Source organism: Scyliorhinus canicula, chromosome 13 (assembly GCF_902713615.1).
Source record: "Scyliorhinus canicula chromosome 13, sScyCan1.1, whole genome shotgun sequence".
Classification (NCBI taxonomy): Eukaryota; Metazoa; Chordata; class Chondrichthyes; order Carcharhiniformes; family Scyliorhinidae; genus Scyliorhinus; species Scyliorhinus canicula.
This window is the reverse complement of record NC_052158.1, coordinates 161,553,517-161,615,008: the sequence shown is the minus strand read 5'-3', so window position 1 is coordinate 161,615,008 and position 61,492 is coordinate 161,553,517. Positions and strand designations below refer to the sequence as shown.

Genomic DNA, 61,492 nt, shown 5'->3' with positions numbered 1-61,492 from the left:
GGATGAGTGTGTGTGGGGAGTGTAATGTGTTTGTGCGGCTGGGATGAGTGTGTGTGGGGGGGAGTGTAATGTGTGTGTGCGGCTGGGATGAGAGTGTGTGGGGAGTGTAATGTGTGTGTGTGGCTGGGATGAGTGTGTGTGGGGAGTGTAATGTCTGTGTGCGGCTGGGATGGGTGTGTGTGGGGAGTGTAATGTGTGTGTGTGGGGAGTGTAATGTGTGTGTGCGGCTGGGATGAGTGTGTGTGGGGACTGTGATGTGTGTGTGCAGCTGGGGTGAGTGTGTGTGGGGAGTGTAATGTGTGTGTGCGGCTGGGATGAGTGTGTGTGGGGAGTGTGATGTGTGTGTGCGGCTGGGATGAGTGTGTGTGGGGAGTGAAATGTTTGTGTGTGGCTGGGATGAGTGTGTGTGGGGAGTGTAATGTGTGTGTGCGGCTGGGATGAGTGTGTGTGGGGAGTGAAATGTTTGTGTGTGGCTGGGATGAGTGTGTGTGGGGAGTGTAATGTGTGTGGCTGGGATGAGTGTGTGTGGGGAGTGTAATGTGTGTGTGCGGCGAGTGTAATGAGTGTGTGCGGCTGGGATGAGTGTGTGCGGCTGGGATGAGTGTGCGTACGGCTGGGATGAGTGTGTGTGGAGAGTGTAATGTGTGTGTGCGGCTGGCATGAGTGTGTGTGGGGAGTGTAATGTGTGTGTGCGGCTGGGATGAGTGTGCGTTGGGAGTGTAATGTGTGTGTGCGGCTGGGATGAGGGTGTGTGGAGAGTGTAATGTGTGTGTGCGGCTGGCATGAGTGTGTGTGGGGAGTGTAATGTGTGTGTGCGGCTGGGATGAGTGTGCGTTGGGAGTGTAATGTGTGTGTGCGGCTGGGATGAGGGTGTGTGGGGAGTGTAATGTGAGTGTGCGGCTGGGATGAGTGTGTGTGGGGAGTGTAATGTGTGTGTGCGGCTGGGATGAGTGTGTGTGGGGAGTGTAATGTGTGTGTGGGGCTGGGCTGAGTGTGTGTGGGGAGTGTAATGTGTGTGTGAGGCTGGGATGAGTGTGTGTGGGGAGTGTAATGTGTGTGTGCGGCTGGGATGAGTGTGTGTGGGAAGCGTAATGTGTGTGTGTGGCTGGGATGAGTGTGTGTGGGGAGTGTAATGTGTGTGTGCGGCTGGGATGAGTGTGTTTGGGGTGTGTAATGTGTGTGTGTGGGGAGTGTAATGTGTGTGCGCGGGGAGTGTAATGTGTGTGTGCGGCTGGGATGAGTGTGTGTGGGGAGTGTAATGTGTGTGTGCGGCTGGGATGAGTGTGTGTGGGGAGTGTAATGTGTATGTGCGGATGGGATGAGTGTGTGTGGGGAGTGTAATGTGTGTGTGCGGGGAGTGTAATGTGTGTGTGCGGCTGGGATGAGTGTGTGCGGCTGGGATGAGTGTGCGTACGGCTGGGATGAGTGTGTGTGGGGAGTGTAATGTGTGTGTGCGGCTGGGATGAGTGTGTGTGGGGAGTGTAATGTGTGTGTGAGGCTGGGATGAGTGTGTGTGGGGAGTGTAATGTGTGTGTGCGGCTGGGATGAGTGTGTGTGGGGAGTGTAATGTGTGTGTGCGGCTGGGATTAGTGAGTGTGGGGAGTGTAATGTGTGTGTGCGGCTGGGATGAGTGTGTGTGGGGAGTGTAATGTGTGTGTGCGGCTGGGATGAGTGTGTGTGGGGAGTGTAATGTGTGTGTGCGACTGGGATGAGTGTGTGTGGGGAGTGTAATGTGTGTGTGCGGCTGGCATGAGTGTGTGGGGACTGTGATGTGTGTGTGCAGCTGGGAAGAGTGTGTGTGGGGAGTGTAATGTGTGTGTGCGGCTGGGATGAGTGTGTGTGTGGAGTGTAATGTGTGTGCGCGGCTGGGATGAGTGTGTGTGGGGAGTGAAATGTTTGTGTGTGGCTGGGATGAGTGTGTGTGGGGAGTGTAATGTGTGTGTGCGGCTGGGATGAGTGTGTGTGGGGAGTGAAATGTTTGTGTGTGGCTGGGATGAGTGTGTGTGGGGAGTGTAATGTGTGTGGCTGGGATGAGTGTGTGTGGGGAGTGTAATGTGTGTGTGCGGCGAGTGTAATGTGTTTGTGCGACTGGGATGAGTGTGTGTGGGGAGTGTAATGTGTGTGTGCGGCGAGTGTAATGTGTGTGTGCGGCTGGGATGAGTGTGTGTGGGGAGTGTAATGTGTGTGTGCGGGGAGTGTAATGTGTGTGTGGCTGGGATGAGTGTGCGTACGGCTGGGATGAGTGTGTGGGGGAGTGTAATGTGTGTGTGCGGCTGGGATGAGTGTGTGTGGGGAGTGTAATGTGTGTGTGCGGCTGGGATGAGTGTGTGTGGGGAGTGTAATGTGTGTGTGCGGCTGGGATGAGTGTGCGTTGGGAGTGTAATGTGTGTGTGCGGCTGGGATGAGGGTGTGTGGGGAGTGTAATGTGAGTGTGCGGCTGGGATGAGTGTGTGTGGGGAGTGTAATGTGTGTGTGCGGCTGGGATGAGTGTGCGTTGGGAGTGTAATGTGTGTGTGCGGCTGGGATGAGGGTGTGTGGGGAGTGTAATGTGAGTGTGCGGCTGGGATGAGTGTGTGTGGGGAGTGTAATGTGTGTGTGAGGCTGGGATGAGTGTGTGTGGGGAGTGTAATGTGCGTGTGCGGCTGGGATGAGTGAGTGTGGGGAGTGTAATGTGTGTGTGCGGCTGGGATGAGTGTGTGTGGGGAGTGTAATGTGTGTGTGTGGCTGGGATGAGTGTGTGTGGGGAGTGTAATGTGTATGTGCGGCTGGGATGAGTGTGTGTGGGGAGTGTAATGTGCGTGTGCGGCTGGGATGAGTGTGTGTGGGGAGTGTAATGTGTATGTGCGGCTGGGATGTGTGTGTGTGGGGAGTGTAGTGTGTGTGTGGGGAGTGTAATGTGTGTGTGCGGCTGGGATGAGTGTGTGTGGAGACTGTAATGTGTGTGTGTGGCTGGGATGAGTGTGTGTGGGGAGTATAATGTGTGTGCGGCTGGGATGAGTTTGTGCGGGGAGTGTAATGTGTGTGTGTGGCTGGGATGAGTGTGTGTGGGGAGTGTAATGTGTGTGTGCGGCTGGGATGAGTGTGTGTGGGGAGTGTAATGTGTGTGTGTGGGGACTGCAATGTGTGTGTGCGGCTGGGATGAGTGCGTACGGCTGGGATGAGTGTGTGTGGGGAGTGTAATGTGTGTGTGCGGGGAGTGTAATGTGTGTGTGGCTGGGATGTGTGTGTGCGGCGAGTGTAATGTGTGTGTGCGGCTGGGATGAGTGTGTGTGGGGAGTGTAATGTGTGTGTGGGGCTGGGATGAGTGTGTGTGGAGACTGTAATGTGTGTGTGTGGCTGGAATGAGTGTGTGTGGGGAGTGTAATGTGTGTGTGTGGCTGGGATGAGTGTGTGTGGGGAGTGTAATGTGTGTGTGCGGCTGGGATGAGTGTGTGTGGGGTGTGTAATGTGTGTGTGCGGCTGGGATGAGTGTGTGTGGGGAGTGTAACGTGTGTGTGCGGGGAGTGTAATGTGTATGTGCGGCTGAGATGAGTGTGTGTGGGGAGTGTAATGTGTGTGTGCGGCTGGGATGAGTGTGTGTGGGGAGTGTAATGTGTGTTTGTGGCTGGGATGAGTGTGTGTGGGGAGTGTAATGTGTGTGTGCGGGGAGTGTAATGTGTGTGGCTGGGATGAGTGTGTGCGGCTGGGATGAGTGTGCGTACGGCTGGGATGAGTGTGTGTGGGGAGTGTAATGTTGTGTGCGGCTGGGATGAGTGTGTGTGGGGAGTGTAATGTGTGTGTGCGGCTGGGATGAGTGTGTGTGGGGAGTGTAATGTGTGTGTGCGGCTGGGATGAGTGTGCGTTGGGAGTGTAATGTGTGTGTGCGCTGGGATGAGGGTGTGTGGGAGTGTAATGTGAGTGTGCGGCTGGGATGAGTGTGTGTGGGGAGTGTAATGTGTGTGTGAGGCTGGGATGAGTGTGTGTGGGGAGTGAAATGTTTGTGTGTGGCTGGGATGAGTGTGTGTGGGGAGTGTAATGTGTGTGTGCGGCTGGGATGAGTGTGTGTGTGGAGTGAAATGTTTGTGTGTGGCTGGGATGAGTGTGTGTGGGGAGTGTAATGTGTGTGTGCGGCGAGTGTAATGTGTTTGTGCGGCTGGGATGAGTGTGTGTGGGGAGTGTAATGTGTGTGTGCGGCGAGTGTAATGTGTGTGTGCGGCTGGGATGAGTGTGTGTGGGGAGTGTAATGTGTGTGTGGGGCTGGGATGAGTGTGTGTGGGGAGTGTAATGTGTGTGTGCGCCTGGGATGTGTGTGTGTGGGGAGTGTAATGTGTGTGCGGCTGGGATGAGTGTGTGTGGGGTGTGTAATGTGTGTGTGCGGCTGGGATGAGTGTGTGTGGGGAGTGTAATGTGTGTGTGCGGGGAGTGTAATGTGTGTGTGGCTGGGATGAGTGTGTGCGGCTGGCATGAGTGTGCGTACGGCTGGGATGAGTGTGTGTGTGGGGAGTGTATGGTGTGTGCGGCTGGGATGAGTGTGTGTGGGGAGTGTAATGTGTGTGGGGCTGGGATGAGTGTGCGTTGGGAGTGTAATGTGTGTGTGCGGCTGAGATGAGGGGTGTGGGGGAGTGTAATGTGTGTGAGGCTGGGATGATGTGTGTGTGGGGAGTGTGTGTAATGTGTGTGCGGCTGGATGAGTGAGTGTGGGGAGTGTAATGTGTGTGTGGGCTGGGATGAGTGTGTGTGGGGAGTGTAGTGAGTGTGTGAGGCTCGGATGAGTGTGTGTGGGGAGTGTAATGTGTGTGGGGGGAGGGTTCTGTGTGTGTGTGGCTGGGATGAGTGTGTGTGGGGAGTGTAATGTGTGTGTGCAGCTGGGATGAGTGTGTGTGGGGAGTGTAATGAGTGTGTGAGGCTGGGATGAGTGTGTGTGGGGAGTGTAATGTGTGTGTGAGGCTGGGATGAGAGTGTGTGTGGGGAGGGTTGTGGTGTGTGTGGCTGGGATGAGTGTGTGTGGGGAGTGTAATGTGTGTGTGTGGCTGGGATGAGTGTGTGTGGGGAGTGTAATGAGTGTGTGAGGCTGGGATGAGTGTGTGTGGGGAGTGTAATGTGTGTGTGGGGAGGGTTCTGTGTGTGTGTGGCTGGGATGAGTGTGTGGGGACGTGTAATGTGTGTGTGTGGCTGGGATGAGTATGTGTGGGGAGTGTAATGTGTGTGTGCGGCTGGGATGAGTGTGTGTGGGGAGTGTAATGTGTGTGTGCGGCTGGGATGAGTGTGTGTGGGGAGTGTAATGTGTGTGTGCGGCTGGGATGAGTGTGTGTGGGGAGTGTAATGAGTGTGTGTGGCTGGGATGAGTGTGTGTGGGGAGTGTAACGTGTGTGCGGCTGGGATGAGTGTGTGTGGGGAGTGTAATGTGTGTGGGGCTGGGATGAGTGTGTGTGGGGAGTGTAATGTGTGTGTGGGGCTGGGATGAGTGTGTGTGGGGAGTGTAATGTGTGTGTGTGGCTGGGATGAGTGTGTGTGGGGAGTGTAATGTGTGTGTGGGGCTGGGATGAGTGTGTGTGGGGAGTGTAATGTGTGTGTGCGGCTGGGATGAGTGTGTGTGGGGAGTGTAATGTGTGTGTGTGGCTGGGATGAGTGTGTGTGGGGAGTGTAATGTGTGTGTGCGGCTGGGATGAGTGAGTGTGGGGAGTGTAATGTGTGTGTGCGGCTGGGATGAGTGTGTGTGGGGAGTGTAATGTGTGTGTGCGGCTGGGATGAGTGTGTGTGGGGAGTGTAATGTGTGTGTGCGGCTGGGATGAGTGTGTGTGGGGAGTGTAATGTGTGTGTGGGGAGTGTAATGTGTGTGTGCGGCTGGGATGAGTGTGTGTGGGGACTGTGATGTGTGTGTGCAGCTGGGATGAGTGTGTGTGTGGGGAGTGTAATGTGTGTGTGCGGCTGGGATGAGTGTGTGTGGGGAGTGTAATGTGTGTGTGCGGCTGGGATGAGTGTGTGTGGGGAGTGAAATGTTTGTGTGCGGCTGGGATGAGTGTGTGTGGGGAGTGTAATGTGTGTGTGTGGCTGGATGAGTGTGTGTGGATGGATAGTGGTGTGGGGAGTGTAATGAGTGTGTGTGGCTGGGATGAGTGTGTGCGGGGAGGGTAATGTGTGTGTGCGGCTGGGATGACTGTGTGTGGGGAGTGTAATGTGTGTGCGGCTGGGATGAGTGTGTGTGAGGAATGTAATGAGTGTGTGTGGCTGGAATGAGTGTGTGTGGGGAGGGTAATGTGTGTGTGCGGCTGGGATGAGTGTGTGTAGGGAGTGTAATGAGTGTGTGTGGCTGGGATGAGTGTGTGTGGGGAGTGTAATGAAGGTGTGTGGCTGGGATGAGTGTGTGTGGGGAGTGGGTATATGTGTGTGGGGAGTGTTCTGTGTGTGTGAGGCTGGGATGAGTGTGTGTGGGGAGTGTAATGTGTGTGTGTGGCTGGGATGAGTGTGTGTGGGGAGTGTAATGAGTGTGTGAGGCTGGGATGAGTGTGTGTGGGGAGTGTAATGTGTGTGTGCGGCTGGGATGAGTGTGTGTGGGGAGTGTAATGTGAGTGTGCGGCTGGGATGAGTATGTGTGGGGAGTGTAATGTGTGTGTGCGGCTGGGATGAGTGTGCGTTGGGAGTGTAATGTGTGTGTGCGGCTGGGATGAGGGTGTGTGGGGAGTGTAATGTGTGTGTGCGGCTGGGATGAGTGAGTGTGGGGAGTGTAATGTGTGTGTGCGGCTGGGATGAGTGTGTGTGGGGAGTGTAATGTGTATGTGCGGTTGGGATGAGTGTGTGTGGGGAGTGTAATGTTGTGTGCGGCTGGGATGAGTGTGTGTGGGGAGTGTAATGTGTGTGTGTGGCTGGGATGAGTGTGTGTGGGGAGTGTAATGTGTGTGCGGCTGGGATGAGTGTGTGTGGGGAGTGTAATGTGTGTGTGCGGGGAGTGTAATGTGTGTGTGCGGCTGGGATGAGTGTGTGCGGCTGGGATGAGTGTGCGTACGGCTGGGATGAGTGTGTGTGGGGAGTGTAATGTGTGTGTGCGGCTGGGATGAATGTGTGTGGGGAGTGTAATGTGTGTGTGAGGCTGGGATGAGTGTGTGTGGGGAGTGTAATGTGTGTGTGCGGCTGGGATGAGTGTGTGTGGGGAGTGTAATGTGTGTGTGCGGCGGGTGTAATGTGTGTGTGCGGCTGGGATGAGTGTGTGTGGGGAGTGTAATGTGTGTGTGCGGCTGGGATGTGTGTGTGTGGGGAGTGTAATGTGTGTGCGGCTGGGATGAGTGTGTGTGGGGTGTGTAATGTGTGTGTGCGGCTGGGATGAGTGTGTGTGGGGAGTGTAATGTGTGTGTGCGGGGAGTGTAATGTGTGTGTGGCTGGGATGAGTGTGTGCGGCTGGGATGAGTGTGCGTACGGCTGGGATGAGTGTGTGTGGGGAGTGTAATGTGTGTGTGCGGCTGGGATGAGTGTGTGTGGGGAGTGTAATGTGTGTGTGCGGCTGGGATGAGTGTGTGTGGGGTGTGTAATGTGTGTGTGCGGCTGGGATGAGTGTGCGTTGGGAGTGTAATGTGTGTGTGCGGCTGGGATGAGTGTGTGTGGGGAGTGTAATGTGTGTGTGCGGCAGGGATGAGTGTGTGTGGGGAGTGTAATGTGAGTGTGCGGCTGGGATGAGTGTGTGTGGGGAGTGTAATGTGTGTGTGTGGCTGGGATGAGTGTGCGTTGGGAGTGTAATGTGTGTGTGCGGCTGGGATGAGGGTGTGTGGGGAGTGTAATCTGAGTGTGCGGCTGGGATGAGTGTGTGTGGGGAGTGTAATGTGTGTGTGAGGCTGGGATGAGTGTGTGTGGGGAGTGTAATGTGTGTGTGCGGCTGGGATGAGTGAGTGTGGGGAGTGTAATGTGTGTGTGTGGCTGGGATGAGTGTGTGTTGGGAGTGTAATGTGTGTGTGCGGCTGGGATGAGTGTGTGTGGGGAGTGTAATGAGTGTGTGAGGCTGGGATGAGTGTGTGTGGGGAGGGTTCTGTGTGTGTGTGGCTGGGATGAGTGTGTGTGGGGAGTGTAATGTGTGTGTGTGGCTGGGATGAGTGTGTGTGGGGAGTGTAATGAGTGTGTGAGGCTGGGATGAGTGTGTGTGGGGAGTGTAATGTGTGTGGGGGAGGGTTCTGTGTGTGTGTGGCTGGGATGAATGTGTGGGGACGTGTAATGTGTGTGTGTGGCTGGGATGAGTGTGTGTGGGGAGTGTAATGTGTGTGTGCGGCTGGGATGAGTGTGCTGTGGGGAGTGTAATGTGTGTGTGCGGCTGGGAGAGTTTGTGTGGGGAGTGTAATGTGTGTGTGCGGCTGGGATGAGTGTGTGTGGGGAGTGTAATGAGTGTGTGTGGCTGGGATGAGTGTGTGTGGGGAGTGTAACGTGTGTGCGGCTGGGATGAGGTGTGTGTGGGGGAGTGTAATGTGTGTGGGGCTGGGAGAGTGTGTGTGGGGAGTGTACTGTGTGTGTTGGGCTGGGATGAGTGTGTGTGGGGAGTGTAAGTGTGTGTGTGGCTGGGATGAGTGTGTGTGGGGAGTGTAATGAGTGTGTGAGGCTGGGATGAGTGTGTGGTGGGGAGTGTAATGAGTGTGTGAGGCTGGATGAGTGTGTGTGGGGAGTGTAATGTGTGTGTGGGGCTGGGATGAGTGGTGTGGGGAGTGTAAATGTGTGTGTGGGGCTGGAGGGAGTGGTGTGTGTGGGAGTGTAATGAGTGTGTGAGGCTTGGGAGAGTGTGTGTGGGGAGGGTTCTGTGTGTGGGCGGCTGGGTATGAGTGTGGTGTGGGGGTGTAATGTGTGTGTGGCTGGCTGGGATGAGTGTGTGTTGGTGAGTGTAATGATGAGTGTTGAGGCTGGGTATGAGTGTGTGTGGGGGAGGGTTCTGTGTGTGGGCGGCGGGGTGAGTGTGGGTGGGTAGTGTATGATGGGTTGTGTGGGCTGGGATGAGTGTGGGTAGGGTCGTGTAATGTGTGTGTCGTGGCTGGGATGAGTGTGTGTGGGGAGTGTAATGTGTGTGTGGGGAGGGTTCTGTGTGTGTGTGGCTGGGATGAGTGTGTGTGGGGAGTGTAATGTGTGTGTGCGGCTGGGATGAGTGTGTGTGGGGAGTGTAATGTGTGTGTGTGCGGCTGGGATGAGTGTGTGTGGGGAGTGTAATGTGTGTGTGCGGCTGGGATGAGTGTGTGTGGGGAGTGTAATGTGTGTGTGTGGCTGGGATGAGTGTGTGTGGGGAGTGTAATGTGTGTGTGTGGCTGGGATGAGTGTGTGTGGGGAGTGTAATGAGTGTGAGCACCTGAAGCTTGTCAGCCTCCCGAGTGTGGATCACGGACTGACCGAATCCCGCACCGTTTCTCACTGGAATCGATTGGGTTCCATGTGGAGCCGGTGCTGGTCCCTCCACAGTTGAATCGCTCCAGGTTTGGCGACAGTTTTTCCAGATTTCTGCGCCGGCATCAATTAGTGTCTGAAACAGAGAATTCCGCATGAGTTCTGTGGGCCAGGAATTGGCTGAAATGAAGTGGCTGCGAGGACAATCCTGTTGGTGGATTTTGGGCAGGAGGTGGAAGAGGCTGTTCAGGGTTGGGGGACTATGAAGTTGGAAGTTGTGGGGGTAACAGCTCCAGAGGTGATGAAGTCAGTGACAGACATGGACACAGGGTTCTGGATTCTCTGTTATACCCAACGCCGGCATCAAAACGGTGAAGTTTTACTCTTGAAAATCCTGGATCAAAGGGACACTCATTCTCAGCCCTAGCAAGGACCCGGAGCGAATCTCCCAGCTTTTGCTGCAGATACACTTCTGGGTCAGAGGTCGCACATGGCCACACCGTGCTTCATGGCGGAGTCAAACCGAAGAAAGATACCCCCTTGATCGGCCGTGTTCCCGACTCTCAAACCCCGCAGGAACATTCCCCCGCCATCTGTAAGGCCCCCCACCCCCCCGGCCTCTGATCTGCCTGCCCCGATTCGGGCGTCCGCACACTGAGTCCGTGGCCGCCACGCGTGTGTCCCGACCGGCAATACCAGATTCACGCCGTCGGGAACTCGGCAGATGTGGGGCTGAGAATGCCGGAGCGGCCTCTGGCAATGGACCCCGGCAGCGCGGAGTACTCCCCGGTGACGCTGATTTCCGGTGCCCAGAGAATTGATGAACCAGCGCCGGGCCCGATCTCGGAGTCAAACTGGATTCACCGCCCCGGCACCAGCCACGATTTTGGCGTCGAGCTGCGGAGAATCCAGACCAATGGCTTGATTTGAAATAACATCCTAGTTTCCAAACACTAATCAGGCTGAAAGATTTGAAACCCATTTATAGAATTAATTGATACATTTTTCTCCACCAGATTATCTGTGGCCAGGAACAACATCTCTGGCATTGGATTGATGGCCCTTGCAAATGCCTTGAAATCCAACAGAACTTTAACCAATGTGTACATCTGGGGAAATAACTTTGATGAATCATCTTGCTCAGTAAGCGAAAACATATCCTTTCCTTTTGAATTTAATGTCTGAGCTTCAATACGACTAATATAAGTGAGGCAGGAGGTGATGTCACTGGATTTCTAATCCACAGAACAAGGATTGGAATCTGACCGGGACAGGTGATGAAATTTCAATTCAATAACCCACCTTATTCCTCGCAAGCTCACCCACCTTATTCCGGATGCTCCTGGCATTGAAGTAGACACACTTTAAACCACCTTCCTTCCTGCCGGTACACTCCTGCAACCTTGAAACCTTACTCATGACCTCACTACTCTCAGCTTCTTGTGTACTGGAGCAACAATTCAGGTTCCCAATCCCCTGCTGAATTAGTTTAAACCCTCCCGAAGAGCATTAGCAAATTCCCCCCCCCCAGGATATTGGTACCCCTCTGGTTCAGGTGAAGACCATCCCGTTTGTAGAGGTCCCACCTACTGAAGAATGAGCCCCAATTATCCAGGAATCTGAAACCCTCCCTCCTGCATCATCCCTGCAGCCATGTGTTCCACTGCTCTCTCTCCCTATTCCTCGACTCGCTAGCACGTGGCACAGGCAACAACCCAGAGATAATAACTCTGTTTGTTCTAGATCTAAGTTTCCACCCTAGCTCCCTGAATTCCTGCCTTACATCCCTATCCCTTTTCTTACCTATGTTGTTGGTACCTATGTGGACAACGTCTTGAGGCTGCTCCCCCTCCCCCTTAAGGATCCCGAAAACACGATTCGTGACATCACGGACCCTGGCACCTGGGAGGCAACACACCAACCGCGTGTCTCTCTCATTCCCACAGAATCTCCTATCTATCCCCCTAACTATGGAGTCTCCAATGACTAATGTTCTTCTCCTCTCCCCCCTTCCCTTCTGAGCAACAGGGACAGACTCTGTGCCAGAGACCTGTACCCCATGGCTTACCCCTGGTAAGTACCCCCTCCCCTCCCCCCATCAGTATCCAAAGCGGTATACTTGTTACTAAGTGGAACAACCACAGGGGATCCCTGTACTGACTGCTTCCCACAGCCCCTCTCACCATCACCCATCTATCTTCATTCTTCGGAGTAACTACATCCCTGAAGCTTCTGTCTATGACCACCTCTGCCTCCCGAATGATCCGAAGTTCATCCAGCTCCAGCTCCAGTTCCCTAAGACGGTGTCTGAGGAGCTGGAGACGGGTGCATTTCCCACAGGTGAAATCAGCAGGGACATTGACGGCGTCCCTCACCTCAAACATTCTGCAGGAGGAGCATTGCACTGCCTTCCCTGCCATCCCCTCTGGATAAAACAAGAAAAAGAAAGGAAGAGCTTACCTGATATTCACTCAACCCCTTAGGTTAGAGGAGGTGGAAGGTGGGAGGTCACTACAAGTGTAGTGTCTCGGGTTTAGCAACCGCCCAACTTATATACAGGTACTCACCTTCCCAGAAATATACAGGTACTCACCTTGCCAGAAATCCTCACGGCCGACTTCCGGTTTCCTGCTGCTCTGAAACAAAAAAAAGCACTGAAAAAAAAGTTAGTTAAAAAATAAAGGCCGCTTCTCCTGTAAGGTAAGTTTTTAAAGCAGGAAACTTACCTCCCTGACAAACCCCTGGTTACTGCTCTCGCTGCTACCGCTGCTCTCGCTGCTACCGCTGAACAACTGAAGGAAAAACTGAAAAACATGTGCCTCGGTGGGCATTACGTCCTCAGCTCTGATTGCACAGATAGATGTAAAGGAATATGATATAGTTGGGATAACGGAGACACAGCCCCAAGGTGACCAAGGATGGGAACTAAACATTGAGGCTATTCCGTTTTTAAGGAAGGACAGACAGAAAGGAAAAGCTGGTGGAGTTGCGTTGTTGATTAAAGAGGATATTGATACAATATTGAGGAAAGATATCAGTACAGACGATATGGAATCTGTCTGGGTCTAAGTTAAGAAATATCAAGGGGCAAAAAACATTTGTAGGGGCGGTATACAGACTCCCAAACTGCAGTGGCAATGTTGGGAATAGCATTTGGCAGGAAATCAGAGATGTGTGTGATAAAGGAACATCTGTGATTATGGGTGACTTTAATCTACATATAGATTGGGTGCTCAAATTAGTCACAGTACAATAGAGGAATTTCTGGAGTGTATACGGGATGGTTTTCTGGACCAGTGTGTTGAGGAACCAACGAGGGAACAGGCCGTCTTGGACTGGGTGTTGTGCAATGAGAAAGGATTAGTTGGTAATCTGGTTGAGAGAACCCTTGGGGATGAGTGACCATAATATGGTAGAATTCTTTATCAAGGTGGATAGTGAGGTAGCTGATCCTGAGACCAGAGTCCTGAATCACAATAAAGGTAACTATGATGGTGTGAGGTATGAACTGGCAATGACGGTCTGGGAAACATTACTGAAAGGAAGGACAGCGGACAGGTAATAGCAGCATTCAGGGAACGAATAGGTGAACTCCAAAAGCTGTTAATTCCTATCTGGCACAAGAATAGAAAGGGAACTGTGGCCAAACCATGGCTTACAGGGGAAATTAGAGATAGTATTAGATTCAAAGAAGAGGCTTACAAATTAGCAAGAAAAAGCTATAGACCTGAGGATTGGGAACAGTTTAAAATTCAGCAAAGGTGGTCCAAGGGATCGATTAAGAAGGGAAAATACAATAAGAAAGTCAACTAGTGGGGAGCATAAAAATTGACTGAAAAAGTTTATATAGGTTTGTGAAGAGAAAGAGATTGATTAAAAAAACTACTGTAGGCCCTATACAGTCAAAAACGGGGGAATTCATAACAGGGAACAAAGAAATAGCTGAAGAACTAAATTAGTACTTTGCTTCTGTCTTCATAAAGGAAGACATGAATAATGTACCGGAAGTTTTGAGAAGCACAAGTTTTTGTGGTGAGCTGAAGGAAATACGCATGAATAAACAAATGGTTTTGGGAAAATTAATGTGCTTGAAGGCGGACAAATCTCCAGGGCCGGACAATCTTCATCCCAGAGTACTGAAGGAAGTGGTCAGAGAAATAGTAGATCCATTTGGTGGCCGTTTCCAAAATTCTTTGGACTCTGGAATGGTTCCTACAGATTGGAGGGTAGCGAATGTAACCCCGCTATTCAAAAAGGGAGGCAGAGAGATAACAGGGAACTATAGACCAGTGAGCTTAATGTCGGTAATAGGGAATTTGCTGGAATCCATTATCAAGGATTTCACAGCACAGCATTTGGAAAGCTGTGGTGTAATCAGACAAAGTCAGCGTGGATTTACAAAAGGAAAATCATGCTTGACAAATCTACCAGGGAGTATAATGATATGCAGTAACAGTGTATATAACAGGTATATGGCCTCCGACCACTAGGTGTCATGCAAGAGGATCAGGACACTGGAACCGGGCAAAACCAGATCAAAGTTACAGGAGCTGTTAGTAGCATTGGTTAGCAGCTCCACAGTTTGGTTAGCAGCTTAGTCTACCCACAGTTTATTCAACATTAAATAACTAGTCTTGAACTAGATGTTTTGTTGCACACTTATTCATTTATTATCATAGTACACAAAGATAACATGGTACCAGGAGTGATTTTGAACAACACAGTCATCAAACAAAGAAGAGACAGTCTACAAGAAAAAAGTGGTTCTTCAAATGGAAAGTCTGAAAACTCCGGAACAACTTCAACTTATTGATAATGTGGATGGAAATTGGCACGTGTTTCAGCTGCACTTCATGCTGTCTGGCTCGGCTACCGGCTTGCAGGCACAGCCGGATAGAGAAAAATGGTGTCATTGTTCACGGTAGCAAACCCGCATACGATTGAAATATAAAATACATTCATGTATGAGCAAGAGGAAGTCAGTAAGAAATTTGATGCTGTGATCAAAAATTTGATGAGCATTCTACACCTAAGAAAAATGAAGCACTTGAAAGGTTCATTTTTCGAATGTGCGTACAGAAGACTGGCCAATCATTCAATAGTTTTCTTACTGATCTTAAGCTGAAAGCACAGACACGCAACTTCACTGATGACACGAAGGTTTGCCAATGACACGAAGGTTGGGGGAGTTGTAGATAGTGTTGAGGGTTGTTGCAGGTTACAGCAGGACATTGACAGGATGCAGAGCTGGGCTGAGAAATGGCAGATGGAGTTCAATGTGAAGTGATTCATTTTGGAAGGTTGAATTTGAATGTTGAATACAGGGTTAAAGGCAAGATTCTTGAAAGTGTGGAGGAACAGTGGGATCTTGGGGTCCACGTACATAGATCCCTCAAAGTTGCCACCCAGGTTGATAGGGTTGTTAAGAAGGTGTACGGTGTGTTGGCTTTCATTAACAGGGGGATTGAGTTTAAGAGCCGCGAGGTTTTGCTGCAGCTTTATAAAACCCGAGTTAGCCCACACTTGGAATATTGTGTCCAGTTCTGGTCGCCTCATTATAGGAAGGATGTGGATGCTTTGGAGAGGGTACAGAGGAGATTTGCCAGGATGCTGCCTGGGCTGGAGGGCATATCTTATGAAGAAAGGTTGAGGAAGCGAGGGCTTTTCTCACTGGGGCGAAGAAGGCAGAGAGGTGACTTGGTCGAGGTGTACAAGGTGATGAGAGGCATGGATAGAGTGGATAGCCAGAGACTTTTCCCCAGGGCGGAAATGGCTGTCACGAGGGGAAATAATTTTAAGATTATTGGAGGAAGGTATAGGGGAGATGTCAGAGGTAGTTTCTTTACACAGAGAGTGGTGGGTGTGTGGAATGCACTGCCAGCAGAGGTGGTGGAGTCAGAGTCATTAGGGACATTTAAGTGACTCTTAGACGGACACATGGACAGCAGTAAATTGAAGGGCTGCAGGTTAGATTGATCTTAGATTAGAATAAATGGTTGGCACAACACTGTGGGCTGAAGGGCCTTTACTGTGCTGTACTGTTCTATACTGTTCTATGTTCTAATCCACCTAACCTGCACGTCTTTTGGACTGTGGGAGGAAACCGGAGCACCTGGAGGAAACCCACACAGACACGGGGAGAACGTACAGATTCTGCACAGACAGTGACCCAGCGGGGAATCGAACCTGAGACCCTGGCGCTGTGAAGCCACAGTGCTATCCACTTGTGCTACTGTGCTGCCCAGTGCCATATTGCAGCAGTAACATGGGACAAATGGACTGTACCTGTAATCATCAATCGTTCGCTAATTTCTGTTAAATTAGATACTGGTGCGAAGGCAAACCTGATCAGTATAAGTGATATTAAGACCATGCAGCTAAAGTTGAGAATTCAAAATAAGCCGGTCTTACTTAAACAATGGTAAGAAGATTGACACTTTGGTATGTGCGAATTAGACATGCAAGTAAAAATCAATGTGCCCAAGCTGAAGTTCTGAATTGTTGCTGAAGGTCATGAATCATTATGGGTGTTGTAGCTTGTGAGGCTCATGAATTGGTGTGAATAGTCTATAGCATTGACTGTGCTGTGCACTGAGTACACAGAGAGGATGCTCAACCAGTGATACACTCTCCTCGAAAAGTTCCAGCACCATTGCGTGACCGTCTCAAGGCAGAGTTAGACAGGATGACACAACTTGAACTCATAAGGAAAATAGAAAAGCCTGAAGATTGGATAAAATGAATAGTCTGTGTGAAGAAGGAGAATAATCACCTCAGGTTCTGTATGGATCCCAAGGATTTGAACACAAACATCAAAAGGGAGCATTATCAAATTCCAAAGAGGGAAGAGATCACTAGCGAGATGTCTGGTGTGAAATATTTACCAAACTCGATACAGCGCAGGGATTCTGGCAGTTCGAGTTTGATGAAGAAAGTACCAAGTTCTGCGCATTCAATACGCCTTTTGGCAGATATTGCTTCACAAGCCCTTTGGCATCATATCTACATCCGAGTTATTCCATAGAGTTATGGAACATATCATTGAGAGCTTTGAGGGGGTTCAGGTCCATGTGGATGACATAATTGTATGGGGTTCCACCTCAGAGGAACACAATGACAGACTGATAAAGGTATTACAAAGCATCAGGTGGAATGGGCTGAGGCTCAAGAAGGCCAAATGCCAGTTTGGAATATCGGAGATTACATTCCTGGGCGACAAGCTTTCTGTTCACGGAATACAGCCAGATGAAATGAAGTTTAATGACATATTAAACATGACCTGACCGATGGATAAAAACAGATTGGGCATGATCAACCTCATGGGGAAGTTCATTCCCAATCTCTCAGCCAAAACAGCTCAAAGACATCCTACGGAAAGTGAATGATTTGACTTGGGCAGAGCAACATGAGCAGGAGGGGCTCCAGTTAAAAGAACGATCTTACACCCACGCCCCTGCTGACTTTTTTTCATCCAACAAGGAACACAAAATATCTATTGAGTCATCAAAAGATGGTATAGGTACGGTATTGATGCAACAGGGGCTGGTTTAGCACACTGGGCTAAATCACTGGCTTTTAAAACAGACCAAAGCAGGCCAGCAGCACGGTTCAATTCCTGTAGCAGCCTCCCCGAACAGGTGCCGGAATGTGGCGACTAGGGGCTTTTCACAGTAACTTCATTGAAGCCTACTCGTGACAATAAGCCATTTTCATTTTCATTTCATTTTCAACAGGAAGATGGAAACAACTGGAAACATCTGCCATAGGGCTTCTCGGTCAATGACGGGATCTCAGTGCAGATATGCACAGGTTGAAAAAGTTGTCTTGGAAAAATTCTATCTGGCCTACCCACATTTACCATTGAGACGGATCATCGACAGTGGTGCGATCATTAAAAATAATCTCAACGTAATGTCTCCACGAATAAGCCTCATGATAAAGCTTCAAAGATACGGCTTTGAGTTGTTATACATGCCTGTCAAACATATAGTGGTTATCCAGAGGTCCAACTGTACACGATGTCTGCTATACTGGGGAAGATGTATAGGCTCACATAGACACCATCACTGATGCACTGCCAGTAACAAACACAAAGTTGAAACAAATTATCAAAGAGACAGAAAAAGATGAGGAGCTGTTTCCATTTCTGAGACTAAGTGCTGACGCCAGCGTGGGAACCGTGCTGTTCTACGGCACCAAAAATGGAGCAACAGCTGCAGCGATTCAGCAACTCTGAATGGGTTCACACCATCGCCACGAGGAACGCAATAGGTTCCAAGCAAAACGGCGCCGGATTTGCCGGGTCCGTGATTGCCGCACATGAGGTTCACACACCGCAGCCGCACTTAAACGGCCCATCCCCCCCACACACACGGTCCCAGCCAACACGATGGCTGGAAGGAGAGCAGATCCACGGTTCAGGGAGGTGGAGCTGGACACCCTCCTGGATTCAATGGAGGAGAGGCAGATGATCCTGTATCCCAGCCCAGGAGGACGCTGTCATGCCGGCTGTTTGTCGTGCCTGGGCGCAGGTCAGTGCCGTGGGCAACCTCACCCGGACTGGCCAGCAGTGCAGGAAGGAACAATCTCCTCAGGGTGGCCAGGGTGAGTTGGCAGCGCTTGCTTCTGGCATGAACTCCGCCCCCACATGCCCGCATACCCAGCCCCTCTCCCCTGAGGACCACTGACCCCCACCCTGCTCACATGCCAGCCGCCATGGCCAGGTACCCTGGCCACTGATGTCAGCATCTACCCAACCCCTGGGCTGCATGCGTCCATCTAACACAGTCATTGTGTTTGCCCCCGCCCTGCCTCCCATCCATTGACACCATCTACACCTCCCGCTGCCGGGGGAAAGCGGGCAGCATAATCAAGGATCCCTCCCACCCGGCTTACTCACTTTTCCAACTTCTTCCATCAGGCAGGAGATACAGACGTTTGAGAACACGCACGAACAGACTCAAAAACAGCTTCTTGCCCACTGTCACCAGACTCCTAAATGACCCTCATGGCCTGACCTCATTAACACTACACCCTGTATGCTTCATCCGATGCCGGTGTTATTTTTTTTTAGAGAAATACAGCACAGAACAGGCCCTTCGGCCCACGATGTTGCGCCGAACTTTTGTCCTATGTTAATCATAGAATTGTGGACAATTTTTCATGGCCAATCCACCCAACCTGCACATCTTTGGACTGTGGGAGGAAACCGGAGTACCCAGAGGAAACCCACGCAGTCACGGGGAGGATGTGCAGACTCCACACAGACAGTGACCCAAGTCGAAATCGAACTTGGGACCCTGGAGCTGTGAAGCAATTGTGCTATCCACAATGCTACCGTGCTGCCCTTAAGAAGTTAACCTACACTCCATTATTCTACCCTAATCCAAGTACCTATCCAATAGCCGCTTGAAGGTCCCTAACTTTTCCGACTCAACTACTACCACAGGCAGTGCATTCCATGCCCCCACTACTCTCTGGGTAAAGAACCTACCTCTGACATCCCCTCTATATCTTCCACCATTTATCTTAAATTTATGTCCCCTTGTAATGGTGTGTTCCACCCGGGGAAAAAGTCTCTGACTGTCTACTCTATCTATTCCCCTGATCATCTTATAAACCTCTATAAAGTCGCCCCTCATCCTTCTCCGTTCTAATGAGAAAAGGCCTAGCACCCTCAACCTTTCCTCGTATGACCTACTCTCCATTCCAGGCAACATCCTGGTAAATCTCCTTTGCACCTTTTCCAAAGCTTCCACATCCTTCCTAAAATGAGGTGACCAGAACTGCACACAGTACTCCAAATGTGGCCTGACCAAGGTTTTATACAGCTGCATCATCACCTCACGGCTCTTAAATTCAATCCCTCTGCTAATGAACACTAGCACACCATAGGCCTTCTTCACAGCTCTATCCACTTGAGTGGCAACTTTCAAAGAACTATGAACATAGACCCCAAGATCTCTCTGCTCCTCCACATTGCCAAGAACCCTACCATTAACCCTGTATTCCGCATTCAGATTTGTCCTTCCAAAATGGACAACCTCACACTTGTCAGGGTTAAACTCCATCTGCCACTTCTCAGCCCAGCTCTGCATTCTATCTATGTCTCTTTGAAGCCGACAACAGCCCTCCTCACTATCCACAACTCCACCAATCTTCGTATCATCTGCAAATTTACTGACCCACCCTTCAACTCCCTCATCCAAGTCGTTAATGAAAATCACAAACAGCAGAGGACCCAGAACTGATCCCTGCGGTACGCCACTGATAACTGGGCTCCAGGCTGAATATTTGCCATCCACCACCACTCTCTGTCTTCTATCGGTTAGCCAGTTTGTTATCCAACTGGCCAAATTTCCCACTATCCCATGCCTCCTTACTTTCTGCATAAGCCTACCATGGGGAACCTTATCAAATGCCTTACTAAAATCCATGTACACTACATCCACTGCTTTCCCTTCATCCACATGCTTGGTCACCTCCTCAAAGAATTCAATAAGACTTGTAAGGCAAGACCTACCCCTCACAAATCCGTGCTGACTATCCCTAATCAAGCAATGCCTTTCCAGATGCTCAGAAATCCTATCCCTCAGTACCCTTTCCATTACTTTGCCTACCACCGAAGTAAGACTAACTGGCCTGTAATTCCCAGGGTTATCCCTATTCCCTTTTTTGAACAGGGGCACGACATTCGCCACTCTCCAATCCTCTGGTACCACCCCTGTTGACAGCGAGGACGAAAAGATCATTGCCAACGGCTCTGCAATTTCATTTCTTGCTTCCCATAGAATCCTTGGATATATCCCGTCAGGCCCGGGGGACTTGTCTATCCTCAAGTTTTTCAAAACGTGCAACACATCTTCCTTCCTGACAAGTATCTCCTCAAGCTTATCAGTCTGCTTCACGCTGTCCTCTCCAACAATATGGCCCCTCTCGTTTGTAAATACTGAAGAAAAATACTTGTTCAAGACCTCTCCTATCTCTTCAGACTCAATACACAATCTCCCGCTACTGTCCTTAATCGGACCTACCCTCGCTCTAGTCATTCTCATATTTCTCACATATGTGTAAAAGGCCTTGGGGTTTTCCTTGATCCTACCCGCCAAAGATTTTTCATGCCCTCTCTTAGCTCTCCTAATCTCTTTGTTCAGTTCCCTCCTGGCTATCTTGTATCCCTCCAGCGCCCTGTCTGAACCTTGTTTCTTCAGCCTTACATAAGTCTCCTTCTTCCTCTTAACAAGACATTCAACCTCTCTTGTCAACCATGGTTCCCTCACTCGACCATCTTTCCCTGCCTGACAGGGACATACATATCAAAGACACGCAGTACCTGTTCCTTGAACAAGTTCCACATTTCACTTGTGTCCTTCCCTGATAGCCTATGTTCCCAACTTCTGCACTTCAATTCTTGTCTGACAGCATTGTATTTACCCTTCCCCCAATTGTAAATCTTGCCCTGTTGCACGCACCTATCCCTCTCCATAACTAAAGTGAAAGTCACAGAATTGTGGTCACTACCTCCAAAATGCTCCCCCACTAACAAATCTATCACCTGCCCTGGTTCATTACCAAGTACTAAATCCAATATGGCCTCCCCTCTGGTCGGACAATCTACATACTGTGTTAGAAAAAAGCTTCCTGGACACACTGCACAAACACTACCCCATCCAAACTATTTGATCTAAAGCGTTTCCACTCAATGTTTGGGAAGTTGAAGTCGCCCATGACTACTACCCTGTGACTTCTGCACCTTTCCAAAATCTGTTTCCCAATCTGTTCCTCCACATCTCTGCTGCTATTGCTGTTATGTAGTTACATTGTGTACCTTGTGTTGCCCTATTATGTATTTTCTTTTATTTCCTTTTCTTTCCATGTACTTAATGATCTGTTGAGTTGCTCGCAGAAAAATAGTTTTCACTGTACCTCTGTACACGTGACAATAAACAAATCCAATCCCCCCCCCCAACCCACCCCACGCCACCCCTATGCCTCCATTCTGCTGTCTAATCAATCATCTCTTACAGGACCTGCCGGAGATGGGACCGGTCCATCCAGGGGCCCCCGCCCCCAGCCAGTGCCAGAACCGGTGCCCCTCAGACAGCCGAGCACTGACAGGGGAGAACACCCCCCGGCCCGGGACTCAGGACACCCCGGAGCTCGGGGTGGAGGAGGACATGGACTTTCCGTCTCTGCGTCTCCGACACCATCGACCATCTCAGAGATTATCACCTCGGTTGGACACATTGGTGAAGAGGCTCCTGGGACACTATCTGCCGCACATCACAGTCGGTCCGGTACAGCAGGTGGAGGTCGGAGCAGCCGAGGGGCCGGACGGTCAGAGGGCAGCCCGGCCCCAGGAACCAGCTGCTGCCCAGACTGGTCCCGGGCTCCTGGAACATCCAGTCCCACCCACAGTGCCAGTGCAGTCAGAGAGTCAGGGACTACGGGAGGGGATGGCCGGCTCCCAGCACCTGCAGGCACAGCTGGAGGAGTCCATCCGTGTGCAGAGGCAGGGGGTGGTACCGGCCATGCCTGCCACCCAGGTCGACACCGCACAGTCAGCGTCCACGGTGGAGGCAATGGGGGTGATGGTGTCGGATATGGGTCAGTATGTGTAGACCTAGGGCATTCTGTACAGGTGGGGGCCGAGGCCCAGGACAGGGCTGCCCTCTCACAGATGGGGCCCATGCCAGTGATCCCCCAAGTAGAGGTGCCAAAGCTGCACAGCACCTCGGTCTGCTGCCCTCCTGTCCCTGCCGCATCTGGTGAGCAGCTGGCAGAACAGGGCGGCACCACGCCAGCTGGGATGCCGAGCAGCGGCCAAGCCCATCCAGGCTGGGCCGCCCCAGGAGATGTGCGCCAACAGGGTCCCTTGTCACAGGGCAGGAGTCACAGCAGGCCACCTGCTATACCGTCTGGGGAACCACCTAGATGTAGTGTTCGAGCCAGCAAGGCCAGAAAGGTAGACACCAGTTAGGTTGGAACGGGTGAAGGGCACAGTTTAGTTACAGAGGCTAGGGGCAGACTGTATCTACCTCTTCACATTAAACACCTGTTCACACCCTTCAAACCTGCCTCTGTGCTCTGTCTGATGGGCATAGGGGTGGGTGGTCAGTACTGGCCAGAGGGGGTGGGAGTGGGGGACAGGTGCAGGCCCTGTAGGTGGACCGTGCTCGCCCCCCCCCCCCCCGTCCCCCATCCCTGATCCCCTACCCCGACCGTCCCCAGCACCCCTACCCAAGCGGCTCAACGGGACTGTGTGATGGACTCGCCAGCATGGACTCGCCAGCATGGACTCGCCAGCATGGACTGGCCAGCATGGACTGGCCAGCATGGACTCGCCAGCACGGACTCGCCAGCATGGACTCGCCAGCATGGACTGGCCAGCATGGACTCGCCAGCATGGACTCGCCAGCATGGACTGGCCAGCATGGACCTGCCAGCATGGACTGGCCAGCATGGACTGGCCAGCATGGACTGGCCAGCACGGACTGGCCAGCATGGACTGGCCAGCATGGACTGGCCAGCATGGACTGGCCAGCATGGACTGGCCAGCATGGACTCGCCAGCATGGACTGGCCAGCATGGACTGGCCAGCATGGACTGGCCAGCATGGACTGGCCAGCATGGACTGGCCAGCATGGACTCGCCAGCATGGACTCGCCAGCATGGACTCGCCAGCATGGACTGGCCAGCATGGACTGGCCAGCATGGACTCGCCAGCATAGACTCGCCAGCATGGACTGGCCAGCATGGACTGGCCAGCATGGACTCGCCAGCATAGACTCGCCAGCATGGACTCGCCAGCATGGACTCGCCAGCATGGACTGGCCAGCATGGACTCGCCAGCATAGACTCGCCAGCATAGACTCGCCAGCATGGACTGGCCAGCATGGACTGGCCAGCATGGACTCGCCAGCATAGACTCGCCAGCATGGACTCGCCAGCATGGACTCGCCAGCATGGACTGGCCAGCATGGACTGGCCAGCATGGACTGGCCAGCATGGACTGGCCAGCATGGACTCGCCAGCATGGACTGGCCAGCATGGACTCGCCAGCATGGACTGGCCAGCATGGACTCGCCAGCATGGACTGGCCAGCATGGACTGGCCAGCATGGACTCGCCAGCATGGACTCGCCAGCATGGACTGGCCAGCATGGACTGGCCAGCATGGACTGGCCAGCATGGACTCGCCAGCATGGACTGGCCAGCATGGACTCGCCAGCATGGACTGGCCAGCATGGACTGGCCAGCATGGACTGGCCAGCATGGACTGGCCAGCATGGACTGGCCAGCATGGACTCGCCAGCATGGACTGGCCAGCATGGACTCGCCAGCATGGACTGGCCAGCATGGACTGGCCAGCATGGACTCGCCAGCATGGACTGGCCAGCATGGACTCGCCAGCATGGACTGGCCAGCATGGACTCGCCAGCATGGACTGGCCAGCATAGACTCGCCAGCATGGACTGGCCAGCATGGACTCGCCAGCATGGACTGGCCAGCATGGACTCGCCAGCATGGACTCGCCAGCATGGACTCGCCAGCATGGACTGGCCAGCATGGACTGGCCAGCATGGACCTGCCAGCATGGACTGGCCAGCATGGACTCGCCAGCATGGACTGGCCAGCATGGACTCGCCAGCACGGACTGGCCAGCATGGACTCGCCAGCATGGACTGGCCAGCATGGACTCGCCAGCATGGACTGGCCAGCATGGACTGGCCAGCATGGACTCCCCAGCATGGACTGGCCAGCATGGACTGGCCAGCATGGACTGGCCAGCATGGACTGGCCAGCATGGACTGGCCAGCATGGACTGGCCAGCATGGACTCGCCAGCATGGACTCGCCAGCATGGACTCGCCAGCATGGACTGGCCAGCATAGACTCGCCAGCATGGACTGGCCAGCATGGACTGGCCAGCATGGACTCGCCAGCATGGACTGGCCAGCATGGACTGGCCAGCATGGACTGGCCAGCATAGACTCGCCAGCATGGACTGGCCAGCATGGACTGGCCAGCATGGACTGGCCAGCATGGACTGGCCAGCATGGACTGGCCAGCATGGACTCGCCAGCATGGACTCGCCAGCATGGACTGGCCAGCATGGACTCGCCAGCATGGACTGGCCAGCATGGACTGGCCAGCATGGACTGGCCAGCATAGACTCGCCAGCATGGACTGGCCAGCATGGACTGGCCAGCATGGACTGGCCAGCATGGACTGGCCAGCATGGACTGGCCAGCATGGACTGGCCAGCATGGACTGGCCAGCATGGACTGGCCAGCATGGACTCGCCAGCATGCAGGGATGGAAGCTGCTACTGTGGGCATGAGCCAGACATTGTCTAACGATGTGGAGCATGGAGCTTATCGCAGAGTGAGTTGGCATCATCCTCCATCCCATGGACCTGTACACATTGGCCTTGGCGCACACGTTAGGGAGCCTCCAATGCCTGGCCAGGCCCCATGTCCGGCCCACCCTCCCCCTCCCCCACAGTGAGGTATTGTCCCTGGACTGGTAATGTCAGTTTCAGGACATGCAGCACACAGTCACCCTCTGGGCCCAACCTCCTCACCCTCTGGGCCCAACCTCCTCACCCTCTGGGCCCAACCTCCTCACTCTCTGTGTCCGACCTCCTCACTCTCTGTGTCCGACCTCCTCACCCTCTGTGTCCGACCTCCTCACCCTCTGTCCGACCTCCTCACTCTCTGTCCGACCTCCTCACCCTCTGTGTCCGACCTCCTCACTCTCTGTGTCCGACCTCCTCACCCTCTGTCCGACCTCCTCACTCTCTGTCCGACCTCCTCACCCTCTGGGCCCGACCTCCTCACTCTCTGGGCCCAACCTCCTCACTCTCTGTCCGACCTCCTCACTCTCTGTGTCCGACCTCCTCACTCTCTCTGTCCGACCTCCTCACTCTCTGTGTCCGACCTCCTCATCCTCTGTGTCCGACCTCCTCACCCTCTGTGTCCGACCTCCTCACTCTCTGTGTCCGACCTCCTCACCCTCTGTGTCCGACCTCCTCACCCTCTGGGTCCGACCTCCTCACTCTCTGTGTCCGACCTCCTCACCCTCTGGGTCCGACCTCCTCACTCTCTGGGTCCGACCTCCTCACTCTCTGTCCGACCTCCTCACTCTCTCTGTCCGACCTCCTCACTCTCTCTGTCCGACCTCCTCACTCTCTGTCCGACCTCCTCACTCTCTCTGTCCGACCTCCTCACTCTCTGTCCGACCTCCTCACTCTCTCTGTCCGACCTCCTCACTCTCTCTGTCCGACCTCCTCACTCTCTCTGTCCGACCTCCTCACTCTCTCTGTCCGACCTCCTCACTCTCTGGGCCCGACCTCCTCACTCTCTCTGTCCGACCTCCTCACTCTCTCTGTCCGACCTCCTCACTCTCTGGGCCCGACCTCCTCACTCTCTCTGTCCGACCTCCTCACTCTCTCTGTCCGACCTCCTCACTCTCTCTGTCCGACCTCCTCACTCTCTGTCCGACCTCCTCACTCTCTGGGCCCGACCTCCTCACTCTCTCTGTCCGACCTCCTCACTCTCTCTGTCCGACCTCCTCACCCTCCCTCACAATTCTCCAGCCCAGCACCTGTTTCTCTATTTTTAAAAGCACAAGGGAACCTTGCCATCGGGAATTGCCGCCATGGAGGTGGAGAATTGCGGAGGATCCGGTGAATACCGTCTGAGGCCTCCTGTTCAGATGCGAACGGTGTTTACTGTATGTGTGGAGTGGAACACATTGGCAGCGCTGTCAAGGAACCGGAGAATTGCCATTTGGAGTCAAATCAGCGCCATGGTTTTGGCGACAAAACCGATTCTCTGTCCGATCGCGCTTCCCGATTCCGGCGTTAGCCGATGGAGAATCCCGATCCCGGCGTTAGCCGATGGAGAATCCCGATTCCGGCGTTAGCCGATGGAGAATCCCGATCCCGGCGTTAGCCGATGGAGAATCCCGATTCCGGCGTTAGCCGATGGAGAATCCCGATCCCGGCGTTAGCCGATGGAGAATCCCGATTCCGGCGTTAGCCGATGGAGAATCCCGATCCTGGCGTTAGCCGATGGAGAATCCCGATCCCGGCGTTAGCCGATGGAGAATCCCGATTCCGGCGTTAGCCGATGGAGAATCCCGATTCCGGCATTAGCCGATGGAGAATCCCGATCCCGGCGTTAGCCGATGGAGAATCCCGATCCCGGCGTTAGCCGATGGAGAATCCCGATTCCGGCGTTAGCCGATGGAGTATCCCGATCCCGGCGTTAGCCGATGGAGAATCCCGATTCCGGCGTTAGCCGATGGAGAATCCCGATTCCGGCGTTAGCCGATGGAGAATCCCGATCCAGGCGTTAGCCGATGGAGAATCCCGATCCCGGCGTTAGCCGATGGAGAATCCCGATTCCGGCGTTAGCCGATGGAGAATCCCGATTCCGGCGTTAGCCGATGGAGAATCCCGATTCCGGCGTTAGCCGATGGAGAATCCCGATTCCGGCGTTAGCTGATGGAGAATCCCGATCCCGGCGTTAGCCGATGGAGAATCCCGATTCCGGCGTTAGCCGATGGAGAATCCCGATCCTGGCGTTAGCCGATGGAGAATCCCGATCCCGGCGTTAGCCGATGGAGAATCCCGATTCCGGCGTTAGCCGATGGAGAATCCCGATCCCGGCATTAGCCGATGGAGAATCCCGATCCCGGCGTTAGCCGATGGAGAATCCCGATCCCGGCGTTAGCCGATGGAGAATCCCGATTCCGGCGTTAGCCGATGGAGAATCCCGATTCCGGCGTTAGCCGATGGAGAATCCCGATCCCGGCGTTAGCCGATGGAGAATCTGGTGGATTGTGCAATGGCAGCAGATGATTTAAAACTACCCGCCTGGAACGTGCGGGGAATTCATCATCCTGTCAAAAGCAACAGGAACCTGTCCTTAAAACGGAGAAAGTAGACACAGCCTTGTTACAAGACCTTCATTTGAATGACGAGGAGCATTTAAAGTTAAAGCGCGAGTGAGTGGGGCAGGTTTCCGTCACCTCGCTCTCGACCAGTGGATGGATAAGGGGGTAGCTAATTATGTTTTGGGCAGAAACTTTCATTTCCATTAAAGGCAGTTGAGTTCATAGAATCATAGAATCCCTACAGTGCAGAAGGAGGCCATTCGGCCGGCCAAGTCTACACCAACCTTTCAAATGTCCACCCTTGCCCACTCCCCTTACCCCCATAACCCCATAACCTAACCTGCACCTCCCTAAGATTCGATTTACCGTGGCCAACCCCCCTAACACGCACATCTTTGAACTGGTGCCAGTAGCTTACGGGCATTGTGGTTATTCCCAGGATTCTTAAAGCTTCCCAGAATACCTGACCATCCTGCTTTTAACCTCAGGAGCTGGACCCCACCTTGCAAATAATGATAGCGACAACTGTAGTGGAGGCCCCCGTGTCCACCTCCATTCTCAGTGGCTGACCATTACCATCAGTACAACAATCATTGGGGGGTGTCTTTCACACTTTTATGTTGTTTAAACTGTAAACTTCAGATGGGCTTCCAGAATAATTCTCAATGCTGTGTGCTGGAGTCCGAATTTTCTTTTTATCGGCCCCCTGTGGCTCTGCCAGTCGTGTATTTTCTCCTAATGTGCCGCCTTCTATTGCAGGCACAACATGTTGCTTCCCTGAATTTACATCTTTCCTGGGGATGGTCACCCCTGCGCCAGTAATGGCAAGACTGGCAGAGGCTTCCCGCCAAACCGGGTGGACCTTGCCTGCTTGCAAGTTGTGTAAATCCATTCTCCCGCCAACCCCCCCCCCCCCTCCCCCCCCCCCCTCCACCCCACCCCCAACCACAGCACTATCTAAAGCCTGGGGGACCTCTAATGCCTTCTTTAAGGTAATCTCTGCCTCTGCTAACAATTCTTTGTATGGCCATGTCGTTCACACCACAGACCAACCTGTCCCTCAACATGGCATTGAGCGCATTGTTCAGTCATTTGTTTCCGGCATGCCACGAACACCACAATCATCTCCCTCTGTCCCTTGTTGTTGAACTGAACTTGTATTGTTGCATTATTATTGAAGGCTTTTGGTGATTACTCCCTTGACTAATCCCACAAGCCCCTCGAAGGTTTTTGAGTCGGGAGCTTCTGGAGAAGTCAGACTCCTGATCAGATTATATGGAGTTGCCCCGGAGGCGGCCAATAGGATTATCCGCTGCTTCTCTTCCCCACAATTTTGTTGGCCTTAAATAAAAACAGAGACATTTGACATCTAGCGCCCATTTCTCTGTATTGGGGTCAACTGGTTTTCGTTTGTCAAAAAGAGGCATTTTGTCACTGATAGATTGCTGAATCAGTTAATTCCGTAGGAAGGCCCAACTGTCACACCCTGACAATCGGGTGACAACCAAGTTGATTAACGAATAACAACTTATTAAAGTAATAACTATATACAAAGTGTGAGATTAAAAAAGCTACCCTTGATCCAAGAGTCCAAATTCCTGACCAACTGGGAAAACCGTACTCCGCCCCAGGGTTCATGCGCCCCTGCCCATTGGCCGATTGGGTCACATGACAATCTGGGAACCCACCCCCTTAAAGGGGCATGCTACCAACCTGAGACAATGTCAAAGACCATAAACAATTCAATTCTGGATTTGGTGGCAAAATGAATTGACATTGTAGCAAATGTTTTTGTCCATGGCACAGAATTGGCCTGGAAAGCAGTCCAGGGGTAATCTGCCAGGCTGGTCATGCCATAGAGTTTATTGGATCCTGATGTTCAAGCTAATCATTCATGATTAAAGGCAGAGAAAGAGCAGGAAGGCAGTGCTGGTGTCCCCTGCGGTCATCTCCCTCCAAAACAGGTATACCGTTTTGGATACTGTTGGGGGAGATGACTCACCAGGGGAAGGCAGTAGTAGCCAGGCTCATGGCACCGTGGCTGGCTCTGCTGCACAGAAGGGCGGGAAAAAGACTGGCAGGACTATAGTCATAGGGGATTTAATCGTGAGGGGAGTAGACAGGCGTTTCTGTCTCCCGTATGTTGCCTCCCGGGTGCACGGGTCAGGGATGTCTCCGATTGGCTGCAGGACATACTAAAGCAGGAGGGTGAACAGCCAGTTGTCGTGGTGCATATAGACACCAACGATATCGGTAAAAAACGGGATGAGGTCCTACAATCTGAATTTAGGGAGTTAGGAGATAAGTTAAAAAGTAGGACCTCAAAGGTAGTAATCTCGGGATTGCTACCAGTGCCACGGGACAGTCAGAGTAGAAATTTAAGAATAGTCAGAATGAATACGTGGCTTGAGAGATGGTGCAGGAGGGAGGGGTTCAGATTTTTGGGACATTGGAACCGGTTATGGGGGCGGTTGGACCATTACAAACCGGATGGTCTACACCTGGGCAGGACTGGAACCAATGTCTAGGGGGTGCTTTTGCTAACACTGTTAGGGAGGTTTTAAACTAATGTGGCAGGGGAATGGGAACCAGATTAGGAAGTTAGAGGTCAGTAAAGAAGCAGCAAATAAAGCCAGTAAAGTACTGGATAATAAACTCAATGTGACTAAGGGGAAGAGTAGACAGGGATGAGATGATGATCGCAAAGGGACAGGTGGTCTGAGGTGCATTTGTTTTAATGCGAGAAGTGTAGCAGGTAAGGCAGATGAACGTAGGGCTTGGATCAGTACCTGGGAATATGATGTTATTGGTATTACTGAGACTTGGTTGAGGGATGGGCAAGACTGGCAACTAAATATCCCAGGGTATAGATGCTTCAGGAGGAATAGAGAGGGAGGTAAAAGGGGTGGAGGAGTTGCATTACTAGTCAGAGATGATATCACAGCTGTGATTAAGGAGGGCACGATGGAGGATTCGAGCACTGAGGCAATATGGGTGGAGCTAAGAAATAGGAAGGGTGCAGTAACATTGTTGGGACTTTACTATAGGCCTCCCAAAAGTGAGCATGAAGTAGAGGTACAAATATGTAGACAGATTATAGAACAATGTAGGAGCAACAGGGTGGTTGTGATGGGAGATTTTAACTTCCCCAACATTGAATGGGACTCATGTAGTGTTGGAGGCGTAGATGGAGCAGAGTTTGTAAGGAGCATCCAGGGGAATTTTTTAGAGCAGTATGTCAATAGTCAAACTCGGGAAGGGGCCATACTGGACCTGGTATTGGGGAATGATCCCGGCCAGGTGGTTGACGTTTCAGTCGGCGATTACTTTGGGAATAGCGATCACAATTCCATAAGTTTTAGAATACTCATGGACAAAGGCGAGAGTGGTCCTAAAGGAAGAGTGCTAAATTGGGGATAGGCCAAGTATATCAAAATTCGGCAGGAGCTAGGGAATGTAGATTGGGAGCAGCTGTTTAAGGGTAAATCCACATTTGAAATGTGGGAGTCTTTTAAGGAAAGGTTGATTAGAGTGCAGGACAGACATGTCCCTGTGAAAATGAGAGAGAGAAATGGCAAGATTAGGGAACCAGGGATGACGGGTGGAATTGTGAGACTAGCTAAGATGAAAAAGGAAGCATACATAGGATCGAGGCAACTCAAAACTGATGAAGCTTTGGAGGAATATCGGGAAAGTAGGACGAATCTCAAACGTGCAATAAAGAGGGCTAAAAGGGGTCACAAAATATCTTTGGCTAACAGGGTTAAGGAAAATCCCAAAGCCTTTTATTTGTATATAAGGAGCAAGAGGGTAACTAGAGAAAGGATTGGCCCACTCAAAGACAAAAGAGGGAATTTATGCGTGGAGTCAGAGGAAATGAGTGAGATTCTTAATGAGTACTTAGCATCGGTATTCACCATGGAGAGGGACATGATGGATGTTGAGGCGAGGGATGGATGTTTAAATACTCCAGGTCATGTTGGCATAACGAAGGGGGAGGTTTTGGGTATTCTAAAAGTCATTAAGGTGGACAAGTCCCCAGGACCGAATGGGATCTGTCCCAGGTTACTGAGGGAAGCGAGGGACGAAATAGCTGGGGCCTTAACAGATATCTTTGCAGCATCCTTGAGCACGGGTGAGGTCCCGGAGGACTGGAGAATTGCTAATGTCGTCCCTTTGTTTAAGAAGGGAAGCAGGGATAATCCAGGGATTTATAGACCTGTGAGCTTGACGTCAGTGGTAGGCAAACTGTTGGAGAAGATACTGAGGGATAGGATCTATTCACATTTGGAAGAAAACAGACTTATCAGTGATAGGCAGCATGGTTTTGTGCAGGGAAGGTCATGTCTTACAAACCTAATAGAATTCTTTGATGATGTGACAAAGTTAATTGATGAGGGAAGAGCTGTAGATGTCATATACATGGACTTCAGTAAAGCATTTGATAAAGTTTCCTATGGCAGGTTGATGGAAAAAGTGAAGTCGTATGGGGTTCAGGGTGTACTAGCTAGATGGATAAAGAACTGGCTGGGCAACAGGAGACAGAGAGTAGTGGTGGAAGGGAGTGTCTCAAAATGGAGAAAGGTGACTAGTGGTGTTCCACAGGGATCCGTGCTCGGACCACTGTTGTTTGTGATATACATAAATGACCTGGAGGAAGGTATAGGTGGTCTGATTAGCAAGTTTGCAGATGATACTAAGATTGGTGGAGTTGCAGATAGCGAGGCGGACTGTCAGAGAATACAGCAAAATATAGATAGATTGGAGAGTTGGGCAGAGAAATGGCAGATGGAGTTCAATCCAGGCAAATGCGAGGTGATGCATTTTGTAAAATCTAACTCAAGAGCGGACAATATGGTCAATGGAAGAGTCCTGGGGAAAATTGATGTACAGAGAGATCTGGGAGTTCAGGTCCATTGTACCCTGAAGGTGGCAACGCAGGTCAATAGAGTGGTCAAAAAGGCATACAGCATGCTTGCCTTCATCGGACGGGGTATTGAGTACAAGAGTCGGCAGGTCATGTTACAGTTGTATCGGACTTTGGTTAGGCCACATTTGGAATACTGCGTGCAGTTCTGGTCGCCACATTACCAGAAGGATGTGGATGCTTTAGAGAGGGTGCAGAGGAGATTCACCAGGATGTTGCCTGGTATGGAGGGTGCTAGCTATGAGGAAAGGTTGAGTATATTAGGATTATTTTCATTGGAAAGACGGAGGTTGAGGGGGGACCTGATTGAGGTCTACAAAATTATGAGAGGTATGGACAGGGTGGATAGCAACAAGCTTTTTCCAAGAGTGGGGGGTGTCAGTTACAAGGGGTCACGATTTCAAAGTGAGAGGGGGAAAGTTTAAGGGAGATGTGCGTGGAAAGTTTTTTACGCAGAGGGTGGTGGGTGCCTGGAACGCTTTGCCAGCGGAGGTGGTAGAGGCAGGCACGATAGCATCATTTAAGATGCATCTGGACAGGTATATGAATGGGTGGGGAACAGAGAGAAGTAGACCTTGGAAAATAGGCGACAGGTTTAGATAAAGGATCTGGATCGGCACTGGCTGGGAGGGCCGAAGGGCCTGTTCCTGTGCTGTAATTTTATTTGTTTGTTATCTTTGTTCTTTGTATGATTTCCTCCAGCCCAGAACCCAGCTACCTCCCAAACCACCCACCCCGAACCCACACTGCACATGCTGCAGTTAATTTAGCAGGGATCTTAGTGTCTCAAAATGCTCAGTGCTTCTGGATTGGATTTGTTTATTGTCACGTGTACTGAGGTACAGTGAAAAGTATTTTTTTGCAAGCAGCATTTTTTTGCATTCAGTACATGGGAAGAAAAGGGAATTAAACAAAATTCAAGAAAATACATAATAGGGCAACACAAGATATAAAATGTTACTACATAAGCATTAGCATCGGATGAAGCATCCAGGGTGTACTGTTAATGAGGTCAGATTTTCCAGCATGTATTTTGAATTGGGTAAAGTATGAGGGCCAGATAATTGGCTAATTACATTGAAATTCCAAGATGAAGAGAGTGATTATCTTGTGCCAGAGTTTGGGCAGGAACCAGAATTTCATCTTCTTTAATGAGTATTAATTAAACTCGAAAGGAGCAAGGGAAGTTAAAATATGTCATTTGGGACAGCAGCTTAGTGCCATTTAACTTTCTCATTTAACATTTCAGGATTTTGCAAATCTATTAAAATCTGGGCGGCTGAAACCGAAGCGAACGGACATCAGCCCATACTGGATTGATGGGCGGGTCTACCTGGCTGAACTTGCTCATGGGCTGCAGATGAATTATTACTGGTCTCCCGCACACGGTGAGAAGGATGATGCAGCTTTGAATGCCAGCACATACCTGCTGAAAGATGTACATAGTTCGATAAGCCAGATCGATATAGAAGAATCAACAGATGCTTCCAGTTCAGAAGGGGTACTTTACTTCTCGACTAGCTCGTACTAACAGTTTTCCAATGAATCTCATTCTCTTGCTTTTCCCCCCATAGTTCTGTAGACGTTTCCTTTTGAAGTAAACAATCTAATTACCTTCAAAATTGACCATTGAATCTTTCAGACAACACATCCCAAATCACAATATCTCCAAAAACATATTCTCATCTCCCATGATTCTTTTGATAATTACCTTAAACTTATGTCCTTTAATTATTGATTCCTTAGCCAGTTGTCTCCTTATTTACTCCATCAAAACCCCTCAAAATTTTTACCACCTCATAATCTTCTTTGTTTGAAGATTACAATTTGAAAAGTCCAGCGTCTCCTGTCCCTCCAAATAGCAGAATTGCTACATCCTGAAAACATTCTCCTTCCCAAAGTCTCTGCTGCTCTGAGTCGCTGCTCTGAGTTAAACACAATACTGCAGCAATGTTTGACTCTGTTTTATGAAAGGTTTACGATAATGTCTCTGGTTTTGTACTTTTGTACTTCAATTCATTCAGCCAAAAATTCCAGAGATCTTTTTAACAGCTTTAACTTGGCAACTTGAACGATTGGTGCTTGTGAACGCCACATTGTTGTTCACATACACACGTTTAAATTATACCATTTAAACATATGTAACGTCAGATTATTGAAGCAAATAGTTGTTCAAATAAATATTTAACCTAATGATCAATCGTATCAATGTGGATTTTATGTTACTGTTAATTGTCATGTTTAGTCTTTGCTCTAATTCTCACTCTAGGTGTCAAACCGGAGATGAGCCATCCACAGGATTCACTGCAGGAACTCAACAGTTCAATAGCACCTTCCAAACCCACAATCTCTACAGTCTGAAAGGCCAAAAGCAGCAGATGTACGGGAACCCCCCCCCCCCCCCCCCCCCCCCCCCCACACCTGCAGGTTTCCCTCCAAGACACCATTCTGACTTCACAGAATCACTAATCTTTACAGTGGAGGAGGAAGCCATTTGGCCATCGAGTCTGCACTGGTCCTCTAAAAGGGCAATCTGTCTAGTCCCACTGCCCTCCCTCGTCACCATAACCTTGCACATGTTTCAGCTAACAATCCAATTCCCTTTTGAATACCTGAATTGAAACTGGATCCACCACTCTCTCAGAAAGTTTGTTCCAGATTCCAAATACCTCTTGGGTGAAAAATATTGTCACATCACTTCTCATTTTGCCCATTATTTTGAATCTGTGTCGTCTCGTTCTTGATGCTCTCCTTGAGAGGGAAGGTTCTCTCCATTTACCCTGTCCATACCTCTCAGTATCTTGAATAATAGGGGCTGGTTTAGCACAGGGCTAAATCACTGGCTTTGAAGGCAGGCCAGCAGCACGGTTCAATTCCCATACCAGCCTCCCCGAACAGTTGCCGGAATGTGGCGACTACGGGCTTTTCACAGTAACTTCATTTGGAGCCTACTTGTAATAATAAGCGATTTTCATTCAAGTCTGCTCTTAGCCACCTTTTCCCCATGATGTGGAGATGCCGGCGTTGGACTGGGGTGAGCACAGTAAGAAGTCTTACAACACCAGGTTAAAGTCCAACATGTTTGTTTCAAACACGAGCTTTCGGAGCGCAGCTCCTTCCTCAGGTGAATGGAGAAGTACCTCTTCATTCACCTGAGGAAGGAGCAGTGCTCCGAAAGTTTGTGTTTGAAACAAACCTGTTGGACTTTAACCTGGTGTTGTAAGACTTCTTACCTTTTCCCCAAGGATCGCAGTTCAAACCTCTCCCTGGAATCATTCTTGTTAAACTGCTCTGTACTCTCTCCAACGCCATCACATCCTTCCTCGAGTATGGTGCCCAGAACTTGACACAGTGCTCCAGATGAGGCCTAATTAATGTCTTATATCAGTTCATTGTGACTCCCTTACTCTTGTACTCAATTCCCCTAATATTAAACCTATGGCTGGATTCTCCGGAAGCAGGAGGCAGGGTATCGTTCACTGGAGAGGGATTCTATGTTCCTGCAGCCAATGGGAATTCCTATTGAAGACTCAGCATTCCGTTGGGAAAGCCTCGAGCAGGAGTGCGCTGCCAGCAACAACTGAGAACTTTACCGCCAGCGAACAGCCGGAGAATTCTGGCCAATATTTTTACTAACCACTCTTTCAACCTGCTCTGCCATCTTCAATGATTTCTGTACAGATACACCGAGGTCCCTCTGTCCCTCCTTTACAATTTCTCTCTTTCTGTCTCTCCACATTCTTCCTGCCAAAATTAATCACCTCACACTTCTCTGCATTGAACTTCATCTGCCACTTGTCTGCCCAATCCACCAATAGGTCTGCGTCCTGTTGAAAATAAGACCATCCTCATCACAATTGACAAGGTTTCCAATCTTCAAATAATTTGCAAATTTTGATATAATGCCCTGAACACCACAGTCTGGTCATGAACATATATCACGAAGAACAATTGTCCCAACACTGACCCCTGGGGAACTCCATTACAAACCTTGCCCCAATCTTAAAAACAACCATTGTCCACAGCTGTTTCCTGTCACTCAGTCAGTTTCTTATCCAAGTTCCTACTTTTCCCTTTTATTCCAGGAGCTGGAATTTTTCTCACCAGTCTGTTGTGTGGCATTGTATCAAATGCCTTTTGCAAATCCGCATAACCACATCAACTGTGTTGCCCTTATCAACCTTCTCTGCTACCTGATTAAAAGACTCGAACAAGTAAATTAAACAAGATTTTCCGTTAATGAATCCATGCTGGCTTAGTTATCCTGCACCTGTCTAAGTGACTAGTTTATCCTTGTCAGAACCTCCACAGGAACCAAGAGGAAACCATCGCTGATCTCCCTGTGGGACTCGTGGGGAACAAGCTTCCAATGTAAAGGGCTGCAGGGTCTCTTATTTTTCTCTTCTAATAAGAATCAGAAGTCCAGTTGGTGGAGATTCAAAGATACAACTATATTGTTAGTTACTCACTGATATACACTTGAATAAGGACAAAGCACTGAATCAAACTGCGTCTATGGGTGAGTATAAACTGCGTAAAACTGAGAAACGGAATATCAAACAATACAGAAAAGTTAAGCACATGGGCAAAAGCAGAAAGAGATCACTAAACACAAACAAACAAACAGATGATTCAAGAATTCCGGAACAAAGAACCTATTTTTATGGAAACTCTTATTTCTGGTTTCACCCCTCACTTGTGTTCATTGGCTTCCAGTTCACAGCTGGGACCTCCTGGTTTGTTCAGCTGACTGGGGGAAGTAGCTCAATTGTTAGAGCGTTTGCTTTGCATGCGAGAGGTAGTGGGATTAATGCCCACATTCTCCACTGCCATTTTATCTTTGTTGGGCGGCATGGTGGTGCAGTGGTTAGCACTGCTGCCTCACGGTGCTGAGGACCCGGGTTCTATCCCAGTCCTGGGTCACTGTCCGTGTGGAGTTTGCACATTCTCCCTGTGTCTGCGTGGGTCTCAGCCCCACAACCCAAAGATGTGCAGGGTAGGTGGATTGGCCACGCTAAATTGCTCCTTCATTGGGGAAAGAAATAATTGGGTACTCTAATTTATTTTTTAAAAAGTCTTTGTTGGTCGACACGGTAGCACAGTGGTTAGCACTGTTGCTTCATGGCACCAGGGTCCCAGGTTCGATTCCCAGCTGGGTCACTGTCTATGCGCAGTCTGCACGTTCTGCCTGTGCCTGTATGGATTTCCTCCGGGTTCTCCGGTTTCCCCCCAAATGTTTTCACTGTAATAAACTAGGCCATGTAAAGTCACAGTGTCGGTGGTTGAAGAAAACCACTGGAAAGGCTGATGTGGTAAAACAGCATAAGACAGTGGGATTTGTTAGAGTGGTAAAGGAAAGCCCAAGGGAAGTGAAGGAGGTACAAACGATTGTACAGCCTGTTCAAGAAGTAATTGTTAAGAAGGTGCCAGATGTCTTCCCGTAACAGCCTCCCCGAACAGGTGCCGGAATGTGGCTACTAGGGGCTTTTCACAGTAACTTCATTTGAAGCGTACTTGTGACAATGAGCAATTTTCATTTCATTAAAGAATTTACTTGTGTGGGTAAAGTTTCCTCATGTGTATCAGGAGGAGCAGGTAAAGAAGTCACAATTTTAAGAGATACAGGGGCTAGTCAATCTTTAATGTTAAGAGATGTGGAATTATGTAGTTTGGGAAGAATGTTGCCAGAAAAGGTGGTGATATGTGGAATTCAGGGTGAGAGGAGTAGTGTTCCATTATTATAAGGTAAGGTTGCAAAGTCCAGTGAAGAGTGGTGAAGTGGTAGTAGGAGTAATAGAGAAAGTATCTTGTGCAGGAATACAGTATATCTTGGGTAATGATATAGCTGATCGCACGTGGGAGTGATGCCTACTGTGGTTGATAAGCCAGTGGAAAATCAGACAACTGAAGTGTTGAAGGACGAATATCCTGGGATTTTTCCAGATTGTGTTATAACAAGGTCGCAAAGTCACAGATTAAGACAAGAGGAGAAATCAAAGAGTGAAGATGAAGTTGAAGTGCAATTATCACAGCTCCAGGGTCCCAGGTTCGATTCCGGATTGGGTCACTGTCTGTGCGGAGTCTGCACATCCTCCCCGTGTGTGCGTGGGTTTCCTCCGGGTGCACCGGTTTCCTCCCACAGTCCAAAGATGTGCAGGTTAGATGGATTGGCCAGGCTAAATTGCCCTTAGTGTCCAAAATTGCCCTCAGTGTTGGGTGGGGTTATTGGGATAGGGGGAGGTGTTGACCTTGGGTCGGGTGCTCTTTAAAAGAGCCGGTGCAGACTCGATGGGCCGAATGGCCTCCTTCTGCACTGTAAATTCTATAATTCTATGAAAGTAGTATTGCCAGTAGGGTATAGAAAGGAGGTGTTCCGAGTTGCACATGAGGTACTAGTTGGAGGTCATTTGGGAATAAGGAAAACTCAAGCTAAAATCCAGAAACACTTTTATTGGCCTGAACTACATAATGATGTAGTTAAATTTTGTCAATCATGTCACACATGTCAAGTGATAGGGAAACCTCAAGCAGTGATAAAACCAGCGACCTTAATACCCATTCCAGCATTTGAGGAACCTTTTACACTGGTCCTAATTGATTGTGTAGGACCGCTTCCTAAAACCAAAAGTGGGAATCAATATCTTTTGACTATAATGGATGTGTCTACGAGGTTTCCAGAGGCCATTCCAGTACGTAATATTACAGCTAAAAAGATTGTGGAGGAGTTACTTAAATTCTTTATTAGATATGGACTACCCACAGAAATACAATCGGATCAAGGATCAAATTTTACCTCAAAGTTATTCAGATAAGTTATGGATAGCTTAGGAATAAAACAATTTAAATGAACTTTGACAAGGTGCCACACAAAAGGTTGCTGCATTAAGGGTAAAGTAGTAGCATGGATAGACGATTGGTTAATTAATAGAAAGCAAAGAGTGGGGATAATGGGTGTTTCCCTGGTTGGCAATCAGTAGCTAGTAGTGTCCCTCAGGGATCAGAGTTGGGCCCACAATTGTTCACAATTTACATAGATGGTTTGGAGTTGGGGACCAAGGGCAATGTGTCCAAGTTTTCAGATGACACTAAGATGAGTGGTAAAGCAAATAGTGCAGAGGATACTGGAAGTCTGCAGAGGGATTTGGATAGGTTAAATGAATGGGCTAGGGTCTGGCAGATGGAATACAATGTTGACAAATGTGAGGTTATCCATTTTGGTAGGAATAACAGCAAACAGGATTATTATTTAAATGATAAAATATTGAAACATGCTGCTGTGCAGAGAGACCTGGGTTTGCTAGTGCATGAGTCGCAAAAGGTTGGTTTACAGGTGCAACAGGTGATTAAGAAGGCAAATGGAATTTTGTCCTTCATTGCTAGAGGGATGGAGTTTAAGACTAGGGAGGTTATGCTGCAATTGTATAAGGTGTTAGTGAGGCCACAGCTGGAGTATTGTGCTCAGTTTTGGCCTCCTTACTTTAGAAAGGACGTACTGGCACTGGAGGGTGTGCAGAGGAGATTCACTAGGTTAATCCCAGAGCTGAAGGGGTTGGATTATGAGGAGAGGTTGAGCAGACAGGGACTGTACTCATTGGAATTTAGAAGGATGAGGGGGGATCTTATAGATTCATATAAAATTATGAAGGGAATAGATAGGACAGATGCGGGCAGGTTATTTCCACTGGCAGGTGAAAGCAGAACTAGGGGGCAAAGCCTCAAAATAAGGGGAAGTAGATTTAGGACTGAGTTTAGCAGGAACTTCTTCACCCAAAGGATTGTGAATCTATGGAATTCCTTGTCCAGTGAAGCAGTAGAGGCTTATTAATTAAATGAATTTAAGATAAAGATGGATAGATTTTTGAAGAATAAAGGGATTATTGTTGGTAGTGTTGTATTATTTTTGGGGTTATCTTTGAAATAAGGGGTGTTAAGAGATCCAATGTTTAAAAGGTTAACTTGAGTTCCTGGAATAAACATTGGTTCATTTTAAAAACCACGTGTCCATAATTGTGATACTACACCTGGAGACCAAGCCGTGTGCTTCAAAAGCAACAATACATTAAAGGTGGGGATTATTTGAACTCCATGATACATTTTGGGGTTCTGAAAACGCCGCTCCCATAACAATTGGGGGCTCGTCTGGGATAACAGTCGATCTATTGGATTGGCTTTTGTGAACTTAAAGACAGTGAGGGATTGTTGCTTTTCCAGTGTGGTATTTTAGTTTAAGTGGGGAGAGTGTTGTGAACAATGGCACTTTCAGAGGCTCAGGAGGTTTTGGGGGTGGAGACTGTCACACGCAGTACCTTACGGACAGAGACGAAAAGAAGAACTGTTAAATTTGGCAAAAACATTGCAGTTAACATTACCTGACAAAATGCGAAAAGATTAGATAATTATGGCGGTGGTTAAGCATTTAAAGTTGCCTGAAATACAGTTTGACTCATTGGAAATGGCAAAAATTCAGTTACAAATTAAACAAATGGAACATGAGGAAGAATTAAAGCGGCTTGAATACGAAAGAGAGGAAAAAGAAAATGAGAGACAAGACAGGAGAAAATAAAGAATAGCCCTCGAAGAACAAAAAAGAAAGAGAAAGGGAGATGCAGCCGGTATCTATCACACCCAACAGCCGGTATCTATCCCGGTGACCAGCCGGTATCTATCACACCAAACAGCCGGTATCTATCCCAGTGAACAGCCGGTATCTATCCCAGCGAACAGCCGGTATTTATCCCAGCGAACAGCCGGTATCTATCCCAGTGAACAGCCGGTATCTATCCCACCCAACAACCGGTATCTATCCCAGTGAACAGCCGGTATCAATCCCAGTGAACAGCCGGTATCTATCCCACCCAACAGCCGGTATCTATCCCAGTGAACAGCCGGTATCTATCCCAGTGAACAGCCGGTATCTATCCCAGTGAACAGCTGGTATCTATCCCAGTGAACAGCCGGTATCTATCCCAGTGAACAGCCGGTATCTATCCCACTCAACAGCCGGTATCTATCCCAGTGAACAGCCGGTATCTATCCCAGTGAACAGCCGGTATCTATCCCACCCAACAACCGGTATCTATCCCACCCAACAGCCGGTATCTATCCCAGTGAATAGCCGGTATCTATCCCAGTGAACAGCCGGTATCTATCCCAGTAAACAGCCGGTATCTATCCCAGCGAACAGCCGGTATCTATCCCAGTGTAACAGCCGGTATCTATCCCACCCAACAGCCGGTATCTATCCCAGTGAACAGCCGGTATCTATCCCACCCAACAGCCGGTATCTATCCCACCCAACAGCCGGTATCTATCCCAGTGAACAGCCGGTATCTATCCCAGTGAACAGCCGGTATCTATCCCAGTGAACAGCCGGTATCTATCCCACCTAACAGCCGGTATCTATCCCACCCAACAGCCGGTATCTATCCCAGTGAACAGCCGGTATCTATCCCAGTGAACAGCCGGTATCTATCCCACCCAACAGCCGGTATGTATCCCAATGAACAGCCGGTATCTATCCCACCCAACAGCCGGTATCTATCCCAGTGAACAGCCGGTATCTATCCCAGTGAACAGCCGGTATCTATCCCAGTGAACAGCCGGTATCTATCCCAACCAACAGCCGGTATCAATCCCAGTGAACAGCCGGTATCTATCCCAATGAACAGCCGGTATCTATCCCAGTGAACAGCCGGTATCTATCCCAGTGAACAGCCGGTATCTATCCCAGTGAACAGCCGGTATCTATCCCAGTGAACAGCCGGTATCTATCCCAGTGAACAGCCGGTATCTATCCCAGTGAACAGCCGGTATCTATCCCAGTGAACAGCCGGTATCTATCCCAGTGAACAGCCGGTATCTATCCCACCCAACAGCCGGTATCTATCCCAGTGAACAGCCGGTATCTATCCCAGTGAACAGCCGGTATCTATCCCACCCAACAGCCGGTATCTATCCTATCAACAGCCGGTATCTATCCCAGTGAACAGCCGGTATCTATCCCACCCAACAGCCGGTATCTCTCCCAGTGAACAGCCGGTATCTATCCCACCCAACAGCCGGTATCTATCCCAGTGAACAGCCGGTATCTATCCCACACAACAGCCGGTATCTATCCCAGTGAATAGCCGGTATCTATCCCAGCGAACAGCCGGTATGTATCCCAATGAACAGCCGGTATCTATCCCAACCAACAGCCGGTATCTATCCCACCCAACAGCCGGTATCTATCCCAACCAACAGCCGGTATCTATCCCAACCAACAGCCGGTATCTATCCCACCCAACAGCCGGTATCTATCCCAGTGAACAGCCGGTATCTATCCCAGTGAACAGCCGGTATCTATCCCACCCAACAGCCGGTATCTATCCCACCCAATAGCCGGTATCTATTCCACCCAACAGCCGGTATCTATCCCACCCAACAGCCGGTATCTATCCCAGTGAACAGCCGGTATCTATCCCAGTGAACAGTCGGTATCTATCCCAGTGAACAGCCGGTATCTATCCCACCCAACAGCCGGTATCTATCCCAGTGAACAGCCGGTATCTATCCCAGTGAACAGTCGGTATCTATCCCAGTGAACAGCCGGTATCTATCCCACCCAACAGCCGGTATCTATCCCACCCAACAGCCGGTATCTATCCCACCCAACAGCCGGTATCTATCCCACCCAACAGCCGGTATATATCCCAGTGAACAGCCGGTATCTATCCCACCCAACAGCCGGTATCTATCCCAGTGAACAGCCGGTATCTATCCCAGTGAACAGCCGGTATCTATCCCAGTGAACAGCCGGTATCTATCCCACCCAACAGCCGGTATCTATCCCAGTGAACAGCCGGTATCTATCCCACCCAACAGTCGGTATCTATCCCAGTGAACAGTTGGTATCTATCCCACCCAACAGCCGGTATCTATCCCAGTGAACAGCCGGTATCTATCCCAGTGAACAGCCGGTATCTATCCCACCCAACAGCCGGTATCTATCCCAGCGAACAGCCGGTATCTATCCCAGTGAACAGCCGGTATCTATCCCAGTGAACAGCCGGTATCTATCCCAGTGAACAGCCGGTATCTATCCCACCCAACAGCCGGTATCTATCCCAGTGAACAGCCGGTATCTATCCCAGTGAACAGCCGGTATCTATCCCACCCAACAGCCGGTATCTATCCCAGTGAACAGCCGGTATCTATCCCACCCAACAGCCGGTATCTATCCCACCCAACAGCCGGTGTCTATCCCAGTGAACAGCCGGTATCTATCCCACCCAACAGCCGGTATCTATCCCAGTGAACAGCCGGTATCTATCCCAGTGAACAGCCGGTATCTATCCCAGTGAACAGCCGGTATCTATCCCAGCGAACAGCCGGTATCTATCCCAGTGAACAGCCGGTATCTATCCCACCCAACAGCCGGTATCTATCCCACCAACAGCCGGTATCTATCCCAGTGAACAGCCGGTATCTATCCCAGTGAACAGCCGGTATCTATCCCAGCGAACAGTCGGTATCTATCCCAGTGAACAGCCGGTATCTATCCCAGTGAACAGCCGGTATCTATCCCAGCGAACAGCCGGTATCTATCCCAGTGAACAGCCGGTATCTATCCCAGTGAACAGCCGGTATCTATCCCAGTGAACAGCCGGTATCTATCCCACCCAACAGCCGGTATCTATCCCAGCGAACAGCCGGTATCTATCCCAGCGAACAGCCGGTATCTATTCCAGTGAACAGCCGGTATCTATCCCAGTGAACAGCCGGTATCTATCCCACCCAACAGCCGGTATCTATCCCAGCGAACAGGCGGTATCTATCCCAGTGAACAGCCGGTATCTATCCCAGTGAACAGCCGGTATCTATCCCAGTGAACAGCCGGTATCTATCACAGCGAACAGCCGGTATCTATCCCAGTGAACAGCCGGTATCTATCCCACCCAACAGCCGGTATCTATCCCAGTCAACAGCCAGTATCTATCCCAGTGAACAGCCGGTATCTATCCCACCCAACAGCCGGTATCTATCCCAGTGAACAGCCGGTATCTATCCCACCCAACAGCCGGTATCTATCCCACCCAACAGCCGGTATCTATCCCAGTGAACAGCCGGTATCTATCCCAGTGAACAGCCGGTATCTATCCCACCCAACAGCCGGTATCTATCCCACCCAACAGCCTGTATCTATCCCAGTGAACAGCCGGTATCTATCCCAGTGAACAGCCGGTATCTATCCCAGCGAACAGCCGGTATCTATCCCAGTGAACAGCCGGTATCTATCCCAGTGAACAGCCGGTATCTATCCCAGTGAACAGCCGGTATCTATCCCAGTGAACAGCCGGTATCTATCCCAGCGAACAGTCGGTATCTATCCCAGTGAACAGCCGGTATCTATCCCAGTGAACAGCCGGTATCTATCCCAGCGAACAGCCGGTATCTACCCCACCCAACAGCCGGTATCTATCCCAGTGAACAGCCGGTATCTATCCCACCCAACAGCCGGTATCAATCCCACCCAACAGCCGGTATCTATCCCACCCAACAGCCGGTATCTATCCCACCCAACAGCCGGTATCTATCCCAGTGAACAGCCGGAATCTATCCCAGTGAACAGCCGGCATCTATCCCAGTGAACAGCCGGTATCTATCCCACCCAACAGCCGGTATCTATCCCACCCAACAGCCGGTATCTATCCCAGTGAACAGCCGGTATCTATCCCACCCAACAGCCGGTATCTATCCCACCCAACAGCCGGTATCTATCCCAGTGAACAGCCTGTATCTATCCCAGTGAACAGCCGGAATCAATCCCAGTGAACAGCCGGTATCTTTCCCACCCAACAGCCGGTATCTATCCCAGTGAACAGCCGGTATCTATCCCAGTGAACAGCCGGTATCTATCCAACTCAACAGCCGGTATCTATCCCAGTGAACAGCCGGTATCTATCCCAGTGAACAGCCGGTATCTATCCCACCCAACAGCCGGTATCTATCCCAGTGAACAGCCGGTATCTATCCAAGTGAACAGCCGGTATCTATCCCACTCAACAGCCGGTATCTATCCCACTCAACAGCCGGTATCTATCCCAGTGAACAGCCGGTATCTATCCCACCCAACAGCCGGTATCTATCCCAGTGAACAGCCGGTATCTATCCCAGTGAACAGCCGGTATCTATCCCACCCAACAGCCGGTATCTATCCCACCCAACAGCCGGTATCTATCCCAGTGAACAGCCGGTATCTATCCCACCCAACAGCCGGTATCTATCCCAGTGAACAGCCGGTATCTATCCCAGTGAACAGCCGGTATCTATCCCAGTGAACAGCCGGTATCTATCCCAGTGAACAGCCGGTATCTATCCCAGTGAACAGCCGGTATCTATCCCAGTGAACAGCCGGTATCTATCCCACCCAACAGCCGGTATCTATCCCACCCAACAGCCGGTATCTATCCCACCCAACAGCCGGTATCTATCCCACCCAACAGCCGGTATCTATCCCAGTGAACAGCCGGTATCTATCCCACCCAACAGCCGGAATCTATCCCACCCAACAGCCGGTATCTATCCCAGTGAACAGCCGGTATCTATCTCAGTGAACAGCCGGTATCTATCCCACCCAACAGCCGGTATCTATCCCAGCGAACAGCCGGTATCTATCCCAGTGAACAGCCGGTATCTATCCCAGTGAACAGCCGGTATCTATCCCAGTGAACAGCCGGTATCTATCCCACCCAACAGCCGGTATCTATCCCACCCAACAGCCGGTATCTATCCCAGTGAACAGCCGGTATCTATCCCAGTGAACAGCCGGTATCTATCCCACCCAACAGCCGGTATCTATCCCACCCAACAGCCGGTATCTATCCCAGTGAACAGCCGGTATCTATCCCAGTGAACAGCCGGTATCTATCCCCGTGAACAGCCGGTATCTATCCCAGTGAACAGCCGGTATCTATCCCAGCGAACAGCCGGTATCTACCCCACCCAACAGCCGGTATCTATCCCAGTGAACAGCCGGTATCTATCCCACCCAACAGCCGGTATCTATCCCAGTAAACAGCCGGTATCTATCCCACCCACCAGCCGGTATCTATCCCACCCAACAGCCGGTATCTATCCCACCCAACAGCCGGTATCTATCCCAGTGAACAGCCGGTATCTATCCCAGTGAACAGCCGGTATCTATCCCAGTGAACAGCCGGAATCTATCCCAGTGAATAGCCGGTATCTATCCCAGTGAACAGCCGGAATCTATCCCACCCAACAGCCGGTATCTATCCCAGTGAACAGCCGGTATCTATCCCACCCAACAGCCGGTATCTATCCCAGTGAACAGCCGGTATCTATCCCACCCAACAGCCGGTATCTATCCCAGCGAACGGCCGGTATCTATCCCAGTGAACAGCCAGTATCTATCCCACCCAACAGCCGGTATCTATCCCAGTGAACAGCCGGTATCTATCCCACCCAACAGCCGGTATCTATCCCAGTGAACAGCCGGTATCTATCCCAGTGAACAGCCGGTATCTACCCCAGTGAACAGCCGGTATCTATCCCAGTGAACAGCCGGTATCTATCCCAGTGAACAGCCGGTATCTATCCCAGTGAACAGCCGGTATCTATCCCAGTGAACAGTCGGTATCTATCCCACCCAACAGCCGGTATCTATCCCATCCAACAGCCGGTATCTATCCCACCCAACAGCCGGTATCTATCCCAGTGAACAGCCGGTATCTATCCCAGTGAACAGCCGGAATCTATCCCAGTGAACAGCCGGCATCTATCCCAGTGAACAGCCGGTATCTATCCCAGTGAACAGCCGGTATCTATCCCACCCAACAGCCGGTATCTATCCCAGTGAACAGCCGGTATCTATCCCAGTGAACAGCCGGTATCTATCCCACCCAACAGCCGGTATCTATCCCAGTGAACAGCCGGTATCTATCCCAGTGAACAGCCGGTATCTATCCCAGTGAACAGCCGGTATCTATCCCACCCAACAGCCGGTATCTATCCCAGTGAACAGCCGGTATCTATCCCAGTGAACAGCCGGTATCTATCCCAGTGAACAGCCGGTATCTATCCCAGTGAACAGCCGGTATCTATCCCACCCAACAGCCGGTATCTATCCCACCCAACAGCCGGTATCTATCCCAGTGAACAGCCGGTATCTATCCCAGTGAACAGCCGGTATCTATCCCACCCAACAGCCGGTATCTATCCCAGTGAACAGCCGGTATCTACCCCAGTGAACAGCCGGTATCTATCCCAGTGAACAGTCGGTATCTATCCCACCCAACAGCCGGTATCAATCCCAGTGAACAGCCGGTATCTATCCCACCCAACAGCCGGTATCTATCCCAGTGAACAGCCGGTATCTATCCCACCCAACAGCCGGTATCTATCCCAGTGAACAGCCGGTATCTATCCCAGTGAACAGCCGGTATCTATCCCAGTGAACAGCCGGTATCTATCCCACCCAACAGCCGGTATCTGTCCCACCCAACAGCCGGTATCTATCCCAGTGAACAGCTGGTATCTATCCCAGCGAACAGCCGGTATCTATCCCAGTGAACAGCCGGTATCTATCCCACCCAACAGCCGGTATCTATCCCAGTGAACAGCCGGTATCTATCCCAGCGAACAGCCGGTATCTACCCCACCCAACAGCCGGTATCTATCCCACCCAACAGCCGTTATCTATCCCACCCAACAGCCGGTATCTATCCCAGTGAACAGCCGGTATCTATCCCACCCAACAGCCGGTATCTATCCCAGCGAACAGCCGGTATCTATCCCACCCAACAGCCGGTATCTATCCCACCCAACAGCCGGTATCTATCCCACCCAACAGCCGGTATCTATCCCAGTGAACAGCCGGTATCTATCCCAGTGAACAGCCGGTATCTATCTCACCCAACAGCCGGTATCTATCCCAATGAACAGCCGGTATCTATCCCACCCAACAGCCGGTATCAATCCCAGTGAACAGCCGGTATCTATCCCAGTGAACAGCCGGTATCTATCCCACCCAACAGCCGGTATCGATCCCACCCAACAGCCGGTATCTATCCCAGTGAACAGCCGGTATCTATCCCAGTGAACAGCCGGTATCTATCCCACCCAACAGCCGGTATCTATCCCACCCAACAGCCGGTATCTATCCCAGTGAACAGCCGTTATCTATCCCACCCAACAACCGGTATCTATCCCAGTGAACAGCCGGTATCTATCCCACCCAACAGCCGGTATCTATTCCAGTGAACAGCCGGTATCTATCCCACCCAACAGCCGGTATCTATCCCACCCAACAGCCGGTATCTATCCCAGTGAACAGCCGGTATCTATCCCACCCAACAGCCGGTATCTATCCCAGTGAACAGCCGGTATCTATCCCACCCAACAGCCGGTATCTATCCCAGTGAAAAGCCGGTATCTATCCCAGTGAACAGCCGGTATCTATCCCACCCAACAGCCGGTATCCATCTCAGTGAACAGCCGGTATCTATCCCACCCAACAGCCGGTATCTATCCCACCCAACAGCCGGTATCTATCCCAGTGAACAGCCGGTATCTATCCCAGTGAACAGCCGGTATCTATCCCAGTGAACAGCCAGTATCTATCCCAGTGAACAGCCAGTATCTATCCCAGTGAACAGCCAGTATCTATCCCAGTGAACAGCCGGTATCTATCCCAGTGAACAGCCAGTATCTATCCCAGTGAACAGCCGGTATCTATCCCAACCAACAGCCGGTATCTATCCCACCCAACAGCCGGTATCCATCTCAGTGAACAGCCGGTATCTATCCCACCCAACAGCCGGTATCTATCCCACCCAACAGCCGGTATCTATCCCAGTGAACAGCCGGTATCTATCCCAGTGAACAGCCGTTATCTATCCCAGTGAACAGCCGGTATCTATCCCAGTGAACAGCCGGTATCTATCTCACCCAACAGCCGGTATCTATCCCACCCAACAGCCGGTATCTATCCCTGTGAACAGCCGGTATCTATCCCACCCAACAGCCGGTATCTATCCCACCCAACAGCCGGTATCTATCCCAGTGAACAGCCGGTATCTACCCCAGTGAACAGCCGGTATCTATCCCACCCAACAGCCGGTATCTATCCCAGTGAACAGCCGGTATCTATCCCACCCAACAGCCGGTATCTATCCCACCCAACAGCCGGTATCTATCCCAGTGAACAGCCGGTATCTATCCCACCCAACAGCCGGTATCTATCCCAGTGAACAGCCGGTATCTATCCCAGTGAACAGCCGGTATCTATCCCAGTGAACAGCCGGTATCTATCCCAGTGAACAGCCGGTATCTATCCCAGTGAACAGCCGGTATCTATCCCACCCAACAGCCGGTATCTATCCCAGTGAACAGCCGGTATCTATCCCAGTGAACAGCCGGTATCTATCCCAGTGAACAGCCTGTATCTATCCCACCCAACAGCCGGTATCTATCCCATCCAACAGCCGGTATCTATCCGACCCAACAGCCGGTATCTATCCCAGTGAACAGCCGGTATCTATCCCAGTGAACAGCCGGTATCTATCCCAGTGAACAGCCGGTATCTATCCCAGTGAACAGCCGGTATCTATCCCACCCAACAGCCGGTATCTATCCCAGTGAACAGCCGGTATCTATCCCAGTGAACAGCCGGAATCTATCCCAGTGAACAGCCGGCATCTATCCCAGTGAACAGCCGGTATCTATCCCACCCAACAGCCGGTATCTATCCCAGTGAACAGCCGGTATCTATCCCAGTGAACAGCCGGCATCTATCCCAGTGAACAGCCGGTATCTATCCCAGTGAACAGCCGGTATCTATCCCACCCAACAGCCGGTATCCATCCCACCCAACAGCCGGTATCTATCCCAGTGAACAGCCGGTATCTATCCCACCCAACAGCCGGTATCCATCCCACCCAACAGCCGGTATCTATCCCAGTGAACAGCCGGTATCTATCCCAGTGAACAGCCGGTATCTATCCCAGTGAACAGCCGGTATCTATCCCAGTGAACAGCCTGTATCTATCCCACCCAACAGCCGGTATCTATCCCAGTGAACAGCCGGTATCTATCCCACCCAACAGCCGGTATCTATCCCACCCAACAGCCGGTATCTATCCCAGTGAACAGCCGGTATCTATCCCAGTGAACAGCCGGTATCTACCCCAGTGAACAGCCGGTATCTATCCCACCCAACAGCCGGTATCTATCCCAGTGAACAGCCGGTATCTATCCCACCCAACAGCCGGTATCTATCCAACCCAACAGCCGGTATCTATCCCAGTGAACAGCCGGTATCTATCCCAGTGAACAGCCGGTATCTATCCCACCCAACAGCCGGTATCTATCCCAGTGAACACCGGTATCTGTCCCACCCAACAGCTGGTATCTATCCCAGTGAACAGCCGGTATCTATCCCACCCAACAGCCGGTATCTATCCCAGTGAACAGCCGGTATCTATCCCACCCAACAGCCGGTATCTATCCCAGTGAACAGCCGGTATCTATCCCAGTGAACAGCCGGTATCTATCCCAGTGAACAGCCGGTATCTATCCCACCCAACAGCCGGTATCTGTCCCACCCAACAGCCGGTATCTATCCCAGTGAACAGCTGGTATCTATCCCAGCGAACAGCCGGTATCTATCCCAGTGAACAGCCGGTATCTATCCCACCCAACAGCCGGTATCTATCCCAGTGAACAGCCGGTATCTATCCCAGCGAACAGCCGGTATCTACCCCACCCAACAGCCGGTATCTATCCCACCCAACAGCCGGTATCTATCCCAGTGAACAGCCGTTATCTATCCCAGTGAACAGTCGGTATCTATCCCACCCAACAGCCGGTATCAATCCCAGTGAACAGCCGGTATCTATCCCACCCAACAGCCAGTATCTATCCCAGTGAACAGCCGGTATCTATCCCACCCAACAGCCGGTATCTATCCCAGTGAACAGCCGGTATCTATCCCACCCAACAGCCGGTATCTATCCCAGTGAACAGCCGGTATCTATCCCACCCAACAGCCGTATCTATTCCAGTGAACAGCCGGTATCTATCCCACCCAACAGCCGGTATCTATCCCACCCAACAGCCGGTATCTATCCCAGTGAACAGCCGGTATCTATCCCACCCAACAGCCGGTATCTATCCCAGTGAACAGCCGGTATCTATCCCACCCAACAGCCGGTATCTATCCCAGTGAACAGCCGGTATCTATCCCACCCAACAGCCGGTATCCATCTCAGTGAACAGCCGGTATCTATCCCAGTGAACAGCCAGTATCTATCCCAGTGAACAGCCGGTATCTATCCCAGTGAACAGCCAGTATCTATCCCAGTGAACAGCCGGTATCTATCCCAACCAACAGCCGTTATCTATCCCAGTGAACAGCCGGTATCTATCCCAGTGAACAGCCGGTATCTATCTCACCCAACAGCCGGTATCTATCCCAGTGAACAGCCGGTATCTATCCCAGTAAACAGCCGGCATCTATCCCAGTGAACAGCCGGTATCTATCCCAGTGAACAGCCGGTATCTATCCCAGTGAACAGCCGGTATCTATCCCACCCAACAGCCGGTATCTATCCCACCCAACAGCCGGTATCTATCCCACCCAACAGCCGGTATCTATCCCAGTGAACAGCCGGTATCTATCCCACCCAACAGCCGGTATCTATCCCACCCAACAGCCGGTATGTATCCCAGTGAACAGCCGGTATCTATCCCAGTGAACAGCCGGTATCTACCCCAGTGAACAGCCGGTATCTATCCCACCCAACAGCCGGTATCTATCCCAGTGAACAGCCGGTATCTATCCCAGTGAACAGCCGGTATCTATCCCAGTGAACAGCCGGTATCTATCCCAGTGAACAGCCGGTATCTATCCCAGTGAACAGCCGGTATCTATCCCAGTGAACAGCCGGTATCTATCCCACCCAACAGCCGGTATCTATCCCAGTGAACAGCCGGTATCTATCCCAGTGAACAGCCGGTATCTATCCCAGTGAACAGCCGGTATCTATCCCACCCAACAGCCGGTATGTATCCCAGTGAACAGCCGGTATCTATCCCAGTGAACAGCCGGTATCTACCCCAGTGAACAGCCGGTATCTATCCCACCCAACAGCCGGTATCTATCCCAGTGAACAGCCGGTATATATCCCACCCAACAGCCGGTATCTACCCCAGTGAACAGCCGGTATCTATCCCACCCAACAGCCGGTATCTATCCCAGTGAACAGCCGGTATATATCCCACCCAATAGCCGGTATCTATCCCACCCAACAGCCGGTATCTATCCCACCCAACAGCCGGTATCTATCCCAGTGAACAGCCGGTATCTATCCCACCCAACAGCCGGTATCTATCCCAGTGAACAGCCGGTATCTACCCCAGTGAACAGCCGGTATCTACCCCAGTGAACAGCCGGTATCTATCCCACCCAACAGCCGGTATCAATCCCAGTGAACACCGGTATCTGTCCCACCCAACAGCTGGTATCTATCCCAGTGAACAGCCGGTATCTATCCCAGTGAACAGCCGGTATCTATCCCAGTGAACAGCCGGTATCTATCCCAGTGAACAGCCGGTATCTATCCCAGTGAACAGCCGGTATCTATCCCAGTGAACAGCCGGTATCTATCCCATCCAACAGCCGGTATCTATCCGACCCAACAGCCGGTATCTATCCCAGTGAACAGCCGGTATCTATCCCAGTGAACAGCCGGTATCTATCCCAGTGAACAGCCGGTATCTATCCCAGTGAACAGCCGGTATCTATCCCACCCAACAGCCGGTATCTATCCCAGTGAACAGCCGGTATCTATCCCAGTGAACAGCCGGAATCTATCCCAGTGAACAGCCGGAATCTATCCCAGTGAACAGCCGGCATCTATCCCAGTGAACAGCCGGTATCTATCCCACCCAACAGCCGGTATCTATCCCAGTGAACAGCCGGTATCTATCCCAGTGAACAGCCGGCATCTATCCCAGTGAACAGCCGGTATCTATCCCAGCGAACAGCCGGCATCTATCCCAGTGAACAGCCGGTATCTATCCCAGTGAACAGCCGGTATCTATCCCAGTGAACAGCCGGTATCTATCCCACCCAACAGCCGGTATCTATCCCAGTGAACAGCCGGTATCTATCCCAGTGAACAGCCGGTATCTACCCCAGTGAACAGCCGGTATCTATCCCACCCAACAGCCGGTATCTATCCCAGTGAACAGCCGGTATCTATCCCACCCAACAGCCGGTATCTATCCCACCCAACAGCCGGTATCTATCCCACCCAACAGCCGGTATCTATCCCAGTGAACAGCCGGTATCTATCCCAGTGAACAGCCGGTATCTATCCCACCCAACAGCCGGTATCTATCCCAGTGAACAGCCGGTATCTATCCCAGTGAACAGCCGGTATCTATCCCACCCAACAGTCGGTATCTATCCCACCCAACAGCCGGTATCTATCCCAGTGAACAGCCAGTATCTATCCCAGTGAAAAGCCGGTATCTATCCCACCCAACAGCCGGTATCTATCCCAGTGAACAGCCGGTATCTATCCCACCCAACAGCCGGTATCTATCCCAGTGAACAGCCGGTATCTATCCCACCCAACAGCCGGTATCTATCCCAGTGAACAGCCGGTATCTACCCCAGTGAACAGCCGGTATCTATCCCAGTGAACAGTCGGTATCTATCCCACCCAACAGCCGGTATCAATCCCAGTGAACAGCCGGTATCTATCCCACCCAACAGCTGGTATCTATCCCACCCAACAGCCGGTATCTGTCCCACCTAACAGCTGGTATCTATCCCAGTGAACAGCCGGTATCTATCCCACCCAACAGCCGGTATCTATCCCAGTGAACAGCCGGTATCTATCCCACCCAACAGCCGGTATCTACCCCAGTGAGACAGCCGTATCTATCCCAGTGAACAGCCGGTATCTATCCCACCAACAGCCGGTATCTAATCCAGTGAACAGCCGGTATCTATCCCACCCAACAGCCGGTATCTATCCCACCCAACAGCCGGTATCTAGTCCCACCTGAACAGCCGGTATCTATCCCAGTGAACAGCCGGTATCTATCCCCATCGAACAGCCGGTATCTATCCCAGTGAACAGCCGGTATCTATCCCACCCAACAGCCGTATCTATCCCAGTGAACAGCCGGTATCTATCCCAGTCGAACAGCCCGTATCTATCCCACCCAACAGCCGGTATCTATCCCACCCAACAGCCGGTATCTATCCCACCCAACAGCCGGTATCTATCCCAGTGAACAGCCGGTAATCTATCCCACCCAACAGCCGGTATCTATCCCAGCGAACAGCCGGTATCTATCCACCCAGACAGCCGGTATCTACCCCCATGAACAGCCGGAATCTATCCCACCCAACAGCCGGTATCTATCCCACCCAACAGCCGGTATCTATCCCACCCAACAGCCGGTATCTATCCCAGTGAACAGCCGGTATCTATCCCACCCAACAGCCGGTATCTATCCCAGTGAACAGCCGGTATCTATCCCACCCAACAGCCGGTACCTATCCCAGTGAACAGCCGGTATCTATCCCACCCAACAGCCGGTATCTATCCCAGTGAACAGCCGGTATCTATCCCAGTGAACAGCCGATATCTATCCCACCCAACAGCCGGTATCTATCCCAGTGAACAGCCGGTATCTATCCCACCCAACAGCCGGTATCTATCCCACCCAACAGCCGGTATCTATCCCAGTGAATAGCCGGTATCTATCCCAGTGAACAGTCGGTATCTATCCCACCCAACAGCCGGTATCTATCCCACCCAACAGCCGGTATCTATCCCAGTGAACAGCCGGTATCTATCCCACCCAACAGCCGGTATCTATCCCAGTGAACAGCCGGTATCTATCCCAGTGAACAGCCGGTATCTATCCCAGTGAACAGCCGGTATCTATCCCAGTGAACAGCCGGTATCTATCCCACCCAACAGCCGGTATCCATCTCAGTGAACAGCCGGTATCTATCCCAGTGAACAGCCAGTATCTATCCCAGTGAACAGCCGGTATCTATCCCACCCAACAGCCGGTATCTATCCCAGTGAACAGCCGGTATCTATCCCAGTGAACAGCCGGTATCTATCCCACCCAACAGCCGGTATCCATCTCAGTGAACAGCCGGTATCTATCCCAGTGAACAGCCAGTATCTATCCCAGTGAACAGCCGGTATCTATCCCAGTGAACAGCCGGTATCTATCCCACCCAACAGCCGGTATCTATCCCAGTGAACAGCCGGTATCTATCCCAGTGAACAGCCGATATCTATCCCACCCAACAGCCGGTATCTATCCCAGTGAACAGCCGGTATCTATCCCACCCAACAGCCGGTATCTATCCCACCCAACAGCCGGTATCTATCCCAGTGAATAGCCGGTATCTATCCCAGTGAACAGTCGGTATCTATCCCACCCAACAGCCGGTATCTATCCCACCCAACAGCCGGTATCTATCCCAGTGAACAGCCGGTATCTATCCCACCCAACAGCCGGTATCTATCCCAGTGAACAGCCGGTATCTATCCCAGTGAACAGCCGGTATCTATCCCAGTGAACAGCCGGTATCTATCCCAGTGAACAGCCGGTATCTATCCCACCCAACAGCCGGTATCCATCTCAGTGAACAGCCGGTATCTATCCCAGTGAACAGCCAGTATCTATCCCAGTGAACAGCCGGTATCTATCCCACCCAACAGCCGGTATCAATCCCAGTGAACAGCCGGTATCTATCCCAGTGAACAGCCGGTATCTATCCCACCCAACAGCCGGTATCCATCTCAGTGAACAGCCGGTATCTATCCCAGTGAACAGCCAGTATCTATCCCAGTGAACAGCCGGTATCTATCCCACCCAACAGCCGGTATCTATCCTAGTGAACAGCCGGTATCTATCCCAGTGAACAGCCGGTATCTATCTCACCCAACAGCCGGTATCTATCCCAGTGAACAGCCGGTATCTATCCCACCCAACAGCCGGTATCTATCCCAGTGAACAGCCGGTATCTATCCCAGTGAACAGCCGGTATCTATCCCAGTGAACAGCCGGTATCTATCCCAGTGAACAGCCGGTATCTATCCCACCCAACAGCCGGTATCTATCCCACCCAACAGCCGGTATCTATCCCACCCAACAGCCGGTATCTATCCCAGTGAACAGGCGGTATCTATCCCACCCAACAGCCGGTATCTATCCCAGTGAACAGTCGGTATCTATCCCACCCAACAGCCGGTATCTATCCCACCCAACAGCCGGTATCTATCTCACCCAACAGCCGGTATCTATCCCACCCAACAGCCGGTATCTATCCCAGCGAACAGCCGGTATCTATCCCAGTGAACAGCCGGTATCTATCCCACCCAACAGCCGGTATCTATCCCACCCAACAGCCGGTATCTATCCCACCCAACAGCCGGTATCTATCCCAGTGAACAGCCGGTATCTATCCCACCCAACAGCCGGTATCTATCCCACCCAACAGCCGATATCTATCCCACCCAACAGCCGGTATCTATCCCACCCAACAGCCGGTATCTATCCCACCCAACAGCCGGTATCTATCCCAGTGAACAGCCGGTATCTATCCCAGTGAACAGCCGGTATCTATCCCAGTGAACAGCCGGTATCTATCCCAGTGAACAGCCGGTATCTATCCCACCCAACAGCCGGTATCTATCCCACCCAACAGCCGGTATCTATCCCACCCAACAGCCGGTATCTATCCCACCCAACAGCCGGTATCTATCTCACCCAACAGCCGGTATCTATCCCACCCAACAGCCGGTATCTATCCCAGTGAACAGCCGGTATCTATCCCACCCAACAGCCGGTATCTATCCCAGTGAACAGCTGGAATCTATCCCAGTGAACAGCCGGTATAAATCCCAGTGAACAGCCGGTATCTATCCCACCCAACAGCCGGTATCTATCCCACCCAACAGCCGGTATCTATCCCAGTGAACAGCCGGTATCTATCCCACCCAACAGCCGGTATCTATCCCAGTGAACAGCTGGAATCTATCCCAGTGAACAGCCGGTATCAATCCCAGTGAACAGCCGGTATCTATCCCACCCAACAGCCGGTATCTATCCCACCCAACAGCCGGTATCTATCCCAGTGAACAGCCGGTATCTATCCCAGTGAACAGCCGGTATCTATCCCAGTGAACAGCCGGTATCTATCCGACCCAACAGCCGGTATCTATCCCAGTGAACAGTCGGTATCTATCCCAGTGAACAGCCGGTATCTATCCCACCCAACAGTCGGTATCTATCCCAGTGAACAGCCGGTATCTATCCCACCCAACAGCCGGTATCAATCCCAGTGAACAGCCGGTATCTATCCCACCCAACAGCCGGTATCTATCCCAGTGAACAGCCGATATCTATCCCAGTGAGCAGCCGGTATCTATCCCAGTGAGCAGCTGGTATCTATCCCAGTGAACAGTCGGTATCTATCCCAGTGAACAGCCGGTATCTATCCCAGTGAACAGCCGGTATCTATCCCACCCAACAGCCGGTATCTATCCCAGTGAGCAGCCGGTATCTATCCCAGTGAACAGTCGGTATCTATCCCAGTGAACAGCCGGTATCTATCCCACCCAACAGCCGGTATCTATCCCACCCAACAGCCGGTATCTATCCCACCCAACAGTCGGTATCTATCCCAGTGAACAGCCGGTATCTATCCCAGTGAACAGCCGGTATCTATCCCACCGAACAACCAGTGTGTGGCTTCGTGAATATTGCTGAAATTGGATGGTATGCAGTTTGTGATTGGGGGCATCCTTGTGTTCAGTGGCCTGTTCATTGTCCAGTGTATGGTGGGAGAAACCTTGCAGACCTCGCGGTATAAGTGCAGAATTCTCTGAAGGAATCATAGAATATAATTTACAATGCAGAAGGAGGCTATTCGGCCCATCGAGTCTAAACCGACTGTTGAAAAGAGCACCCTACCCAAGCCCATACATCCACCCCTATCCCCGTAGCCTCACCTAACTAATTTTGGACACTAAGGGCAATTTATCGTGGCCAATCAACCTAACCTGCACATCTTTGAACTGTGAGAGGAAACCCACACACACATATGGGGGAATGTACAGACTCCGCACAGACAGTGACCCAGCCGGGAATTGAACCAGGGACCCTGGAGCTGTGAAGCAACCACTATGCTACCGTGTGTCCATAGATGAGGAGTTAGAGGTGCAAGGGGGTGGGCAGTGCTCTTTGAGGGAGTTAATTCAGCAATGATGGCCGGCTGATCCTGAAACAGACAATTCCCGTCTATCAGCTCCAGCCACACATCAGTCAACAGTGGGAATTGGCATAACCAGGCTCTGGCACTACTCCGCATCCCCCATGTGGCAATGCCACCGTGTGGGTGATAATGTGGAGATGCCAGCGTTGGACCGGGGTGGGAACAGTAAGAAGTCTTACAACTGTTATGGGAGAGGTGTTTTCAGAACCCCAAAATGTATCATGGAGTTCAACCAATCCCCACCTTTAATGAATTGTTGCTTTTGAAGCACACGGCTTGTTCTCCGGGTGTGGTATTACAATTATGGACACGTGGGGTTTTAAAACAAAACAATGTTTATTCCATGAACTCAAACTAACCTTTTAAACAAACATTGGATCTCTTAACACCCCTGACTTCAAAAATAACCCTGAAAATTATACAACACTACCCAACCCTGAAAACTGTTCCTTTACACATCCAAAAGACTTAACAAATCATTCAAAGAGAAACACATTAGATTTATATTCAATACTGAGACCTTTTTTACAATTCAGATTTCACCAAAGGATTAAGAGATAGTCCTTCATGGCAGAGATCACCAGCCATGCAGCTCACAGCCACACCCAAGCTTTCTTCAAACTGAAACTAAAACTCAGAACTAACCTCCAAATGGCCGAACTGAGCTCAGCTCCACCCAGTCTCTGACATCACTATTTTCTTAAAGGTACATTGCTTAAACATCCATTTCTTAAAGGTACTCTCACATGACTCAACACCAGGTTAAAGAGGTGTGAATTAACCTGGGGTTACCCCTATCTTTGGATCTGTAAAGACTTAATTACCTGCAAATGCTCGCATTCTAAGCATTGTCTGGCATCTTTAAATTTGTCTTTATATATGTTTCTGGAACATACCTCTTCATTCACCTGAGGAAGGAGCTGCGCTCTGAAAGCGAGTGTTTGAAACAAACCTGTTGGACTTTAACCTGGTGTAAGACTTCTTACTGTGCTCACCCCAGTCCAACGCCGGCATCTCCACATCATTACAACACCAGGTTAAAAGGTTAAAAGTCCAACAGGTTTGTTTGGAATCACTAGCTTTCGGAGCACTGCTCCTTCCTTTGGTGAATCTGACCACATAGAACATAGAACAGTACAGCACAGAACAGGCCCTTTGGCCCTCGATGTTGTGCCGAGCAATGATCACCCTACTCAAACACACGTATCCACCCTATACCCGTAACCCAACAACCCCCCCTTGACCTTACTTTTTAGGACACTACGGGCAATTTAGCATGGCCAATCCACCTAACCCCCACATCTTTGGACTGTGGGAGGAAACCGAAGCACCCGGAGGAAACCCACGCACACAGGGGGAGGACGTGCAGACTCCGCACAGACAGTGACCCAGCCGGGAATCGAACCTGGGACCCTGGAGCTGTGAAGCATTTATGCTAACCACCATGCTACCCTGCTGCCCCATGTGTGTGGTCAGACCAGCTCGGGCTGCAGATCACGCTCAGAGGACACACACCTCCCCTGCACCCCATTGCCACCCACTGTCACCCGCTGTCAAGCACTGGCACCCGCTGTCACCTGATGTGTTATCTGTGTTGGTCTAACATCGACTGCAACTGGATGCAGTGAAACGAGAAACAGGCTTCCGACACAGGAGATGGTCCAACACTGTTTTATTGAACCTGTTGATTGCTGTACATAATCTGCTGTGGGTTGACACTCTATTAACCTAACTGATAACCACCTACTGGCTTGACCAGACTAGCTCTCTACCACATGGTGATGATGTTCATTGGCCTGTGAACTGCGACTATCTCCCTGGCTGTGTCCTGTGAGAGATGATGTGGAGATGCCGGCTTTGGACTGGGGTAAGCACAGTAAGAAGTCTTAGAACATAGAACACTACAGCGCAGTACGGGCCCTTCGGCCCTCGATGTTGCGCCGACCTGTGAAACTATCTGAAGCCTATCTGACCTACACTATTCCATTTTCATCCATATGTCTATCCAGTGACCACTTAAATACCCTTAAAGTTGGCGAGTCTACTACTGTTGCAGGCAGGGCGTTCCACACCCCTACTACTCTCTGAGTAAAGAAACTGCCTCTGACATCTGTCCTATATCTATCCACCCCTCAATTTAAAGCTATGTCCCCTCGTGTTGGTCATCACCATCCGAGGAAAAAGACTCTCACTGTCCACCCTATCTAACCCTCTGACTATCTTATATCTCTATTAAGTCACCTCTCAGCCTTCTCCTCTCTAACGAAAACAACCTCAATTCCCTGAGCCTTTCCTCGTAAGACCTTCCCTCCATACCAGGCAACATCCAACATACCATTACAACACCAGGTTAAAGTCCAACAGGTTTGTTTCAAACACGAGCTTTCAGAGCGCAGCTCCTTCCTCAGGTGAATGGAGAGGTATGTTCCAGAAACATTTATATAGACAAAGTCAGAGATGCCAGACAGTGCTTGAAATGCGAGCATTTGCGGGTAATCAAATCTTTACAGATCCAGAGATTGGGGTAACCCCAGGTTAAAGAGGTGTGAATTGTCTCAAGCCAGGACAGTTGGTAGGATTTCGCAAGTCCAGGCCAGATGGTGGGGGGTGAATGTAATGCAACATGAATCCAAGGTCCCGGTTGAAGCCGCACTCATGTGTGCGGAACGTGGCTATTAGTTTCTGCTCGGCGATTCTGCGTTGTCGCGTGTCCTGAAGGCCGCCTTGGAGAACGCTAAGCATTCTGTGTCGTGTGTGTTCATTGGTTATCCTGTGTGTCAATCACTGCCTGTCTGCATCTCATGATATACATGCGTGGATATTATGACATCTCCCCCTTTTAAATACATTTTGGAACGTGGCTGTATCCATGCCTAACTGTGTACAAGTGGGGAATGAATTAACATATTTACATGGGAAGGTGTCTATCGTGCAGATACAGAGCAAACTGAACAAAATTTACAAGATTTAAGTCTATAGATTCAGTCTTTGTGGTGGGCGACAAATTCTCGTTGATCGC

General features: G+C 50.9%; 1 protein-coding gene across 1 annotated transcript; it reads left to right on the top strand.

Moving 5' to 3' along the window:
- Nucleotides 1-9,583: 9,583 nt before the first annotated feature.
- On the top strand, nt 9,584-34,350 carry lrrc34 (leucine rich repeat containing 34). The gene is made up of 3 exons (XM_038815463.1): nt 9,584-9,627; nt 10,338-10,464; nt 33,400-34,350. The coding sequence occupies exons 1-3, from the start codon at nt 9,584-9,586 to the stop codon at nt 33,679-33,681; spliced, it is 453 nt and encodes a 150-aa protein (XP_038671391.1). The 3' UTR covers nt 33,682-34,350.
- Nucleotides 34,351-61,492: the final 27,142 nt, after the last annotated feature.

Coding starts and splice junctions, on each gene's coding strand:
- lrrc34 (XM_038815463.1), top strand. CDS start 9,584: ATGAAGTTGGAAGTTGTGGGGGTAACAGCTCCAGAGGTGATGAA. Junction 9,628..10,337: donor ACAGCTCCAGAGGTGATGAA/GTCAGTGACAGA, acceptor TTTCTCCACCAG/ATTATCTGTGGCCAGGAACA. Junction 10,465..33,399: donor TTGATGAATCATCTTGCTCA/GTAAGCGAAAAC, acceptor TTAACATTTCAG/GATTTTGCAAATCTATTAAA.